The sequence below is a fragment of the Peromyscus maniculatus genome, chromosome 8 (assembly GCF_049852395.1).
Source record: "Peromyscus maniculatus bairdii isolate BWxNUB_F1_BW_parent chromosome 8, HU_Pman_BW_mat_3.1, whole genome shotgun sequence".
NCBI lineage: Eukaryota > Metazoa > Chordata > Mammalia > Rodentia > Cricetidae > Peromyscus > Peromyscus maniculatus.
Window position 1 is genome coordinate 57757803 of NC_134859.1, and position 71381 is coordinate 57829183.

Here is a 71381-nt window from a genome sequence, read left to right on the forward strand (position 1 = left end):
CATCATTCAGGTGAGGAGACAGAGCTTCTAGGTCAGTGGTTCTCAGCCTTCTTAAAGCTGCGACCCTTTAATACAGTTCCTCATGTTGTGATGACCCCCAACCATAAAAATTATTTTCGTTGCTACTTCATAACTGTAATTTTGCTATTGTTATGAATCGGAATGTAAATATCTGTGTTTTTTGGATCATCTTAGGTGACCCCTATGAAAGGGTTGTTGGACCCCAAGGGGGTGTGACCCACATGTTAAGAGCCACTGCTCTAGGAGAAGGGACTTGCAGAGGATACACAATAATGTGGTCCTGGAGTAGCAGTCCCCTGGCCTGCTGTACCCCCAAGACTGCTGTTTGAGCTGGCACCTCTCCATTCATTCTTAGGGCCATTCCCCTTTGTTCTTGGCAAAATCAGGGAGAGCACAGAGGAGACAAAGGGAAAACGGAGGGGCAGGCTCTTCTCTTAGGCGAGCATCTTTATGTCCAGCTGTGGGGTAGCTTCTGCTTGCCTGCAGTCAGGCACCTGCTGGGCACGAAGAAGGGATTGCATGCATGTCTTCCTTCTGCAGCTCCTCTCTCCTTATCCCCAGAGGGCATCTCGATCTGGCTCAGTGACCTCTAAGTGACCAGTAGCCCCCTGTGTTCTGACAGTGACATTGCCATGCCCCTGGTTAGTACCAACTCAGCAGTCCCTTTTCCTTGAAGTTCTTTCCCAATCTAAGAGACTGGTCGGGGGGGGGGGGGGGGCGGGGATGGGGGGAGGAATGTGTTTGTGTTGTCTGGAAGCTAACTACACAGGGAATGCACCTGAGGTGTCTCTGAAGTTGCCACTACTGTCCCTGGGCCCCAGGGGTAGTGGGACTGGGAGTAAGTAGGTGGATCAACATGGCTACTAAGGTTGAGCACATGGGGAAGGGATCCCTTGGATCCATTTACACCAAAGCTCTAGTCCCAGCATTTCTGCTTTCTAGATGTATGGTCTTGGCTTAGTCACTTAGTCCCTGACCCCCCAAGCCACAATTTTTTCAACTGAGAAAGGGAGCTCAAATAGTATGTATTGCACAAAGCTTTGAGGAAGGTGAAATAAAATGACATGAAAACACCTCTCATCTCTCATAGAGCCTTCTCACAGAGCCTTCCCAAGTGCTAACACATCTCCTCCTGCCTTCTTGGCTGAGGAGAAATCAGTATTTTCTGGTCAGTAAAGACCAGCACCAGCTACAATACACACACACACACACACACACACACACACACACACACGTGCACCCATATGCACACCCACATACATTCATATACACATGTACACAAATGCTTGCACATGCACACATATGCACATACACACATACACCCACGCATACATGCACACAAAAGCACACCTGTACACATATGCACATACACATACATGTACATACCACACACACACATATACCCACACAAATACACATGCACATCACACACTAACACACACATGCACATGAAAACACACACACACACACACATGCTCATACACACATACACCCACACCCGCATACACATACACACCACACATACACACACATGCACACTGAATACATACACCCTGGCTTTGACGCCTGGGTCTCTCCCATCTTGGTTTTTAGCTTGAGCTTTATAAAACTATGGAAACCCTGACAGAGAGGCAGAGATTTAATTGCAGGTGTAGGATCTTGGAGGGATTATATATAGGACAGAAGAAGAAATTTGTCCTGGGACCCTGAGAGATGAAAAGCTCAGAGATCAAGACAGTACAGAAATGGGATCCCAGGCAGAAGGAATAAGGGGTTAAAGTGTGGAAAATGGATAGCATGCATCATGAGCCTAACCCCAGAGTGTACACAGCAAGAACACCACAAAAGGATGTGAGAATTGCCACGTCTCTACCCATGCTGGACAGTAGCACCGTGGAGAAGGTCTGAGAAGTTGAGAGCCATCCAATGGGATTTAGGTATGTGGATGAATGACAATTTTTAAATGAGATGGGCAAAAGAGAAGGAAATGTGGAAAGTCGGGCCACTGGAGGATGTTAGAACCATGAGTCAAAGGAAGGTGTCCAGGGGACAGAAAAGGCCCAGGGACAGGACAGAGAGGATTGCTGCCAGGTTAGGGATGAGGGGTATTAGGATCCAGTCAGCCATCCAGGAGAGACCTTGGGTAGACAGCTGTGGCTGAGGGTAGAGGTCAAAGTGGAGGAAAGAGTGGGTCTAGTGGAGAGGAGACAACAGAGAAGAGGGCTGGGGGCAGAACTTTCAGGATCCTCCTTATGGATGAGAAAGAGAAGAGAAACCTATGGATGAGACAGGGAACACATTGGGAGTGGAGGACACTGGAACCTCGTGTGGCTGCAGAGTGAGAAATGAACCCACTGTTGAGTATGGGAAGGGATGGGGAAGCCATCCTGAGACCAGCATCAGGAAGTGGCTAGCCTCTGGGAGAAGAAGGGAGCAATTTCCGTCACAGCTGATTGGATGTTTGAGAAGTGGGGAGAGCGCCTCACTGGTCGACTGGGGGAAGTCTTCCATAGGGAGGAGACTTAAGGAAGGAGTATGTGAGGAGGGAAGGCTGGCGATACAGGTGGGGGAACAGGAGAAGGAAGAGCCACGGTCGCTGAGGAAATGGATAGATCTGTCCATGGGGAGTGAAGGGGTCAGAGCTGGACGAGGAAGCTGAGAAGAGCTTCTCTTTTTCTCAAAAGGCCCCACCAGCACCTCTGGGTCACCTAGGATGCAGACCACACAGGGAAAGAATGAGTAGCCCCACCTGTGCCCTAGAGACACCGGGGATGCAGGAGGCATGGGGAATAAAGAAGTGATCCTTGTACCATGGGTGTGTTTCTAGATATCTGCCAGTGGCACACTCAGAACTTACCTCCAGAATATTACTTCATCCTCCAGCCATCTGCTAGCCCTAATTCTGTTAGAACCTCTTCCCAAGGGAGCATCTCTTCCTTGCCTTTCCTCAAGACACTGCCCAGCTCTCCCTTACTAAACAGTGGGCCTTATGTCCCGGGAGACAGTGTCTAGAGAGAGACGCATGATGCCAGGAGTTTCAACAGCCACTCTAGTTCGAGATGATCAGGGATTTGAAATGAGATTGAGGGATATTCTGCCTAGGCAGTGATCTTGAGATTGTCAAGGTCATCTAAAGCCCAGGCACCATTAGAAACCATCACAGCCCAGAGGACACTGGGCAGACAAGACAATTCAATGGACTCTGCAATCCTGCATGGCACCCTGGGGCAGAGAAAGGATGTTAATGGGGAAACTGGTGAGATCCAAATTAAGTCTGGAGTTTAGCTACCAACCATGTGCCAATGTCAGCCAAGGTCTTAGTTCTGACAAAAGTATTGTAGAAATATAAGATGCTGGCCATGGGGAAAAATGTATGCAGGTAGAGGAGAACCCCATTCTCTTTGAAACTTGACTGTGAGCGTTAACTTATTCTAAAATGAAAGTGGTTTTTTTATATTGGTGCTATATGCATGAAGTATGCCAGTAGCTTAATTTAGATCATTTGCAAGTTCATGACCTTTGGTGACAGACTTACAGGAAAATTTATAAAAGTGGGGCGAAGCTGAGCTGCTGCTTCTTTAGGCATCAGTGTCTGGTTGGTGAGGACCAGATAGAGAGAGAGAGAGTAAAGCAGAGTGGAGGAGCTTCCACATCCTTATACTGTGGCTTGCTTGCTAGCCTTACACCTTCCAGCTGACAGCCGACACCATGGATTTCATGCCCACACAGGCATGCTGAGGTTCTTCATGGCTTTCTATTCCTCTGAATCACCCAGTTGCTGCCTTTGCACCAATAAAAGATGGAACCAGACAGCTATAACCCCCATCCAAGGACCCTCGTTCCAGTGTATGCCATGTTGTTTGGCTCAATGCCAGGACTGGGTGTCAGAGTTGGATCATCAGATATATTGTTTATTACTTCTGCGCTCTTCTAGAAGCACAACCTGGACATCAAATGTTCTCCCATTTTGCAGCCTGGACCGTGATGCTGTAGTGTGCCCCCCCATGGCAGAATTTCCTTCCAAATCAGCGATTCCTCACTAACCCCACCTCTGCTTGTCAACCAAGGTGATGCGACATTCTAGACCCATGGTCATTTCAACAATGTTCACAGCATCTTCATCAGAACAGATTCCATCTCCAGAAACTGCTTTGTTCATCATGAGACTGAGGCAATTCTGCCCCATCCTCCAACTCCATGCCAAGTTCTTGTTGCCTGGCTCTGGCTTTTCCCACCACAGCCATAGCTACTGATGTCTTGAACTCCTCCATGAGGTGCAGATCAGCTTCTTCCAAACTCCAGCTAATGCTAATATTCTGATCTCTTCTGTGAATCATTAACATTCTCAGTGGGATCTAGAATGGCTAATCCTTTCTAGAAGGTTCCCAGTTGACTTTCTCAGATCCATCGGAGGCAACAGTAGCTAGAACAGTCGTAGCCTCAGAAAAAAATGTTCTTAAATAGTAAGACAAAGTTGAAATTGCTCCTAGATCTATGAGCTGCAGATATTGCGTTAGTGGGTATGAAATTAAAACTAAACTAAATGGAAACATTACCTCTGAGGGAAATGATGTGCTTTCCTCGGCTAGATGAGAGAGTTTGCATCAGGCGTCACAGCCACAGCCAAGAGGTCTTGCCACTGAAACACGTCTTTTGCACTGTGTCCTTTTGCTACCTCTGGATTCCTGCAACTTTCTGGGTGTTTCTGGCCCATGTCTGGGGAGTCCAGCTTCTCCCATCCAGACCAGCACCCAGGGAGGCTGCCTGGTTCCAGGCAGTCACAGGCTTGCTGCCCTGGTCCACACCCCCACAGCCCTGTGTTCTGCAGTCCCAGCACAGCAGGGGGTGCAATTACCATCTGTGTAGCTGGCATCTTCACAGACACACATTTAAGTCACTGCAGCACTCACAGGAGAAAGCAAATAAGCACGCACAGCCCAGCGAAGTGCCGAACCCAGCCCCAGTCTCACTGTGCACACAGACATGAAGTGTTCGTGGCACCATGCAAAAAAGCTCAGAAGGAGAAAGGCAACTGTGTGTTCTCTTTGGAGATGTTGTTAAAGATTCTCCCTATCTTTCAAGGTCACATCCTCAGGAAAGGTACAAGAGTGAAAGGCAGCCTTCACAGGCTACTTGGGGACGGTCAAGTCCCTGTGACCCTGAAGTCCAGGACAGTGGAGCAACAGCTGAGTGGGTAAAGAGGGCAACACTCAGACACGGGTGGTCAAAATGTGGTTGGCTTTCTTATTTTGGCACAGCCTCCTCCCCAACAGGTGGAAACCATAGACTGAGCCATCCCCTTTCCTCCAGGGTCCCCCTGGTGGCTGGTTGACTCTGGTAGCCAATCATAAGATGGCTGGGGACTAACAGATACTTGCAACCAGAACAAGAGTAAGCAGTGTCTTGAGTTCTTCAGAAGAAACACAGCATCCATTAGAGACTGACACTGACCTACCTGGGTTCATGGAAAATGTCATGTTAGACACATCGCACCTTAGAAATTGATTATGCTTAAGCCAGGCATGTTGCTTATCTTGTTGCCAAGACAAAATATCCAACTAAAGCAACTCACAGAAGAAGGGGTTTATTTTGGCTCACCGTGAGAGCACAGTTCTTCACTGTGGAGAAGCCCTGGCAGCCAGAACCCACCCGAGGCAGATTCATACATTGTATCTACTTTAGGTAGCCTAGAATACTGAATACAGTGCTTAGATCACTTACTCCTTTCTTTACACGCGTTCTAGCTGTTAGAATGATATCACCCATACTCAGTATGTGTCTTCTCATCTCAATTAACATAATCTTAATAATTCTTCACAGCCAGGTGCAGAGACTAACATAATCTAGGTAATTCCTCACAGGTATGCCCAGATCCTAGGTGATTCTGGAACTTACCAAATTTAGTGTTAATCATCAAACTGGTTCACACCTGTAACCTTAGCACAGTGGTTCACAGTCTTCCTAATGCTGTGATCCTTTAATAGTTCCTCATGTTGTGGTGACCCCCCCAACATAAAATTATTTTGTTACTATTTCATAACTGTAATTTTGCTACTGTTATGACTGCTATGAACTGTACTGTAAATATATGATATGCAGGATCACTGATATGCAACTCCCGTGAAAGGGTTGTTTGACCCCCACAGGTTGAGAACCACCACCTCAGCACTTGGGAGGCTGAGGCAAGAAGATTGCTAGTGAGTTCAAGTCTAGCTTGGGTTATAGAGTGAGTTCCCAGCTAGTCTGGCATATGAAGTAAAGCTGTTTCAAAAGCCAAGTGAATGAATAAGTGAATTAATAAATAAAAGTTAATGAATATTGACTGACCATGCATATGTACCAAGGATTATGTGTGGAATAGCTCTTTATGAGAAAAATCCCCTTCGATATCTGGGGGCTCAAGTTCTAGCTGTGTGGCCTGTGAAGGTTAAGAAAAGGACGATGAACCAGCAAAGACGCACCGTGAAGGTAGTGATCAATCTTATGAGGACTGGGAAGTGAACAGTGGGCAGGCACTCTAGCAGGACTTCCCTGCAGGACAGGACTCCTGGGCAACATGCCATTTGGAGAAGGAGGAAACACCACAAACCTGGCGGCCTGGAGAACGCAGAACAGCGTGTGGCATTTCTGGTCACCAGGAAAAACCCCTGCATGGGATATTTACAAAAATAGATTACATGCTATGTCCGGTGCTGTTTTATTACACACATACTGGCCCAGATTTGGGGGTTGTTTTCTTGTCCAGCTGTCCATGCCGGATGCCTCTTTTGTGAGCTGGCTCATCAGTCTCCACAAATCAACAGGAATCTAACACAGGATGGTGTCTTTCTCAGTGAGTAAAGGAAAGCACAACATGAAAGGAAGGGGGGAAAGGGAGGAAGGGAGAAGGGAGGGGAGAGGAAGGCATAGGAGGGGAGGGGGTGGGAGGGGAGGAAGAGGAGAGAGGAGGGGAGGGGAGAACAACAATTCGGGAGAGGGCATTAAATTAGGAGGCAATGCATATACTTAATGATTAAAGTTCATAAAGAGGAGCAGATGAAGAGTCAGACACAGAGAGACAGGGGTGGTGTGAGCTGAGACTATTTTAATTCTTAGTCTCAGACTTGCAAGGGAAGCAGAGACATTACTTAGAAGTAGCTGGACCTGAGCCAACACTGTGGAAGGGCCACCATAGAAGACATTAGGATGTCTTTGCCACATGGGAACAGGTGAAATGGAGATGACTACCAGTGGATCTTAGCTATGTAGAAAGGAGATCTAGGCACAAAGAGGGGGTTGGCATGGTTTGAAGGGGACTTTGCTATCAGGCCCATCCAAGGTGGCTTCTCGAACGCTTATCTGCAACCAATGCTGAAGAGGAGGGCTTCATCCCAGCACAGAAACCCCAAAACTGCCTTTCCCAAGCCTTTCTCAACTAGCTACTTGGTGGGTTTCTCCTTTCTCAGTGTCTCTTGTCAGAGTCAGTGGGCATCCCTACATAGGCGTCTCTACACACAGACACCAGGAGGCCCTTCCTGGAGTGCTGTGCATGGCAGATGCCATCAAACATGAAGCTCTTCCCAATATCCACTCCATCCTTCAGAATCTTCACACCGACAACTCAGCTCTGTTGTTTCAGGTTGTGGCTGCTTGAGATGGTATCTCCTCCCAAGTAGCAGCTGCAAGGGAGAGCCTGGAATCCCAAGGAGCTGGTTTGGCTGTCCCCAGGGCTGTCCTTGTTACAACCCTTGGGTAATCAGCTCCCTGTGTGCATCAAGATCATCTCTGAAGTGGATGCATATGAAGTGAGTCAGTCTATCATAAGTATTAAGCGGGACAAAGGATATAAGAGAGTCGTGGCCTAAGGCCGGTGCAAGACACGAGAGTCTGAGCTTCCCAGGGCCCCTGAACTATGTTTAAAAATCATACCTTCATGTCTTGCAATTCTAATAATTTTTGAGCACAGAGCCCACATTTTCCTTTTGCACTCGACTCTATAAATTATGTAGCCAGTCCTGGAGAGGGTTTAGACACAAAACAACATCGTAGAAGGGCACAGCGAGTTACTGTTGATAACGATTATTAAAGGCTGTGGAGAGGGTCCTTTCTTTTCAGGCCTGGAATGCTGAGATAGCACAGAATTCCTCCTTCCCTGTGCTCTCATCCAAGAGCTCTGCCGTAATCCCCCAGACCCAAGATTCTTCTGTGCAAACCTCAGCGAGTCCTTCCTCATCCGGGGGGCCCTTGACCTCCCAGAAGCTTTCTCCTAGTCCCCCTTCTAAGCCCCACTGCTGCCCAGCACCTGTTGAAAACGCACTTCTCTGAGCGGCCGAGCAGCTCTGCCCCTAGCGGAAGTTGGAAGCATGAAACTTCCATTCAGGAAGTCGGTTAGAGCCTCTGCCACCTGCTCCCGCTGTCTGCTCTCATCCTGTCCTCAGCCTCCAGCAGCATCCATGCTGTCAGTCCTGGGTGAGAACTGGGCCCACGGCTGTTCCTGGTAGAGCCGGGTAGATGCCGTGCCTTGGGGGCTTGGAGAGGGGGAGCGGGGCTTCTCAGTGGGCTAAGCCTTTTGAGGTTGGGTCCAGCCTTAGAGGGGACTGTGTGTAGACCTGTGTGGTTGTTCTCTCCCCCCACCCCGTGTGTGTGTGTGTGTGTGTGTGTGTGTGTGTGTGTGTGTGTGTGTGTGTACCTGGGAGGCAATGTCCCTCTCCATACTATATCAAGAAGCAGGGTCTGTCACCATGTGTCAGTGTGGGCAGGGTGATAAGCTGCTGGCAGAACCCCCAGGTGTGTATGGAGATAGTGTGAGAATCCTTGTCATCGGGGATGTGATTCAAATTGTGTCTCAAGTTGTATGTGGGTGCTTGTTTCTGAGTGGATGTGTGACACGGTGGGTGAGGTGAATGTGCCTACCTCTGCATGGGACAGTGATCCAGTGTGTGTCTGTGTGTTTGTATTAGAGTGGTACAAACTGCGTGGTTGTGTGTGTGTGTGTGTGTGTGTGTGCACCTGCCAGTGTTCTAGCCTGTTTCTAAGTGAGTGGAGCAGAGCCCACAGAGTGTGTGAGTGTGGGTGTCTGGTGATTCAGTGTGTATTTGTATCAGCCACTGTGCGTCTACCACCACGTCTGCATCTAAGTGTGGTGGCGTACTGCTGTGAGTGGCAATGCCCAGTGTGTTCATGTGTGCTGTGCGTATGGTGTGAGCACCATGGTGCGTGCTAGAGCCAGCGAGGCTGCAGTGCTAGGCTGGGCGGGTGCATCAGACTGGTGTCAATGTCTCGTCTTGGCAGTGGCGAGTAGCGCGTGTGACCCGCGGTGTGTGCGTTGTCTCGCAGACCAGGACAGATCACGCCCCCCACCACCACTTCCCTCCGGGCTAGGAAGCCGCGACCCTTCCTGGGAGCCAAACAGCGGGCTTACGCCGGAGCCTCTAGGACCCGGCGGAGGCCGGCCGCTGTCCCCGGGCCGCGCGAGTGAGCATGTGCAGACCAGGCGCCCGTTCGCCCGCTCCGCGCCCGCCGCCCGCTCCACTCCGCGCCCGCGGCTCAGGTCGGCGCCCGCCGTCTCCGCCACTGCTCAGCGCGGAAGTCCGCAGCCCGGGGGAGCTGAGCGGCGTGGGCCTGGGCGCGTTTGTGTGATCGCCACGGGCGCCGGGGGCGTGCGGGCGTCTGGGCTCCGGGCACTGCGGGGCTGCGGGCTCGGCGCCCGGGAAGGCGGGCGCCCCAGCTGGCCACGATTGCGGGGTGAGTCCTGTCTCCGGGGTCCCCCAGCCAAGACCCCGGCGCAGGCTGCGAGCTGGATCTACCCCAGTCGCGGGCAAACAAGTTTGTGTAGACACGACTGGGAGCGCGCGGGGCTGCACCTGCTGGGGCGCGGGGCGCGCTGGCGGGGCGCCTTCCAGGGGCCGGCGCTCGGCGCGCCAGGACCGTGGCGGATGCGTGGGGAGAGCCTCGCCACGACTGGGCTTGACTGGGGTGGGGGGGTGCACAGGCAGTTGCACCAGCCGCATCTCCGCCAGGAGCCCGGGTACACCGGGTCCCAGTCCCCGGCGGGGTTCAGAACCGGATTTGAGGTGCGCATTGCCTCCCTCCTAGGTGGAGATATTCGCCAGAAGCTGCTCCCCCTCTCTCGTTCCGTTCCCAAGCCAGGCTTCCGGTCAGCGCAGGGTTTTCTTCAGTCTCTTGGTGAACTTGAACACCGGCAGAGACAAAACCGAAACGTATGTATTTTGTTGGGAAGATTACCCGGTGTCGCTCTTTGCATCTTTCTAAGGTGTGGATGGAGACTCGTGGCTGGATGCTGTGTTTGGCGTTTTTTTCTTTGCTAGTCGGAAGCGTCCCTGGCTATGTCAGCTGCTTCAGGGTAGCCTGTCTAAACTGCTTTCCTGGGTGTCTGTGCTCTGCGGGTGAGACTTGGTGCCAGCTCATCGATGGGAGGTCAGACTGGGGAGAAGACCTATGCCCCATCTCCGTACTAACAAATGGGTAGTTTCCAGCCCTGGGACACAGCCCTCACTCTCCATCACAGGCTGCTTTCCAGACAGAATGGACAAGCTCGGGACACCACTGTACTTTGTCACCTCAGCTCTCTTGTTACTGATGCCACATGCATACTTCTGTTTTAGGGAGACACACAGCCAGCCTGTGTGGGAGACTTGTAGTAGGGATCAGGATCCCGTCCGGCACAGGAAGTGAGGGCTGTAGAAAGTGAAAGAATTAGAGGAACCTCAAGCTGGGTGGCTGGTCTGTCTACAGTGTCCCCCACTTAATGGCTACAAGTGCTGGGGAGAGCTGCCTTGGTGTAGGAGCGGGTTTCCTTCCTCCCAAGCATGACCTCCCACCACACACATAGTCTTAGCTGAAATCCCATAATACGTCTGTGGGGAGAGACTGCCAAGCCCACAGGTTCAGTGAAGGCATCTCCCTGGCAGTGGTTGAAGACAGCTTGGCCAGCTGCTGGACTGAGGGTAGTGGGGCAACTGTCCCCTTATCTCCTTATCTCCCTGACATCATGCGCCCCCCCCATCCCATAATCGTTCCCATAGAGTTTTGGAAGAAACTTATCTTGGGGTGAGGGAATCCCTCTTTCAGGGCATTGAAGTCCTAGCATACACAGAGTGCTGGACAGCACTCTGGCCTGACCAAAAGTACAGAGCAACGTGGTGGATTTAGACAGAGAGGACCCCTGTCCCTTTCCCCTATCTGCCTCCCCCAGCAGAGGGCACATTCTGGGCCAATGGCCTGCTACTAAATGTGAGTCTCAACCTGGCCAGTTCAACCCGGAAACTGCAGCACAAGTCAGTGAGTCTCACGGGTAGTTCTTGTAGAGTCACTGAATAGACAGACCCTCAGAACCCACAGCCTCCAGGCCCAGATTGAGACATATGTGAGCAGGACCTAGTGGGATAGATACACCTCTCTCTGCAGACACTCCCAGCTTGTACTCCCACCTGGCTCCATCCTGGCCAGTCTTCCTGAGACCAGCTCCCTGTGGAGTCAGGAGCAAGATCTTGGAGGCAGCTCAGCATTTAAATCTCGGGGATCTATATTTATACGGCAAGTGGTAGTCATACTCACAGGGTAGGGTCTTGATATCTGATCTGGAGGTCAGCCCTGCTTATTTGGGGAGCATGACCTAATTTTTCTCCGGACCTCTTAATCTTGCTTTCTCCCTCTCTTCCCTAATTTCTCTGAGTCTTGACTTTAATAACCACCATGTTGAGTTGTATCTAAAATACTATCTTCATGCGCTGCTTTGAGAGGCTGTGTCTGTGTGCCTCTCTGTAGACATTAAGTGCCCTCCTCTCTGCTTGATGTGAGCCCCCTCCCTAAAGGTTATCACCTTGGTATGAAGGGACCATGAGTAAGGACAGGGATGTGCAAGGTATCTTGGGCCATCTCCTATAGCTTGAGTCCCTGTCCTTTGGCAGAAATGGAGCCACAGAAGATAGGGCTGACTGACTCACCTGCCCAGATTTATCCAAGTCTCTCAAAGGTGTTGTAACATCCATCTCACCTGCCCCATTCTGCCCAAGGCCCAAGACCACACTCAGGGACTCACCACCAGTGGAAGAAGCACAGGAATGGATGAATACATTAGCTGTTTGTTTCTGTTTGAGTTAATTGGCCCCCAGTGTTTCACATTCTGCCTCTATATAACAGGGATAATGACTCATAAAAATAATGTCATGAGCCTGTGGGAAGACCACTCACTCATTTGTTTATCTATTCATTCGTAGTATGTAAAAGCACTTGTAACTCTAATCCAAACTTTACTGTGCATATGAACTTCAGCCATGAGTTCACTGAAGGTTAGATACTTCATCTGCATTGAGTGGAGTTTTGACCTTAGTAAGACTATTCTTACTATTCATGATTGACAAACCATAATTGTATATTTTAACGGGCTACCGTGTGACATGGGACCTATGTATATAATATGAACTGATTAAGCTAATTAGTTATTATGTTTTATACATTTAAAGAAACATTGTATGTGGGTGTGGAGTATGTGTGTGTGCACATCTGTGTGTGCAAAGCACCTGCAGAGGCCAGAAGTTGAAGTCAAGTGTTTTTCTCTACTGTTCTCCACATTATTATTGTTGTTTGGGTTTTGCTTGTTTTGTTTTGTTTGAGACAGGCTCTTGCTGTCTAACTCTGGCTAGCTGGAACTCATTTGGCAGACCAGGCTAGCCTCTGCCTCTCAAATGCTGTGTGACCTCCATATCATTTTACAAGAAGCCAAGGTGTCTCACTGAGCCTAGATCTTGCTGCTTCAGCTATTCTGTGTGGTCAGCAAGCCTTTGCCTATCTCCACCTCATGAACACAGCTTACAGAAGCACATCCATGCCTGGCTTCTGCCTGTATGCTGGGGATCTGAACCCAGAATCTCCTGCTTTCAGAGAGCAAGCACTTTGCTCATTAATCTATCTCCCCAAACCCCTAGAAACATTTTTATTGGAATTATTTCTCTTGAGTGATAAAGTTCAAAGAGTTTTGCCCCTTCAAAGATGGAGTCTTGCCGGGCAGTGGAGGTGCATGCCTTTAATCCCAGCACTCGGGAGAGAGAGGGAGGCGGATCTCTGAGTTCGAGGCCAACCTGGTCTACGAAGCGGGCTCCAGGACAACCAGAGAAACCCTGTTGAAAAAAACAAAAACAAACAAACAAAAAATAGAGTCTTTACCCCACTCCTGCAAGAGCCCAACAGGTTTGTGTTTTGTGGGTACCTTACCCCCCTTTGCAGCCACGGACCAGTTCAGGACCCTGGAATGAGGGTGGGCAGAGTGGGCAGCGCTATTGGCTGTACCTGGGGGTGGCTTGCAGGCTGGGAGGGGATGTAGGGATAGTGACAGGCAGCCACACTCCAAGTAGAACCCAAACCCAGCCACAGCTCACCCTGCATTCAGCATCTCTGTCAGTGTGGCAGAGTCACTCTGCGCCAGCCGGTGAGGAGGTTTTATGGAGAAAGTGTTGTTGGGCAGAGCCTTGAGGGCAGGAAAGTACTTCAGGCCTGTGAGTTGGGCAGAGCATCCCTGGCTGTCTGAAGAATGTGCACCATAAGGAGGCTTGAAACATCTCACGCTGGCCAGGAACACTGGTTGGGACACAGGGTTCTGTAAGGAACAGTTGGAGGGAGGAGGATGGGAGTGAGACCAAGACAGGACACTGTGTGGCAGTGGAGGAGTTTGGACCAGTTCCTCCTGGGGCTTCTGAAAGCTATAGCATCACTAGTGCTATGCACTGGGATAACTGCTTTCTTGGGATGCTGGGAGGACACAGCCTCTGGGAGAGGGATGGAGTTCAGATGACAGGCATTAAGTGAGGCAGCAGAGGATGGAGAAGGAGAAATTAGAGGTGGGAGAACACTGGAGTCCAGCCTCACTTACAGTTTTACTGAGGTCCCAAAGCATGGGGCCCTAGCTTCTGGTTGGTCCCTGAACTGAGGCTCTGAGCAGCTGGAGCATAGGTCCCCATCTTGACTGGGGAACAGCTTGCTGGACCCTGAGCTTTGTCTTTAGATGCTGCCCGGTGTGCACACAGCTTTGAGTCACCCTTTCTTGGTGGCCACAGTGACTAAGATCTGCGTTGGGGGGGCGGGGCGCTGGTCATTTGTTCTCCCACTCATGCTCCTCTCTAGCTAGAAGGTAGAAGGGAGGTGGAGTCACATGACTGAACCCCAGGGGCCAGCACTGACTAGCCTTGGTGATGCTCTCCTCTCCTGTCTTTTCCCTTGCTCTTTCTGCTGCCACTCCTAGGGCTCCAAACCCAACCTGGCCCACAGGGAGGTGCCACCTGCCCCCTTCCAGAGCCCAGGTTTCCTGAGCTCCCCTTGCTCTAGGAGTCAGATTTTCTTCCCTGAGACTCCTTGAAGCCTCTTGGTTCAATAGTCTCCTCTCCTTCCTGGGAAATCTCAGGGACTCCTTCCCTAAACCCTAAAATAATTCCAAGGATGTAGAGAGCACTGAGCAAGGTGGCAGATGGACATTTGTCCAACCTGGACAAGCCTCAAGTGGGGGCTCTCAACAGTCCCTCACCCCAAGTATTCTGTGAGTTCCAGACAAGGAAAAGCAACAATGAAGTAAGCCTCCAGAAAGATGTTGGAGACTTCCAGAAAAGGGGGAAGGTCTCAAAGGCGGCCTTCCAGCCTGCCCATGGCAGTGCCTGTTAGGTTTGGCTCTGGGAAGGCCAGAACAGGAGGAGCTTCTGCCTGGCATAGTTTCAAACCTATGACGGAGACACACTAAATTTTAAAGAATACATCAAGTGAGGAACTCAAAGGGGCAGGGAGCTTATTGGCCACACGCTCCAGGAACAGATGGCCTGGGTATGAATACTGACTCAGATCATCTAGGCAGGTATGGGGACAGTTCTCAACTGACGCGAAGCAGGCCTTCTGCCTCCCTTGAGGCTCTAGGGGCCCATGAGGTGCATAGGCCATCTAATCTATTTATTCACACTGCAGGAGCTTAATAAATGGTGTCACTGAAAATTAAGCAGTTGCCAACAGCAGTCAGATCAACTTCAAGCAAGAGGAAGTTGTTGGATCTGTCCTGGGAGTAGGAGGCCAGGAGGAAAGGAGACAGTTTCCCAGGAACACCTGCTCTGGGCACCTCCATCAGCTCCTGTGCACCTCTTTGGTACTCAGAACCAGTGTGTGCCACAGTCTGGGCAACTGGAGTATGGATCTACAACCATACCCACTCACCCATTCACAGACAAGGAGCCTGAGGTCCTGCCCTGGGATTGGGTTTGTTATAATAAAGGTCTGCTGGTAGATCATTGATTGACAGCAGGTCAACCAATGCCCTCCCAGGTCCGGTATAGATGAAAAATGGCCAGATTCCTGCCAGGTCTCAGCTGGCTCTGCTGTCTACACTGCTAAGCTTGTCTGTCTGTGAGCTCTATGAATGTTGCAAGTCCCAGCTTGGCCCCTCTTGAGTTAACATGTTCTTGCCGTTACTACTCAGCTAGCTGTATGCTGGGATCTGGGGATATGGAGATAGGCCAGGACCTGGAGGAGCCTCATCAGCCTGACAGTTAAGTGGGGGTGCACACTAGCAAATGCAGTCTTGGTGGTAAAGTATGGTGGAGGCTCAGGACAGGGCAAGTTCCTAATGCTTTCATTATGTAACCCCCTGCCCACCCTCATTCAGGGTTCTGGCCTGGGAATCAGCTTTGCCATTTTAAGACTTGAGAATGAAAGCCTGTTTCTGGGACCCTGGGCTATCGAACTCTGGCCTACATGTAACTGTTGACACCACCTACATTAGAGAGACCACTCCAGGGGGCTCTAGGAGGACTTGCAAGGTCTTGGAGAGCTTGAGTGAGTTTGAATCCTGGCGGGTTCATGCTGAAATCGCTACCCCCCACCCCACTCCTCTTGTCTCATGTACGCAGACCCTATCTGTAACATAAGATGGAAGTCCCAGCACACCTTGAGCGCAGGGGTGGGGGCATCCCCCACATGTCTGTTCCATCTCACCAGAAACTTTCTTCCCACAGCAGATATGCCACCTTATGCCTGCTAATTTAATGTTCAGGATTTTATACCAGTGGGATCCTAACTTTCTGCATCCAGAACTCTTCTGCAAACATACCTGGAAACCTTCTTAAAGCACACAAAAGATCCAACATATAGGTTTTTAGGTCTTCTTGATAATCCATGTGCATCTTACACCTCAACTTTGTGGTGCTGAGACCTCTGGTTGCCCACATGTTGCTCAGCATCTCTCCAATTCAGGTTTCCTCCCAGCTATGGATGAATGGAGTTTGAAGTTTGGCTGCTATCAGACTCCTCAGGAGCAGGCTTCTCCTGTCCACTTAGCCACCCTTTCATTCATAAGAAGAAGAAAAAAGTCTTTACAGGCAAAGACTACTGAGGTATCACTTTGTACCAGGCTTTATGCTGGGGGACAGTGACAAAAGTAAAAAGGGGATGCCATCTACTAGGGTTGATCAGAGTCCTGTGGGGATATTGAAAAGTGGATGGACAATGCTAATTGCACCGAAGTGGTGCATACTGCTGTGGACTCAAAACAGGCTGTTGGGGACCAGGGAGTCTATCTCTACCTCTATGGGTGAATGTGATCTGGAAAAGCTTGGAAGTAACCTTTATGCTAAGTCCAGGGGTTTCATACAAAGATTTCACCAGACAGAGAGAGGAAATAGGGGCTGACACGCTATGATTGTAGGAGGCCCTGCTGCAATCATAATGCATGTATGTGCCTGTACGGTGGAGACACTGAGGCCTAGAGAATGGGCCACGATGGGCTGGATCACAAGGAGACCTTGTGTGCCATGCTAAGGAGCTTGCAGTTTATCCCCAACCTCTGGGGAGCTATTGAAAAGAGGTTTTTAAGCAGGGGAACACCAGCCATGATCAGATGCGTGAGTTAAGGAGGCTCACCCAGGCAGCCTGTGCACTGTGGATTGAAGGAGCCCAGGCTGGGGGCAGACAGATCAGTCCGGATTTCATGGGATTTTCTCTGTGGTTTTACAAATCTGAGGCTGGCAGGGGTGGGTCTGGCGACACACCAGCTTAGAAAGGAAAGGCTGGGAGACCATCTGCAAAGGCTTCCCCGCTCAGCTGGATTCCACCATCATTTGCTGATGAGGACCCGTGTTCCCATACCTCTGTCATCCTGGGGGCTCTCAGAACTTAATCCGGAAGGCGCAGGCCGGTCTGGGCCCCTTTGGATGCTCTCCTGGGCCCCCAGCCTCCTTGCAGCCTGGAATGCTGGGCCCCAGAGCCAAAACATTGTCTTTCTTCTCACACCCAGCAGGCCGTGTCTGTGCACAGAACAGCCATTGAAGCGCTGCCCTCACCATGTTAGTTATGGCCAGCGGCTTAGTCATGCTTCCAGGGTCTTTTCTTCTGGGACAAGCCTGTCCTTGTGCTCAGGGCCCTTCTCACACAGCAGCCCAACTCGTGGCAGCTGCGGAGGCCCCCCCCCACCAACCCTAATAGCCACTTTGGAGATGCCGCCAATGGGAACCACAGCTTAACATGAACACTATGGCCCCAGGCAGCGATGAGCACCATGCGAGCTTGCCTGGCGGACCTTCCCTCCTTCACATCAGCTTCTCCAGCCTCTTGGTGCTATCCTGTCCTTTGGCACCCTAGCAAAGAGTCCACCAAAATCCCCTCCCTCCCTTGGGCCTCTGTCTTAGTGAGAGTCAATGACCAACCTCTGTAGAAGCTGCTTCCAGAATACAGATCACAGCGTCACTGCATCACAGGAGGCAGGTCACTGTGTGTATTCATCCAGTCCCTTCAGTGTACACCTGCCTGTGTGGGGCTCACTCGTGTTCTAGTCAAGCTGTGTTTCAGGCTGGGCTGTGTAGCTGTTGAGAACACAGATCTGGAGAGAGACTCTGGAGCATTGGCTCTTGTGCTCACCACGCTGTGTGGCTTCAGGACATGATTTTTTTCCTTTGTTTTTCTCATCTGTATAGTGGGGAACATTCCAGCATCTAGCTCATTCGATTGGGGAGAGTTAAATGAGATACTGCGTAACTCACTGAGCTGAGTGCCTGGAACTACTGTGGACTCAATGAAGGCCATGGTTGCTTGCCTTCCTCCTACTTAGTGCTGTTGTCATTACTGGACCTTCCTTGCCACTGTCCAAAACAGTATCGTCCTCAGGTCGCAAATGTGGAAGCTGAAGCCCAGAGAGGTTCAGCAACTTCCCCAGTGTCACACAGCTGGCCAGCAGAGGAGCTGGGATCTGAACATTCTGTCCCGTGTTCCTGACACCTAGCTCACCCCTTTGTTAAATCAGTCATAGGTCTGGGGACTACCCTGACTCAGGAAGGAGACGGTGGACCCTATTGCATCTTAATGTTATTTCTCCACTTTCCTAGGTTCCTGAGACTGACAAGGGCCAGGAGAGCTGAGGGATGGGGGAGATGGTGACCCTTGGGCAGAAGCTACCAACGTGGGGCGTGTGGCTGCTGGAGAAAAGTGATGGTGACATTTGAAACCCACAGGGACAGCAGCGCAAAAGTGAGCTGACAGGTTCAAGAGCCAGGATGCTGGGATGACACCTCTGGAGGCCCTGGCGTCCCTCCTGCCCAGGTGCTAGGAGCCGTCCCCAGGCTCCAGCCGGGAGCCCTGCTGCCCAGGGGCATGGCCAAACCTTTCTTCAGACTCCAGAAGTTTCTTCGCAGAACACAGTTCTTGTTACTCTTCCTCACAGCCGCCTACCTGATGACCGGCAGCCTGCTGCTCCTGCAGAGGGCCAGAGTGGCCCTCCCACAGGCCCTTCGGCCTCCTAGCAGCCTACAGGCCTTGCCAGTGGCCACTGTGGCCCTGGGGGTGGGCCTTTTGGATGGCAGAAGCCTTCATGACCCCCACAGTAGCCCTGACCTAATACTTGATGTGGACACACTAAGGAGTCCTCTGGCCCGACTGCCACCTGGAATCCGCTGGCCCCGGAGGAACCGCAGCTCACTGAGGCGGCGCTGGCTCCACCATCTCACCAGTGACCCCCAGGCGCCACCCACCCTGGGCCCTGAGGCCCCTGGACCAGCAAGCCGCAGCCAAGGTAGGTGCTCTGCTGCCGCCAAGAACCCTGCTCACGGCTCCATTGGTTGCCCCTTTTCTCAGCCCTGTGGTAGCTGAGGGGTGTGATACGATCACCTAGAGCTCAGACTTTGATCTTGATTCAGCCACATCTTGCTGGGTGACCTTGTTTATGTCACTTGTTTCTGGGTCCTCTCAGGTGGAGATAGAGACATTGACTCCAAAGTTATTGTATAGATTGTATTGGGGTGGCCTGGAGCAGTGTGTCACAAGGTGTCAAGGGTGCTCTCAGAGTAGGAGCATCTGCTCTGAGACCAGCACAGTCTCAGGTTCTCATACATCAAACAAAGCAGAATCTCCTACTTTGGTTGCCCACCAGAAATCCCCTTACCCATGCTCCAGACTGGTGGGTCTCAACCTTCCTAATGCTGCAACCCTTTAGTACAGTTCCTCATGTTGTGGTAACCCCCAGCCACAAAATTATTTGTGTTGCTACTTCATACCTGTAATTTTGCTACTGCTATGAATTGTGGTGTAAATATCTGATATGCAGGATATCTGATATTTGACCCCTTGGAGGGGGTCGCTACCCACAGGTGAGAACTGCTGTTCTAGGTCACCCTGGTGCACTCCTAAGCCAAGAGCCACTTGTCAAGGGTACCTCACGAATTACTTAGCCTTCTAACTGGAAGCTGTTATTTCTCTAGTAAAAGTAGCTCCTCGTCTGTACAGTGGCACTCTTCTGTGAAGCCACTGTGTCTGGCACTATTATTTCCCCAATTCACAGTGAAGACACTGAGTCATGGGAAAGCTGAGTGAATGGCCAAGGTCATTCTCATAGTTTGAGGTCTCTTGAAGCTCGTCCCAAAGCCAGAACTCAAATGTAGAGTAGATCTGGGCAGTGATCTCAGGAAACCCCAGCTGGGGAGTGGCAGGGAGACCAAGAAGGAAGGCAGCCAGGAGAGGTGTGCCATGGAGCAGGAGCAGGCTGATGGAGCCTGCTTGAGCTGGGAGGGGACTGGAGGCAAAGCAGGACACACATCTCAGGGCAGCCTGGAGTGGCAGGCCTGGAGTTGGCCAGTGATTGGGATCAGCCTTCACACTGCTGTAAGCCCCAAGTTAAGATGGTCCACTCCGACCTGGTGCTCTTTGCACTGAGTTCTATGGATTTTCTGTACAGGACCCAGGAAACATGCTGGGTGCCTAGGGAGCATATATAGTAAGTGCTGAAATTGTGCCTGAATGAAACTGAGCTCAGTGAGCGCTGATCATCCTGTTACCACCTCCTTTGGTCCTGTACCCTAAGTCACCAGGTATTCCTGTCCCTAAAATAAAGTTCATAGATTGCTAAATATAGATGTTTGAGCATAGTCTGTACAGTACCTAGCATAAGGAATAAGCATAGTGCATGGAGTACTTAGCATGGAGTACTAAGCACAACACATAGAGTATTAAGCATAGAATACACAGTTCTTAGGCTAGAGCGCTAAGTGGAAGACTGTAGGAGGAGATAAGGCAAGTGGGGCATCAGGCCTAGGGGAGGGCAGGCATAAGAGAAAGTGCCAGGCCTAACATTTGGGATGGATGATGGATGGATGGATCTACTCTGTGTTGCTGAAACTCAGCTCCTAAGCCACAGGATACTAGACACACACTGCACTGTTGAGTCACACCCCCAGCCCTCGATTTATTCTGAGGATGATAAGGTTCCAGAGATGTGAAAGGAGCCCCAGCTTCTCTTCCTTGGGGAGATGGCTCAGCCCAACCAAGTGAAGACTAGAAGGCTGTGGGTTCTTGTCTCCAGGGAAGGATGTTCTTCAGACATCATCCAGCCAGTGTTCATCACAGTGGGTTCTTTAGCATAGCCTTCATGTAAGAGGAGACGGAGGTACTGGTGGTCCAGCTCATTTTATGTATGTGTGCCTTCTCTAATCTCTCCAATGTACCAAGAAACTGGGTCTCTCTGCAGGCATTACCGGGGCAATTAATTTAGACTAAATGACCGGGAGAGGGCCCCATGGGTTTCTTGAGAGGGAGTTTTGTGGAGTGTATACTTGCTGAAGACAGAGCTGAGTTCCTCTCTTGCTATTGCTGTTTCATGGCTCTGTGACCTTCAACAAATTGACCTGGAGTCCTCCCTTCATTTCTTCCCACCCTCATTTATTGAAGACCTACTGCATTAGCCCCCATATGTGTTTTGCATTGGGCTCTTGAGTGCTCTGTCTGGGGTGGAGTCAGCTGTGTATGCAAATAATCGCTACACAGACTTACTGAAAGATGATTAAGGCATGGCATGGGGCTTGAGGCAGAGCAGACATTTTATAACCGCTCTGCAGAGAAGGAAACTACAGGCCGCCCAGCAGTCTGGTTCTGACCATAGACATGTCCAAGAGAACCATTTAGTTACCCCCAAAGACACAGTAGTGATGGAAGGGCTCCCACAAAAGCAGGAGAGATCGCAGTTAGATGTAAGCAAGGCAGTGATCGATTGCTGTCCGACAATATGGTTTGGGGTGTGACTAAAGATGGCATACCTCCTTATCTGTTCATAGTCCCTGTCCCTGACCTCTGGAGTGCCCCCGTTTCCAAACAGAGAAAGGTTAACTCTGGCCACACCAGGGTACAGTGTGGCATCCAAGGTCCAGTCCCAGGGCTTGACAGTGAGGACCCAGAATGCTTAATAGACACCATCACTCCATGGGTGATTAAATATTCTGAATCTTCTGCAAGATTTTAAAGATAAAGTTGGTCTCCCTGCAGACTCAAAATGACAGTTTCTGAGGGAGGTGTGGTGACATGATGGGAGTCTTCAGAGAACACAGAGGGAGGCAGAATGCTCTCCTGGGAGCCCCTGTCCCTGCCTCTGATAGGACTCTCTGGCCCTGCATGGCCAAGCAGGTCTCCTTGGTCTAAAGAGTGGCCCACAGTGTAGCCCTCGGCCAGCTGCTGGGGCTGCAGACAAAGCAAGCATCTCTTTGCAGCCTGGGCATCCCGCCATCCCCTGAAAGGGATCCTGCAAGCCACGGAAGCTGCAGGAGTCTCCATCAATCACTGAGCATTTCATTATACCTTGGACAACATCCATAATGGAATAAAATGTCAGTAAGTTTACTAGGGGAAAAATAGTAACTTCTCCATAGCCAGTTTGTTTTTTATTGATAGTAATTTCCAAAGACATTCCAATATCTCCAAAGCCATCGTTAATAGCCTCACGACTTGTCCATTCCGATGTGCAAATGAACAGATGCAGAGTCACAGGCGGTAATGCATCGCCTTCGTTTCAGCCCAAAGTCATAAATCCGCCTCGGGATCGTCCCAGCGCATCCCTCGAAAGTTCTTGCTTTTCTGCACATTCTTGCCTCTGTCAGGGATTTAGAAAAGCCATTTGTTATGTTAAGTGACAAAGGGCTCCTTTGCTCCCCCACAACCCAGAGGGGCCATCTGTGTCTCAGGCCCTGGCTTCACCCCAAGGCAGAGCTGCTGGGCGGAGCGGCAGTGGGTGGGTGGGGGCTTCCTCTGCGTGTTGGTCAGACACAGAGTCCAGCGGCTCAGTACTCAGCCACTTCTACTTTCAGAATGCCAGCCTGGCTGTTGAAACCATTGCTTTCCTCTCTTCTACTAATGTGCTAATTATTCAGCTAATATTTACTGATCCATTGTCCCACTAGGTCCCAGGTTAGGGTATAGGATCAGAATAATAATAGATGTTATTTATTTGAACATCTGTTATGTATGGAGCATCATTTTGTGTAGATGTCCATCTGTCATCTTGTTTAATTTAATCTTCAAAGAGCCTACTCATGTAAGCAGTGTTCTCGCCACTTTAACAACGAAGAATGTGAGTTCCAGGGAAGTCATTGAGAATTCTTCATTATTCAAAATGAACTATTAGAAATAAAATAGTCAAAAAAAAAAAAAAAAAAAAAAAAAAGAAATAAAATAGTCACTCCTGGGTACCTGACACTCCGAGGCTTGTGTTAGACACTGGACATGTGTTATCTTGTGGAATTCTCTCAACCAGCTTCTGGAATTGGTACCATGTCCCAGTTTTGTAGATAGGGAATCTACATCTTAGACCCCTCTCTAAGTACCCCCTCGTACTGCACATCCCGGGTCACACAGCCCTGTCCTGGCGGGGCAGGAATTCAAACCTCCACCATCCCATTCTCAGAAACATGGATGCACCATTTCAACATCAGCAAGTCTTAGCCCGGGTGCCTTTTGAGCTTTTGTGCCTCAGGTTCCACTACAGAACTTGTGTTTGGAATGTTTAATAGAAAGCTGCAATGGACGTTTTCTTCTGTGCCAACTAACACATTGGAAGTTTCTCAGACACTGCTAAGTAGGCAAGCAGAGAATAATTCATGCCTGCTGCTGCTCTGGGTGGGTGTTTTCTGCAACCATATATGATGGGGATCCCTGCGGGGGTGGGGGGGGAGAGAGGGAGAGAGAGAGAGAGAGAGAGAGAGAGAGAGAGAGAGAGAGAGAGAGAGAGAGAGAGAGAGAAAGTAAGTTTACCGGGATTCGTACCAGGGAAATAGCCCCACCAGGGAGTAGGTGCCTGTGGTTGGCATGCTGGGTGTGGCCACATGTGTTGATGCCCAACCCTCCATGGAGGTGGCCTCAGGAGGCATGGAATTTAGAAGGGGCCATATTGAAGAAGGTGGCTATTGGCTTCGCCTTCCTGGCATCTTCTGACCTGAGATTCCCTGGAGCCCTGGATGGTGAAAGTACAGCTCCTGTTCTTGTGGCTGTCATCTGCTCTGGGAGTTTAGGCCCCTGGAACTTAGAGCCAGGTGTGGCCAGCAGGGCCACCCTTATTGACCAGGGCTCCTCTGCTTTACACCTGAGGCCTTGGGACTACCAGTATGGTCTGTTGGAGCTGTGACCCACTGTTTCCCCTTAGGTGATAGCACTGGTATTGTGCCTAACTCTGGTGAGTCACTTGGGGTAAAGATGCTGTCCCTACCCTCTTAGAAGCTTCAGGTTTAGATTTTTAACGTCAAGTTAATGACTAGGACTTGGCTGACAATCCCAGTCATTAATTTGCCTGTATTTTTAAGGCAACATCTTTGAGCCCTGAGATTCTATGGAGAGCTGGAGTGACAGAGGAAGGATCCTGGCCTTAGGATAGGTGAGAAGTTCTGGCTAGATGGGAGAGGGGAACTGGTCTAGAGCAAAGGTGGGCATACATCTACCTGACAGTTGGAGAAACTGAACTACGGACAATTGAGATGAGTCCAAAGTAGCCTGTGACAGCACTCAAAGACTGAAGAGCCCCTCCCTGCTTCAGGAATGAATGGGCATGAAGCCCTTCCTCCACACTGCTCAGCAGAAACCACCATTCCTTGAGAGGGACCATGACCTCCCTCTTCTCTAGCCAGCCATGTGTTTCTGGTGCACACTCCAGGTGACATTTTCAGAGGTCTAGAGCAGCAGAGCACACACACACTCTCAGGCAGTGTGCAGCATCAGTGCAGGCGTCCTGGCCAGTTCCCAACATAGCAGTTGTGGATGTGCCTTCCCAGTTTGGGGACCATGCTAGCGTGTGTTTGCAAATTCCCAAATGCCATTTCTTCCAAACACTGTGATGCATGTGACATTTACATGCCTGGGGCTGCACTTGCATTCCCCAGGTTTCTCTGCAAGTCTGGGAAGCATCTCCTTCCTGTCAGTGACAGGGCCGGACTATCAGCAACTCCCACCAGCATGTGTATGCTTGGGTCTATAGTGCCACTACCCTATGGAATCATCCTCGTGTCCCTGACTGGGGAAGTGCATGAGGGTATGGCAGAGGGCTCCACAGTCACTTGGTTACATCAGTTCCTACAAGGACTCCTGTCTCAAAACTGACAGACTGTTTACATATGCTAGCAACACACTGCAGATTGGTTGTTTTAAAGGGGCCCCTGCTCATGAGAAGTCTTAGGTTAACTAATTCCAGACTTCCCCTGGATCCTGTCCTCCCGCCGGTTCATGTGAATGTGGTAGAAGTGTGTCTTGGGACCGCAGTAGAGACAGAGGGCCTCTCTGAACCTAGGAAGGGAAGAGAGGGTAAGGCCATTAAACCGTCAATGTTTATAAAGACTCAAGTGTATAAAAATGCCAGCTATCCTGATTTGATCATTGTACACATATATTGAGTCATCACACTGTAGCCCATTAATATATACAATTAATAATATATGCATATGTATTTGAAACTCAGATTCAAGCTCAGGGAAGAGGAGTGGTGGAGAAAAGCCTGCAGTCAGGCTGGTTCCAGATTCCTGGAAGTGCCTTTCTGTAGCATGAATCTTAACAGTTCTTATTAATAAAATCAAACCTGAGGCCAGTTATTGGGGAGAATACTGGAAGATCAGAGAGACAGAACAAGCCACAGCTAACCTCACCTGGCCAATTTCTCAGGTGATCTTCTTTCCTCAGACTGGAAGCCTCTGTGTCCTCATATCCGAATGGTTCTCAGCTGAACTGTGCTCTAAAGCCTGAAAGCTTAACTAGACCAAATGCTTCTAGTTTCTGGTCCTCATGCCTTATATACCTTTCTGCTTTCTACCACCACTCCCTGGGATTAAAGGCGTGAGTCACCATGCTTGGCTGTATCCTTGAACACATGGGTTTCTGCCTCTGGAATACTAGGATTAAAGGTGTGAGTGCCACCATTTTCTAGCCTTTGTATCTAGTGGCTGTTCTGTCTCTGACCCCAGATAAGTTTTTTAGGGTACACAATATTTTGGGGAACACAATACCACCACACCTTTCAGTGCACAGTAGGCCATTAACTGAGTACATAGTATCCATTAACTGAGTACATAGTATCCATTAACTGAGTACATAGTATCCATTAACTGAGTACATAGTATCCATTAACTGAGTACATAGTATCCATTAACTGAGTACATAGTATCCATTAACTGAGTACATAGTATCCATTAACTGAGCAAAGGGGCAGAAAGCTGCCCAACTGCCCATTTGGCCCTTGTGCTGAGAGGAAGTTGAAGAGCAGCTTTCATCTCCTCTATTCTCTAGAGAAGCATATGGGCCAGGCAGGGCTGGTGACCCCTCTTTTTCCTCACTGGTTGCAGGCAGGCAGACTTTCCCGGCCCGAGGCCCTCCCTGACTCCTGGACCTATGATCTCAGTTGTACTCCCTCTTTACAGGCACTTACCTGGGATGCTTCAGTGAGGAGGGCCAGGAGAGAACTCTGAAGGGGGCAGTGTTTTATGACTTGAGAAAGATGACCGTGTCCCACTGCCAGGATGCCTGTGCTGAGCGGTGAGTGTTGAGCTGGGCTGTTGACCGCACCAGAATAAGGTTAGAAGACAGTCTCAGAACCAAGGGTCATCATGGTTGCTGGTTAGCTGTCCTGATGTCATTACACCTCCATTCATCAGACTCTGATCTCCAGGAGAAAGTTTGTCAGCGTATGACCAAGGTGCTGGCAAGTATCTGGAGACCTGGCTTCTATTCCTGCTACGCTAGGGACTCTCCCTGTGAACCATGGGAGTTCTTTGAATAGGCTCTAGAAGAGGTTGAGGACCCATCCAAAACATACTCAGTTTGTTCACCTGTTTAAAAAGTAAAATAAAGGGATGTGGAGGACCAGTTCAGCAGTTAGAAAAAAAAAAAAAAAAAAAACATTTCTACTTGGGTTTATGACAAAATTTGCTCTTCCAGATACTGCCAGCTTTCCTTGCAGCCGGCAGACATGCCTCATGTGCCAGGGAGTGGCCCCTGCCACCAGGACTGTCACGGCTCACCGTGTGTGCATGTTCACGTCAGAGGACAGGCAGAGCGGCACTCTTCACCTACTTCCATCACCTGTGATTCTTTTACACTGTTTTCTATAAGTCCCACCCCATTCTTTTAGGTAGTCATGAATTATCCCCCACTTTATACCTAGAGAAAGCAAAGACAGAACCCACCTTCCCCCACGCTTCATAGCTCAGAGAAAGGTGAGGCACAACATGAGGATGCCTCATTTCAGTCTCTTCATGTTCAAGGAAACCGAGACTCACAGGTAGCAAGTGACAGTGTCTGCCATCTCCTAAGCAGCCAAATGGGACTTCATCATTTTGGAGTTTTCATTCTGGGCTTTTCACCCCAGGAAGGGAGAGTGGACACCTGGTCCACTTTCTATAGCTGTGGCCCTGTGAGATACTCTATAGGTTCTCTTTCTCTATCTTGCTCCAGTGGGGCCTGTAGGTAAGGAGGAGGGGGCTGGGCAGCAGGGCCCTGGAGTATCGCCTGTTGCGTAGGCTTCAGGCCAGTGCTGTGCTGGCGCTGGACACACTTGAATCTCCACCTGTGATCCTGTGATTAGGCAGATTAAGATCATCTGTTGACTGTTTACACCACAGCAATTAGCAAACACTAGACACCAGGGCTCTGCACATTTACTGAGAACCACATTCCTCCACATCGCTGATGTAATAATCCCTTGTAACTTGAGACCGTAGATGAAACTGAAGTTCAGTCCCAAAGCTGACAAGACAGATCAATGGGGCTTAGCAGTTTATTCCAAAGAAAACGTTATTCCCTGTACTTAGATGGCATTTAATTCTGGATGGAGCCTGATTCCAAAGGCTAGTGGTTCTCAACCTTCGTAATTCTGCAACCCTTTAATACAGTTCCTCATGTTGTAGTAACCCCCAACCATAAAATTATTTCATTGTTAATTCATAACTGCAATTTTGCTACTGCTGTGAATTATAATGTAAATATCTGATAGGCAGGATATATGATAGTTGACCCCTGTGAAAGAGTCATTTGACCCTCAGAGGGGTCGGGACCCACAAGTTGAGAACCACTGCCCTAAGCCATGCTGATGGCCGTGCCCCTGCCTACTCACCCAGACTTCACCGCAGCCTCAAGTCCCTCCCGAAGACCCAGCTGCCATCACCTGACTCTGTCCTTTCCGTAGTTTGGACTCCAGCCTCAGCTCTGGGCCCAGCTTGGACTCGCCCACACTCTGTGTCCCTGCAGGTCCTATGTCTATGCCGGCTTGGAGGCTGGTGCGGAGTGCTACTGTGGGAACCGACTCCCAGCCACGCGCGTCAGCCTGAAGGAGTGTAACCAGGAGTGCAAGGGGGAGAAGGGGACCGTTTGCGGGGCTGTTCGTCGGCTCTCCGTGTACAGCGTGGGACCGCAGCAGCCGGGCTCCAGGAAGCGTGAGTGTGCCAGCCTCATCCCAAGCTTTACATGTCACCCATGTCCTGCTCACCCTACTGTAGCACGGATCTTAAAAGTTCTTATTAATAAAATCAAATCTGAGCCAGGTATTGGGGTGAATGCTGAAAGATCAGAGAGACAGAACAGGCCACAGCCACCTCGCCTCGCCATTTCCTCAGCTGATCCTGTTTCCTCAGACTGGAAGCCTCTCAGTCCTCACCCAGAATGAATCTCAGCTGAACTGCTGCTGCTAGCATCCTGAAAGTTTAACCAGCCAAATGCTTCTAGTTTCTGGTCCTCACGCCTTATATATCTTTCTGTTTTTGCCATCACTCCCTGGAATTAAAGGCTCACTTCTTGGGATTAAAGGCATGTGTCACCATGCCTGGCCGTTTCCAATGTGGCCTTGAACTCACAGAGATCCAGAGAGATTTCTACCTCTGGAATGCTAGGATTGAAGGTGTGAGTGCCACCATTCTCTAGCCTTTGTATCTAGTGGCTATTCTGTCTCTGACCCCAGATAAGTTTATTAGGGTGCACAATATTTTGGGGAACACAATACCACCACAGCCTACCCACAGCCCATAGGCCAGAATTTGAGCCCCCTGCCCTGTCACCTGCACCTGACTGGTTCCTGACATGCTGCAGACAGAGAGTGAGGGCCGTCGAAAACTGTAACGGCCTGGGTTCCTGACCAGGCACGCTTTCCCTTGTCCCTTGCAGAAGAAGCTGATTAGGAAGCCTAGGCTTGCTGTGTGGCCACAAATGGCTCATTTCTCTTCACTGGGTTCAAGTCTGTTCTCTAACCTCTCTGGATAGAGCTAGGTCTCTAGCACGAGGGGGGTGGACTTGGGGGGCTGAAACCAGTTTAAGGAGGTGAAGTAAGACTTGAGAATGTGTAGCTACAGCTCCATGTGTATGTGTTTGGGAGGTCAACTTTATACCACCTACCTGGCCCTGCAAACTCTAACATAAAAGTCGGTTCTGGAGGGGGTTGTTTTTTTGGAGGATCTTGGAGGAGCAAGTACAAAATCTCTCTCTGGAGAGGTACGCCAACAAACCTAGACATCAACGGTTCTCACAGCAAAGATGAGCATACAATTCAAAATTACACAGCTTGAGAAGAAATAGCCCAGCCTCGGGGACCATGGTGAGCCACAGCCACTGTGCATAGGGTCAAAGTACAGGAAGAGTGACTCCTTCCTGGCTGCTAAAGATGTTCAGGCGCTTCCTGCATCTGACAGATGTGCCTGGCAGCCAAGAGGTCTAGATGGGGCGATGGCTTGGAATGAAGACACTGACAATATATATGAGCTCAAGGGTTTGCTAGTGAGTACATTAACTCAACAGAAACCCACTGATACCCAGTGTGTGCCAGATGTGAGGTTTACCTCGTCCCTTGGACTCCTGCCTAGGCTCTCTGAGGACTAGACTGGCCCATGCTCGCTTCTTGGATCTTTTATTTCTTTGGCCTTAGATGATTAGCCTGATCCCTGACCTCTTACTCCTGAGCCCCAGCGGGATCAGGCCTGAGGTGGACTGTGGGCCACCCTACCACCTTCCAGCTCAATCACTGGCTTAGAGACAGCTGTTTTGCTTCTGCTTCCAATTGGCTGAGGGATAGATGATCCGGAGGCCGGCCTCTGATCTTGAGTGGGCCAGAGATGCTGTTCTGGTTCGTGTTGGCAGTGGTGTCAATGCCATTTCTGCAGCCAGCTGTGTGGCTGACCTCTGCATTCTGCTCCACTCCCCAGGAGCTATGCTAACAGGCTGTCAGAGGTGATCAGGTGACCACCCTTTGTAAATTGCAGCTTGCGGCTGCTAGGACATACTCACAAGTATGCCCTTGCCTTCAAGTTGGGATCAGGCTCAGTCCTGACACTTCATCAGTGTCTTCCCTTGGCAATACTCTTCTGTCCTGCATGGTCCCAGGACTCTCATCTGGGGATGTAGAGTGAGGGCTGTAGAATAGTCGACACTTAATGGCATTATCCACAGTCACATCAGTGTTATGCACAGACCATTTCTGTGACCACCCAAGGCACATGGGTTGCTTCCCTGTTGTAGATCATGCTGAGCCTTGCCACCCACTCCATTCCATACCTCATTGCATTCATTCACTCACCCAGCACTGTAGTCGGAAGTTTGTTTTTTTCCCAGTCCTGCCCAGTCCCACAGCCGCTGAGACCCAAGTAAATACATAGAGGCTTATATCAATTACGAATTGCATGGCCATGGCCTATGGCTCAATTTTCTTGCTAGCTAGCTCTTACAGCTAAACTCAGCCCATTTCTATTACTTTATATGTCACCACGTGTTCCATGGCTTTATCTGTGTGCCACTACATTCTGCTCCCTGCATGGCGGGATGGCATCTCCTCTGCCTCTCCTTTCTTCTTCCTGTCTCTCTCCTGGATTTCCTGCCTGCCTCTAAGCTGTCTTGCTACAGGCCAGACAGCTTTATTTATCAACCAATCAGAGCAACACATATTCACAGCATATTCACAGAAAGACATTCCACAGCACAGCACCCCATGGCATCTCCTGTGTTCCCGTGTTGAGCTGGTTGCAGGGAGCCAAGGGAACCACACACAGCCTCCTTCTGGGAGCTCCATTCTAGAGTCTCATGATCCCCCATTGTTTCCCCCAACCCTGCCATGGCCTGGACTCCCTGGAATACTGGTTATTCTCCTCCTGTGCTTTGCCTGCTTTAGTGATCCTCCTTTCCCTTACACCCCTCATCCTGTATCCTCAATGTCCCATGCCAGTGATTGAGCTCTGTGGTCTGAGCTAAGTCTTTGTTCTTTATGGCCTGGCCTTGCCACAGGATGGCACAGAGTCTTGTGGGCAGTACATGTCATTGACCTTGGCCATTGAACCACAGTCCTGAGCAGGGGTGTGCGTGAGAGAGGAGATGCAGCTGTCAGGAGCTGGCATTGGGACACATAGTGACACCGTAACAGTCCTCAGAGCTTGGAGGATGACAGTGAGGAAGAGCCCTTGAGTCTGTGACACAGGGCTAGTCATCGGCCGGACAGCCCAGGTCCTGAGGATCAAAAGCCAGCCATTTTCTCTGCAACAGGTGGCCTTCTTAGCTCTGTGCACCGATTCCCAGACCCTTAGTTCTGTGGTCAATCAGGATGGGCTTCCAGGTCCAGAACTTGGCGTGACTTAACAGTTTATAAGGAAAAATTCCTGCCCCAACTGAAGCTGGTGAGAGTTTGTGCTGCTGGCTGGGAGATGTGACAGGTAGAGCAAGCTTAAGGACAGATGTCGAGTCTCAGGAGACCTTATATGAAGAGGAGTGTGGGATCGGAATCAGATGCCAACTCAAGAAACTTATCCCTAAGCAGTTGGTGCTGGAACATTCCAGAAGGTTTGCTCGGTACCAAGGGAACCAGAAAGCGAGCTGAGCTTTTCCACCAGACGGTTGAAGAACAACTTGGCAAGAAATTTCCTTTTTGACATGGAATTGAGGAATATTCCTAGAACCCAGGCGGGAGTTCAAGACCAGAGTGAGGACAGCCTTGCTAGGAGGCCCAGGAGTACCTTGTCTGCCCCAGCACAGGAAGAGGCAATGGGCAGTCCAAATGCCCAAGTCCACTTATTTTTTCATGCAAATTCTCAGGAGTCATAGAACTTTCCAGACTATCAGCCTGACAGATCACCTACGGTGGGGACTAGCATGAAGTAGAATGCAAAATGAAGGAAAGAAAAAACAAACAGCTACCCAATCCCCTCACCTCTACCCCCACCCCTTGGATATGGCAGGAAAGGTGACCCCTTACCTCAGCATTACAGCCAGGTGACCTTTGTCCAAGACCCTGGGTGACCGTGGTTCCCATAGTGGGTGTTTCTCAGGTGCTTGGCTCAACCCATCCGGACCCTTTACTTTCTCTCTCTCTCTCTCTCTCTCTCTCTCTCTCTCTCTCTCTCTCTCTCTCTCCATCTGCCCCTCCTGAGTATATTCATGTAGATCTCAGGACCCAAAGCCAACCACAGACACCACTTCTCATCCAGTCCCCATTTCCTTCCCTGCAGGGCGGACCGCCACCTTCCGAGGGTGCTTCCCACTGCCAGAGAACGTCACCCACACCTTCTCCTCCTCCCTGACACAGGCCAACATGACTGTGGAGACATGCTCGGAATTTTGTTCCCAGAAAGTAAGAACTATTACCGTTGTGAGATGCTTCGGTCATACAGTGTGCGTGGTGGTCTTCAGAGCAGGGGCAGGGCCCATGCTGGGCCAAACACATCGACTCTGACAGCCCAGGACGGAGCCAAGGAGTAGAGGGAAGGGCCAGGCCATATATCCGGTGTCACACAGGGAGTGTTGGATCATTCCCAAGTAACACCCTTTGTGATATGAAGCTGGATAGGGAAGGCTGAACAGCTAAAAAGAATGTGCCTGCATGCCTTTCTGCATGGAAGCTTCTGGCACAATTGTCACATGTTAAATTGACCTTGTTTGGACTCAGAGATGCCCACTCAATCCTTAGGGACAGCTGATGGATTTTTCCATTTTCTGTTCCGAGGGCTGTGAAGGCGGGCTGCAGGGGCCATGCCACAACCACTCCTGTGGTTCAGTCTAGGCTTTGGAGGGGAGCGGAACTCTGCTCGGGCTGATCTGGGCAAGGCACCCAAGCCACTGTCCCCACACTATGTACTTGCTCTGTGGCAGGATGAGGAGTGGGCAAAGGCAAGTGGGGACTGCAAAGTTTAAAGTCAGGAGTGTATGCAGTGTGGTAGGGAGCCCTGTGTCCATAGAGCACAGAGGTATTAGGCTGGGGTTCAGCCATCTCACACCGTGGTGAATGCTGCATCTCTGTAAGTGATCCTAGGTGGGTGACCGTGGGCTGGGGGCTGGGGCTGATGCAGGTGTGTTGGGGCTCAGGAGTCTTGATGCTCGGTGGTACTTGACAGCACAGAGGAACAGAGCTAAAGGGGGGAGAGGGCATTGCTTGTGATGATGGTGACGATGATGATGGTGACCTTGACTGTGAACAGGAACTGACCCTGGTCACACATACCATGCAAGGTACTAGCTCTTTCAGGCACTTTACCCGTGTTAACTCATTCAGCCTGCCTGAGGTCTAATGGGATGGGTGTAGAGATGATCTGCATTTGGCAGGTGAGGGAACTGAGGTAGCTAAGGCAGAGCCCTCGGGCTGTCTGCCCCGTGCTCATGTAGCAGGACTGGGCAGCTGCATGACTGACCCGTCGTCGTGGGGGTTGGATGGAGCAGGGGCAGCCTCAGCAGTGAAGTGGCTGTGACATCCATCCTCTGTCTCACCCCCACCCCTGCAGCCCCGCAGGGTACTGCCCTCTTCCTGCTTCCTCAGCTCTCTGGAAAGGCTTCTCTTGCCAGGTGGAGAGAGAACAAAGCTTTTCTAGGCACTTTCCTCTCACCACCCGGAGGACAATGTTGACGCACTTCCCCCGCTTTGTGCCACCAGCGTTTTCAAAGGCACTGCCATCAGGACCCATGGGTCACAGAGCAGTCACCCTAGTTTATTGGCTTGCAGGCATCTGGCCTGGGAAATCACTTCCCATCCTCATAGTGGGAACAGAACTCAGTGGGGACACCCACACAGCTGCCAGCACTGCCTGGGGCTACAAGGAAATAATGTATCTGTAGTTTTGAGCCATGTCCCCATAAGTCCCCGCCCCCATCCCAACTTCCTTCAGAGTGTGGAATGCCACTGGTCTAGACCAGGGTAAAGGCAGACTTCCCAGCAGCTTTGGTGGGGCCAGGGCCTTTCCAAAGACTGCTTTAATCTTCTCAGCAGGGGACCCCCTCATATCCCTGGTGGCTGTAGGATTCAGCTCGGGTTTGCAGAGGGATAAGCTTGTACACAGGCACAGCCAGAGCTCCTGACTCCACCATCTGTGCTTTGAGACACTGCAGCCTCTCCTTGTGACAGAAAGGAGTGAGGGAGAGGTGAGAAAAATAACGGGAAAAGAGAAAGTGCAGTCTCCATGACTGCACGCTTGGACTCCTCAGGTTAGCTTTGAGTGAGTAATTTGTTTGTGTGGACCACAGTAAAGAGATACTAAGGCAAGTCAGCTCGCTCCTGCCTCTCTCCCACTCAGCCTCCACCCCGGGAGGCAGCTCAATGCCCTGGCTTCCTATGGCCACTTTCAGAAACGGAATATTCAATCAGCTGCATCCTAGACTGGTCCATAACAAATCCCACAGCTACCACCACCACAGGCCCTGCACTCTGCTGAACTGGCCCGGTTTTGCCAGACCATCCGCCTTAGAGATCACTCCATATGGGTTTAGAGAGTGAACTCCAGTCTTTCCCAGCCTCACAGATGTCCTATAATTTATTTAACCGATCCCCTACTGTTCAGCTTTTAGATTGCGTCTAGTCATTTGCTTTTACAAACAGTGCTGCAATGACTATGTTTAGGTCATTTTGTATGAGTTTGTAAGGAAAACACACACACACACACACACACACACACACACACACACACACACACACGTACGCACACACGTGCACACACTTTCCTAGGTGATGCTGGGTTCAGGAGGTATCTTTGTTGTTCAGTCTCTGTGGCCAGGTTGCCCTTGGCAAAGAAGGGAGGGGACATAGCCACTCCTGGAGGGGTCCCCTTCTTTGGAGAGGGAACATTCTAGGAAAATGTTCCAGTATTCTGGATGTGTCTCCCCCTGGGCAGCCTTCTAGAACCCAGAGAGCGCTCTGCCTGGTGCTTGCAGACAATAATTTAAAGATGAGAAACTCCTTGCTATTTTCAGCTCTCCTTCATATTTACTGGCACAAATCCACATCGCTACAGTTTTACAGTGAAGTGTGCCAGAAGATCCCCGCAGGCTCTCGGTATCATAAGCCGTTTGGCACCTTAGCACCTTGTCTGACTCCCCTGCAGATGCATCTCAAGGGCGAGTTACTGGCTTAGTTCTAGAATTTGCGGCAGGCACCGGCTCATCAGAGCCACATGGAAAAGGTGCCTAAGGTTCTCAGATGTGGCCCGTCCTTGCCCTCAGAGCATCCAGTGTGGGAATCAGTTCACTCATCTCTTGTCGCAGCCTCCCCCTACCCTCCACCCATCGGATGGAGCAGGAGGGGACATTTCCTTGAGTCCCATTGTTGAGAGCTGCAGGGGTTTGCAGCTGTGAAGGAGTCACCCTTTACAGTGTTCAAGCTGAAAGTGGCTTTTAGCAAAGTCCATTTAGCAGGATTTGGCCAAATTGCATAGGCCCATATTTACAGTGGTAAAATCGTGTGCTGGGTGCCAGCAGATCCCAGTGGGTGAGACTCAGCACCTGCAAGGTAGGGTTTATGGCTGGGGAGGAGCCCAGATGCATGGCTGAGTGAGGCTAGTGGCCGAAGGTGATGGAGGTAACTTAGAGGGGAGGAGGAGCTAGAGGACCCAGGGCAGTGTGAGCAGATGGATAAGGGAAATGGGCATTGATGGTCATTGTGTGGTAGCCGCTATGTGAGGACCACAACAGTCCAGTGCAAGAAGAGGCCCCTGGGAGTCAGGGTGGAAGGTGGGGGGGGGGGGGGGTTACAAAGAGCCTTGGATGTCTGCCTTAATGTTGAGTGGGTTGTGGGTTTGGTTTGGTTTTGTTTTAATTTTCCCCAACAGGAAACAGGAAGCTATTGATGGTACGGTGGGGAGGGGTGCTGTGGGTAGCGTGGCACTCTCCATCTGGAGGCAGGATGCTTTGGACCACAGAGAAGAGTGGAGCTGATGAAAGAGGGGTTCAAGCTAATCTTCCTGGGGAGGGGGGAGACCCATCTGGGAGGAAGGTGACAAATTCTGTGTGGGTGGAGAGTGGCTTTGACCAGTAGAGTTCTCTGTAGATCCTCCTAGGAGGCAGCATTCTTCAGAGTCAGCCTTGGAGACACTTGGCAAAGGTGCCACAGAAGTCAACCTATGATGTGGCTCTGGAGTAAGGGATTCCAGCTGTGGCCAGAACAGAGCCAGTAAAGTACCATCAAGGCATCAGAGTGCACCTCTGGTCCCCAGGCTGCCTACCCGGCTCCCCTGTCTTCCCCTTACACGTTGGCATAATGGGACTCAAGGCCTCAGCTTACAGATTCCTGGGTTTGGCTTCACCCCAGAGCATGGTCTCAGCCTTGCATCTTGAGGGTTGGAAAATTCATTGTTTCAGGAACCCTGCGTTGTAGGGTATTTAGCAAGGACCCCAGCTTCTACCCATGAGATGCCAACAGCAACTCTCCCCTCAAGGGTCACAACTCAACTTCACACATTGGCCAAGATTGGTGGAGGGTAAGACCCACAGCCCTGGCGAGCTGACTTGAATGCGCTGCACAGCACAGCCCTGCCCTGTCCTACCCTGCCCTGCCTTCCCTATTGTACTGATTTCCACTTTGCACATGAAGGCCTGGGATGGGGAAGGCACTGGAAGTTGGCCTGACCATGGCCTCTGCAGGGAGTAGATTCCTGACTTCCTTCCTGTACAAAGTGAGTGGGTCAGGGGACAACAGTGATGGAACACTTGGCTGTACTTTCTTGTCCCCAATCCAAGCACTTCCTCCCTAGAGAGGCCAGTGGCAGCGTCACGGCAGGACTGACCAGTGCCGGCCTCATCACATCTTCACTGGGCCAGAAAATAAACTCAGATGCCGCACGCAGTGGGACTGGCCAGATCCGTACAGTACGGTGTAATACAGACATCAAAAATGTGTCCAGACGTTGGGAGGTGGTGGTGCTCCCCGCAGGGTGTTCCGTGGGGCAGAGCTAAGCCTGGGGGTGTGAACCCAGAGCAGCGGGTGTGAGAGGTGGTGCTCGGAAAGCAGAACAGAGAGACCCTCCCTGCAGCACCCCCACTTCTGAGCTACCTGCTAAAGCTTCTTTGTGGGCTCAGAGATAAAGATCTCTAGTTTAGCGGTAGTTAGCTAACACAGATTTAAGAAGCTCCAGGAAGGTAACTGAACAATAAAGAACGTTTGGGAGAAAAAGTCAGCCTCTAATGATCCGTTTTTTTACTAGCATATGTTAATTATATGTAGTAATGGATTTCATTCTGGCATTTTCACAGAACACAGAGTGTATTTTTACCGTAAGTGTCCATCCCATCACCTTCTCCTGTTTCCCTCCTCTTTCTCTGGATCCCTTTGCTCTTCCCACCTAGTGGCTTTCCGACTTTCACTTCTTTTTTTATGTTGATATGAATTTCATTAGGGTTGTTCACAGTAGCATAGGCTCCTTACCAGTGGCTACACCACAGAAGAAAAAAAAATGTATTTTTTTTTAAACAATGTGTATGTAAGTCAGGTATGTGCAGTGAGTGCAGTGCCTGCAGAGGCCAGAAGAGGGCATCAGATCCCCTGCTGGACAGTTGTGAGCCACCCAACATGGAAGCTGGGAACTGAACTTGAGACCTCTAGAACAACAGCAAAGGCTCTAAACTACTCAACCCTCTCTCCAGCTGCCCCTCCCCCCAAAAATGCATTTTTTAAAGCCCTGTAAAATGGTCTTATCTACTTTCTGATATTCAGTGTTGGAGACAGAAGGAAGCTTGCTCCTTTTCAGTCACCTTCAAGATCCTGATGCCGTCTTCATTCCATGCAAGGTTCAGGAAGCAGCCAGGGTGGGAGGTAGATACTTTCATCGCGCTGGTTCCATCTAGGGTAATTAATTTGAAGACTGATATTTGTGTGCAAGAGCAGAGACTGTTGTGGGAGTGAGAATTCTAAAATGGGAAGCAGTGAAGTCTGACACTGTCTGCAGGCAGGTTACTAAGGTGTGGCTGCCCCTGGTCGCAGTGCCTGGGGAACCGGAAAGGGAGGCATGACCCTGAGCCCGAGTTTCTCCCCAGTTTACCTGCTCTGACTATATCCCCCTGAGTCCCAATAGATGGGAGAAGTCTACCCCAGGGAGACCCCAGCAACTGTGCAGCACTCACCTCTCTGCCAGTGGTGGGGTCTGTGGGCATCTGGGATCTGGGATCCTTGACATAGAAGGGTTTTGCTTTGGTTGGGCTGCAGATGTGCTTTCCAGGAGCAGCTCAGGACTGGTGCTTTAGGCCAGACATGGTGGCACATACCTGCAATCCTAGCACTCAGGAGGCACGGGGACTGGATGATTATGAGTTTGAGACTAGCCTGGACTACGCAATAAGATTAGATCCCAAAAAGCAAGGGCTGTGGATGTGGCTCACTTAGCTTTTGCTTAGCACGTGTAAGACCCTGGTTCCATCCCTAGTCCGGCTCATAGCAGAGTCACTTAAAAGCCCGTACAGAACCTGCGATATTGAACTGTGCATGTACTTATAAAACACTCATTGTTTTAAAGGGTTGCAAAGGTAAAAAGGTGTCGGTTACAGAAAATTTGAAGGTACAAAATAGAAATAAAACTTACCTATAACTTTACTGCATCATAAAAAAAAAACAACTAAAAACATAGCAGCCTTTTGACCTTATCCTCGGCATGTGTGCAAGGGCTTTGTTTTCTAATATAAACATTGGACCATTGCATCTTACATCCATCCTCCTCTTTAGTATGACCTGTACATTTCTATTGCCATGCTGTGATTTTTGTGGCTGTGTGGCTTTCCATTCTCGCCTTCCCTCCACTCCACTTCCTTCCCTGTCCCTTCCTGTCCCTTTTTCCTTTCCTTTCCTTTCCTTTCCTTTCCTTTCCTTTCCTTTCCTTTCCTTTCCTTTCCTTTCCTTTCCTTTCCTTTCCTTTCCTTTCCTTTCCCTTCCCTCTCTCTGCCTCCCTTCTTTCTTTTCCTCATTTCTCCCTCCCTTCTCTTCTTCTTTCGTCTTGTGTGTATGTGTGTGTGTGTGCACAGACACACACACAAACACACATGTAAGAGCTCATATACATGTATATATATATGCCTGTATATACCAAGGGACAACCTTGGTATCGTCCTTACCTTGGGTTTTATTAAGACAGGGTCCCTCACTAGCCTGGAACTCGATAAGTAGGCTAGGGATCAACCTGACTCCACTTCCCCAGTTCTGGGGTCACACTGTGTGCACCACCGTACCTGCCTTTTTAAAATGTGGGTTCTGGAACGTAGGTCCTCATGCTTTCAAGGCGAGCACTTTACCAATGGAGCTATCTCAGACCCACTTCCTTACTTCTTTTGTTCTCTTGGTTTTCTTTTCTTACCTGTGAGCACTTTCATAATTGTTTCCTTGAGCTACGTTAACAAGGGAGCTAAGGATTCATGGTTTCACATGTACACATGGAAGTACATAACCAACTTTTAATATGTTTTCCAACTGTGTCTTGCCCTTCTCAAGTTGGTCCAAAGAGGGACTTGAACTTGGGATCATTTGAGTCCTAGCCCCTGCCTGCTGTTCATTTGTGACGCTGGCTAGTCCTGTCACCCCCGTCCTCCACCTTTTGTGCTGGATGGAGTGAGAATGCCAGCGAGAACGGGGCACAGGTCCAGCGATGTCATGATGTATGTTTTGTGGTGCCTCCCGAGTAGCCCATTGTCCAGATGGTGATTGTGACAAAGATTATTTCTCCAAGTCCTCTTGAAGTTGGTCTAGTTTGTCTATTGCCCATGGACTTGGGTCTTCCCAAAGCCATGACACCCCTACTGATACCCATAAGTCTCCTGGTAATACTCAGACTTTTCCCCTAAGCCACCATGTTTGGACTTTTCTTGTGCCCATAGGATGCACGTGTAGAAAGGGCCTGACAAGTGAGAGCTGGAGATCTAGCCCAATTCTTTGAGCCTTACCCACACTCCCACCATCACAGCTGTTGAGTACTCTCTGAAAGGGACCCAGAGTTCATTTCAACCCCTGGATCCCACTCCCACAAATAGAGATATCCATGACCACAGGCCAGGCCTTTGCTCATGGCTCCCTGCAAGCCACAGAGCCCTAGTCACGGTCTCAAGACCTGGTCCTTGCCTGATGCCCTCTCCTAGGTCAGGCTCAGTCCCATCCTGTCCTAGTCCCCATCCCAGGCAGGTGCAGGATCAAGAGCAGGCTGTGCATCCATCCTGTCCCAGGATGCAGGCCTAAACGGGCTCTCCTCACTCTCTGCTTGATTCCAACAACCCCACGTCATTCTCAGGCTTTCTGCTTGTTTTTTCTGCCTGGCTTTTTTCAACTGTACCCCACCCGCCTTTCCCTCTGTCTTTTTCTCTCATTGAAGGTTGGAGTGGGGGCAGGGGCATGGGAGAGCTGAAAGTTGGAAAAGAGATAAGATTCATCAATATTTAATTTTTATGGAAATCGTGTCCTCGAAATCCCATGGGGCTGAAAATTGTTCTGTGTTTTCAGGATCCACTGATGTCGCCGAGGCGGTTATGTTGTAAATAAAACTGCATTACTGTGTGCAGCTCTCCCGTTGCTCTGCAAACACCCGGAAACTTGACAGTTTAATCCACTCAGGGAAGCAAAAAGGTTTGGGTCACTGGTGGGGGCAGTGACAGGCATATGAGACATGCAGCCCTGGGATATGAGAATGGAGGGCTCAGCCTCAGCAGCACCAGTGCTACTGGGAAGTGCCAAGAAGGAGCCCTCAGACCTCAGGCTGGGGAGACTCTTGGCCTTGGCAGGGATCCCAAGATAGCAGGGCCCTGGGCTTGGGGGGGGCGCGGGTGAGGCTGGCTCAGAGGTAGCCGTGATCTCCTCCCTCATAGCCTTTGATGCTCTTGACCTTAGCTAGCAGGAATATGGCATGGTTTGTTGCCAATAGCTTTTGATGGTGGTAGAATCTAGAAAGGATGCATTTTCATTCATTCATTCATTCTTTCGTTCGTTCATTCATTCATTCATCTGTTTCTTCATCCATCAAACACTTACTAAAAATCTGTCACACACTAGACACTGTTTTAGACCCTGAGGATACAGCAACACGCAGGACACAGAAATCCCTTCCCTGTTTATATCATGTGAACAGAGCAGACAACAAACCAGGAAAAGAAATAAAGTACACCATATGCTGTGTGGTGGTGAGCACAGTGGTGAAGAAAAAGGCAGGAAAGGCAGCAGGCGTTTACACACGAGACGTTCATCCTTAGATGTTTCACAGCAGCTTTATCCACAGTGGCTAAAGCCTGGAAGCAGCTCGGATGGCCGTCAAAAAGTGAACTGGTCAACCCGTGGCCCATCCACACGTGGCATTCTGTGTGACAGTCAGAAGCTACTGATGTGTAAGGCGATGGGGATGGATTAAACAAATGGTTTTCTGAATGAAAGAAGCCAGGCTTACAAAAATACACACCCTGTGATCCTATTTATACGACGCTCTAGAATGGATGCCGCTGATCTGCGGTGATCGAAAGCAGGGTAGCAGTTGCTTAGGCTGAGGGAGGGAGAGCTGCAGGAGAAAGAACCGTAGAACCTCTAAGTGGGTGGAAATGCTGCCTGCCTCAATGTGTGTCCATCATAGCTGACCAAGCTATGGATGTGGGATGAGAGCATTTCATAGGGAACTTACTAAGCAGTATTCACACACAGCCAAGGGGAAGGTGGGAGGGCACTGTAGTTCGGAAAGGAGTAGGCAGAGGAGGCCTCACTGAAATGGTGGCTGGGAGAAAGTGAGAGAGGGTGTGTGGGGAGGAACACCCCAGGCCCTTGGAATAGCAGGTGCAAAGGCCCTGGGATGGGAGCCTGACTCAATAGCCCAGGAACAGAGCGAGCCTTTGTCTTAGCTGACTCAGACTGCTGCATCAGCACCACGGCCTGGACAGAATAAACAACAGGTGTTAACCCTCACCTAGCTCTGGGGGGTAAAGCTGGAACCATAACTTGGAGGTACCAGCAGCCTTGGTGTCTCCTAAATCCTCTCTCCTCGACCTGTATCTCCCAGTGTTGTTAGATGCTTGCCTTGGCCTGCCCTTCCTGTGAGGACAGCAGTCACAATGAAGGACCATCCCAACCTAATGGCTTCATTTTAATTAACTCTATAAAGACCCGGTGTTTAAAACTCCACCATCACAGGCTGTGTGGGCTGGAATGAGCACCAAGCCACTGTGTGCTCCCCGAGGGCAGCATGGGGGCCTGGGAGCCTCCACTAGGGCGAAGGTTCTACTGAAGGTTCTGAAGGCAGGACACTGGTGTGGTGAAGAGAGGGGGTGAGACTGCAGGGACCATACCGCTTTCCACCAGCTCACACCCACAGGACCTCTTTCTTCCAGAAAAGCTGGCGAGTCAGGCCACCAAAGGGGCTTATTTGTAAAGCAGTGTGGGGCCCATGTGTGGAATCGACTTAAAGACACAGTGGGGCCTGTCAGTCCCTTGTGACAGTGACAGAGTGCCATCCCCGTATGAAGAAGGATGGGGGAGATGGGGGACAGGGTTTTCTGGGCTCAGAGGAGGGGGTCTCCTGTGCCGAGGGAGTCAACGATCAGCGTTTCCTCCTGAGTGCACCCCCCAGGCTCCGCTTCGCCTCCCCTGGCTGCGACACTATCTCTTGTCTAACACAAGTGCCTAGCTCCTCAGCTTTACCAAGCCACGCACAGAAAACGCTATTGATTTTCCTTATTTATTTATGAGATTTCTTGCTGTGGGCAAAAAATAAAAAGGTTTGTGCAGCGGCTCCCTTCGCAGCAAACGCCATCCCCCCCCCCCCACTGCCTCCTTTTGTCACACAGGTTCTGTGTCTAAGAAGCCTACTGTGCCCCTTGGGAGGCAGGGGGTGGGGCTGAATGTCCGTCCTACTACCCGGCACATAGTGGGTGCTCATAGACATGTGCTAGGGGAATGGGTGCATTTTTTTTTTTTGAAGGAGCTGTGGTAAACACTCAAAAGGATAAGAAAGCCAAATATGTCCTATTCCCATGTGGAATGCCTACTGTGCGCCTGTAAGCATCTTGTCTGTTGTTGTACAAGTGAGCCGGAATTCACACCCAGGCCTTCAGGATTCTCTTTCTGCTATATGCTGCAGACACTCCAAAGGGGAACAAAAACCCACTTGAGAGCTGGCTGAACCCTCAAAAAGAGGTGTGTCCAGTCTCTGTCTGGTGGAGACTTTACATTTTCAGAAAAGCCCTATCCATCATCTTAGCATGTCAGGAAGGAACAAGATTGGTGTTTCTCTACTCTTCAGTCTTTGGAAAAAAAAGACCATAGGATCTGTCCCCACTCTGTTGTGGGACTCTAGGCCAAGGGTTGGCTTTTGTCCCTTTTCATGGGGGCATAGTTAGCTAAGGGAATTGGGGCCCCTCTCAGGGCTTAAGGTCTGTTGTCTAATGATGCGGCACACCACGCCCTGAGCTGCCCTGTGGCAGCAGAGCTGGCTTCCTGTCCTCACGAGGTCACATATGTGGGTCTCTTCCCTGATGTCCTCACCCACCCTGCCACTCCTGCCAGATGCCTAGCCACATCCCGGGTCCCATTCCAGGATGTGCCCAGCGTTCTGTGCTGTTCACCTTCTCAGGTGGTGACGCTCACGCAGTGTGGTGACAGCTGGCTTGCCTCCCATCCACTCCGAGCTCCTGCAGGGCAGAAGTCACAGCTCACTTCTCTGACTACCTCAGGTTTGGACACAGAGCCTGGTGGTCGTCCCTGCTGACTCTGTGTGAGGGGCAGCACCTCCACAGCATGCAGCTCACACCTGGACTGCAGGTACAAGCCACTCACTCCCTTACCTCACGCTCCTCCTCTCCTTCCCTACAGGAGTTTCCTCTGGCCATCCTCCGGGGCTGGGACTGCTACTGTGCCTACCCTACCCCCGAGTTCAGCCTGCGGGATGCTGTGGATGGAGCATTGTGCACCCAGGCCCCAGAGGCTCAGGGACTACCTGGCTACTGTGAGGTCTACCAGACACCTGTACAAGGTGAGCTCTGCATACCTCCTGGACTGTGGTATTGGTCTAGAGCAGTGGCTTTCAACCTTCCGAATGCTGTGACCCTTTTATACAATGCTTCATGTTGTGGTGACCCCCAACCATAAATCTATTCTCATTGCTACTTCATAGCTGTAATTTTGCTACTGTTATGGATTTTAGTGTAAATATCTGATATTTCTGACCATCCTAGGCTGTCAAATCTATGAAAGGGTCATTCAAACACCAAAGGGGTCATGACCCACTGGTTGAGAATTGCTTGTCTGGGCCCAAAGAGCTCCCAAGGCTAGAAAGACTAAGTATGCTTGACTGTGAAGCCACAGGGTAAAGGGTATGTTGAGTTCCCTCTGTCTCTTCTCAGTGGATAAGGGAGAGAAAAGGGAGGGTGAGGCCAGGCTCCTTTTCAAAATATAAGCCATTGGGGATGGTAGAGTAAAAGACAGAGAGGAAGAGCAGAGTGGGGGGCCTCAGGGGATAACTCAAGACTCAGAGGCACAGGAAGGGTCTCAGAAGCCTCCATGTGCTAGCAATCCCCCTGGGGTGAGCAGCAGCACGTTGGCCTCTGCTGGGCCTAGGGACTGATGGGGAAGACTAGCTCATAGGGAGAGGCATCCCGCTGTTTTCCAGTGCCTCCAGGGACTGTCCCCTAGTGACTTGTACTTCTTTCAGCAGCCCTGGGGAGGGAACATAAGAAGCACAGTTGTTGGCCTGAAATCAGCCCAGCTTCAGTTTATTATACTGCAGTGACATGGCCGGGTCCAGACACAGCTCCCCTAGCAGAATCTGGAGTTCTCTGTGTTATGCCAAGAGGCTTTGGCTGTCCCATAGAGACAGAGTGGGGTGAGCATCCCCAGCACACCCAATTCCCATCCACCAGGGATGGGAGGTTTTATCCCATCACCAGCCACTCACCTGCACAGCAAGGTGTAGGAGACAAATGGCTTCATCGCCAGTCCCTGTCCGGAGGACTCCAGCAACAGCTCTGAGATCACAGTGCGGGTGAGTGACTCCATGGTGACTTATGGACTTTCAGACACCCGGTGCACAGACAGGAGGTTCCTGCCCAACAAGTCTAAGGTGTTCGTGGCTCTGTCGAGCTTCCCGGGAGCTGGGAACACGTGGGCGAGGCACCTGATCGAACATGCCACTGGCTTCTACACAGGAAGCTACTACTTCGATGGAACCCTATATAACAAGGGTAAGCCAGGTTGCTGGGGGAGAAGAGGCAGCCCCATATGGTCCCCTCACAAACCAGCTCTCCTCAGAACACTAGAATTTTCCCACAGCTCCCCAGTCATTAAGGGTGAAAGTTAATCTGTTCATTCCTCTTTTTTTCCAGGCAAAGGGGTAACTCATCGAAATGCAGTTGTTGTTTTTTTTTCTTTAATTGGTCCAGAAGTGCTCAAGAACTTTATGATTTCTAATCTTTAATCTTTCCCTTGTAGAAATAAGAGGTCTCGTTATGCTGAGTAAATTAACTTAAATGGCTCAAGTTTGCCTGCTGCTCAAGAATGAAGACCCTCAGACAAGTCAAGTGGCATCTAAATCTGGCAAAATGTATTTCTCAGTTGTCAAGTGGCACAGCATTTGCTCTGGGTTTCTGAACCAGAGTTGGGTTTGCGAAAACAGCCGACACTGTCGGAAACAAAACAACCCAGAGGGACAGATGTGTCTGTGTGTGGCAGCAAGTTCTTAAACTGGCTGTGCATGGGTAGCCCAGCCCCTCTTCCTTGAGATGCTGAGGGCACCTGCAGATGCAGGAGACAGTTGCTAGATAAGCACATGGGCCTGCTTTCTCTGGCTGGACCCAGGCTGCAGTGACCTACAATGTTTGCCTAGAAGGTCTGTACCAGCTGCCCGGATATACATGTAGATAAATGGCCAAAGAGTGGAACAGCCAGTTTCAGGGCTGCCAAGGGGCACCTGGGCTGTGGGCTCTCAGACACAGTCTGACAGTTCATTTAGCTGTAGTTTGAATCTTCCTCTTATGGCATCCTAGCCTGTCTGGTAAGATCAATCAAGGCAAAAAAGCTTCTGGTGTTTGACCCATGGCAGCAGCAAGCTTTGGTGGGTAACCCCCAATTCCGGGTTTGAGAGTTGCATTTTCCAGGCACCAGGGAAGCGCCGATGCTACTGTAGATATGGATGTTTTGAAACCTCTACCGAAGGGAGGCATCTGGACTCTGTTTCCCAAACCCCAAGACAAGCTTGAAGAGATTTAAGGAGCCTGTTCTATGAGCTGGGTGTCCTGGGTGAGGCTGACCGATGGGCTAGGGACCCCAGGTGACATATTTCCAGAAAGCCTCCAGAACATCCCACTTTGTGGCCTCTTCTCTGCTCCCATAAGCCCCTGTGCTCTGCACTTGGGCCACACCACCTTCTAATCCAGAGCATTAAAGTCAGGGTCTGCTCTTGTTCCTTCATTGCTGTGGGATTCATCCTTTCTGTCACTGTGACCAAGTACAGTGGAAAAAGTAACTCAAGGAAGGAAGGAAGGGTTTATTTGGCTCACAGTTTGAGATGGAGCTAGAGGAGCAGGAGACTGTGGTGGCTGGTCATACTGGATCCATCCGTGGTCAGCAAGAAGAAAAGCAATGAATATAGGTACTCAGCCAGCTTCCTCCTCTTATGTGAGCCAGGACCCCAGTTCAGGGAATGGTGTCACCTTCCTTTAGGGCAGATCTGCCTCCCTCAATTAACCCAATCAAGATAGTCCCCCATGGATATGGCCAGTGCTACATCCCTCACAGGTGTGCCCAGAGGCTTTTCTCCTAGCTGAGCCCAACCTTACCAAGTTGACAGCACCAGCCATCAACTGATCCAAAGTTCAATACAGGAGCCAGGAGGACCTTATGGAACCCTGTGACTCTGGGGACCAATGAGTCCAGTCTGATCTTTTCAATCAGTTGTCACTCAGATTCTGAGTACTCAGTGCTTTACCAAAGATCCAAGGGAGGGTGTGGGTAGTAGAGATATTGGTTTGGGAGACAACTCTCCATTCATGGAAGTGGATCCTGAAGTGTTGTGGGTGAGGCCTTCACCAGACCTGCCCTGGATCCCGTAGTACAGAATCTCTACTCATATGATAGTCCAGGAACCTGAGATAGGATATGGTATGAAGTCATAGAGAGTTGACCATTGTTTACAGCCACTGACAATGATGGCTGTCTTGTCTCTACTGGAGAGGTGGCTAGAAGATAGGGGCTTCACAGGAACACTCAAGGGTACGTGGACAGAGCTCTAGCACAGTTGTCAGGTTGCTGTGTGATATTGTGTAGTTCACACACCCACTCTGAGCCTCATCTGGGCCAAAATTCTTTACAATGCTCCTCTGAAATTATCTCCCTGGAAAGTCCAACGTGTGTGTCACCTTCTATATTTATAGTCGGGACCCTGCCTTTTTGAGCCCCCAGGGACTGCAGGAGGTAATCTGCCTCATGCTGATGTGAACATCATCTTCTCTACTGATAGACACCTCCTGTTCACACTTGCCCTGAGATAAGAGTCACTCCTGTGAAGACCTCTCCTGTCCCCATCCATAGATTCCCCCAGCACCCCCTCAGATGCTTCAGTCCTTGTGTTATCGTAGACGTGGGATCACCACCAGTGGGACTGAGGGTACCTTCCTCCACAGAGGCCCTCCCATTCCTCCCGAGCAGGGTTCAAGGGTGAGAAGGACCACTGGCGGAGCCGACGCACCATCTGTGTGAAGACACATGAGAGCGGCCAGAGGGAGATCGAGATGTTTGACTCCGCCATCCTGCTGATCCGGAACCCCTACAGATCTCTCGTTGCCGAGTTCAACAGGAAATGTGCTGGACATCTGGGATATGCCCCTGACCGCAACTGGAAGAGCAAAGGTGAGGGACAGATGGCTGGAGCAGGGGACTGACAGGTGTAGCAGAGTGGTGCAGGATCAGAATACATGCTCCCGGCTGTAGAAAGGTCTGGTTGCACTCACTTCTTCCCTATCCTCTCCAAGCCTGCTCTGGCCACACAGTGTGGCATTTTATATGACTGCCCTGCAGATGGCAAGCCAGATTTCTCTTCTATCCACCCCCAGGCGGGGGATGAGGTCATATAGACCTAGGGTTTGCCTTAGAAACCTAAAACAGCTCTAGATGCACATGGCCCTGTCTGCCCCTCTGCCTGAATTAACAAGGTCCTCCTTTAGAAAAGGAGGCTATACTCACATGCTATTCAGAAATGAGAAGACAAAGATAATGTGCATCCAGGGTATAGCACGACCGTCATTCCTAAGCTGCCTCCACTGACTCTACTATATTCTGAAGGGGAATCACTCTCCATGTAACTTTCCAGATGAGCCCAGAGGATAATTTGATTTGTCCAGGGTACTTAGGTGGTAGGTGGCAGAGCTGGGCCTTAATCCTGCTTCCTAGTCAGCTTAGACTACTGCAACAAGGCACCAGACTGGGTGGCTTAAACAATAGTTCTTTATTCTTCATGGTTCTGGAAGATGAATGATAAAATGTCTGGTGAGGCCCTTCTCCCAGCTTCCAGACAGCACTCCATGGCCCTATGGCAGAGACCCTCTTCTTGTAGGGACACTAATCCCATCTCAAGAGCCACACCCTCATGATCTCATCTAACCCAGATTGTCTTCCAAAAGCCTCTTCTATATGCACCATCATATTCAGGTCTAGGGACTTCAATATATGTTACAAACATATATTGAAGTTTGTAACATATATTGTAACAAATATATGTTTGTAACATATATTGAAGCCGTAGCACCCTCGTTTCCTGACTTGGGATGCACGCTCTCATCGTGGAGTCAGCCTGTTGACCTCAGCTCCTAAAATGCTACCGTTTGTCAGGCCCTAGCTGGAGAGCCTGCCCTTGAAGCCCTAGCGTCTGGCCCTTGTCCCCCTCCATTCATATATTGAACCCTAGTCCTCAGTATGATGATATTTGATAGAGGGGGTACATCTGGAGGTGACGGTGTCAGTGAAGTCATGAATGAAACTCTACCCAGGACAACACTGGGTGGAGATGCTACAGAGCCAGCGCCAGATGAACCTGTGCTTTCCGGAGCCGACTGGTGACCTGATGGTTTTCAGTCATCTCCTTTCCTATTGCCTTCTGCCTAGACCAGACCCCAGCAGCCATCCTTAGCTACATTAGGCATTCGGGGACAGTGGCAAGAGATTCCCCCATCAGCCTACAATACTCATGCTGAACTCGGACCCTCCATTGACTGACTCTTACAAGCCTTAAAACCCTGAGCAAGCTTCAGCTTTCCCCCTAGAGACCAGATTTTTTCATCTTCAAGCCCCGGATTGTCTGATCTCATAAGATTATTTTGAAGATGACAGGGAGCAAGCCATAGTATGCCAGGCATATCAATAGCTCGACTCTGGAAACTTTTAGACAATATGGAAATATTTTAGGCAAAATATTATTCAGCTTAGACTGTTTTGGAACTTTCTATGTAGCCCAGGCTGACTTTGAACTCACAATTCTCTATTTCAGCCTCTGGAGCTCTGGGACTATATGTATGTAATAGATCTGTTGTACCTAATTGGAAACTCTTAATTGAGACCATTTTTGTTTTCATACTCTGCACTCTTCAAAAATAATTTCTTTATGTTGTAAAAAAAAAAGGGGGGGTGGGCATCTCATGGTATAGATCTACAAAAGCTTGAGGCCACCCTCTTGTCTATGGCTTCATTCTGCATCCTGCCTCCCAGCAATGTCACGGGTTCAAATTGTCCATCATGATGACAAGGCCCCCACATGCATGCTTCACACACCACATTCTGTTAGCACAATAGACCAAACTGCTCAGCACCCTCATCTCACTAGGGCCCAGGAGCTGATGGCATACATTAACCATTAGTCATCGTAGAGCAGTGGTTCTCAGCCTTCCTAAAGCTGCGATCCTTTAATACAGTTCCTCATGTTGTGGTGACCTCCAACCATAAAATTATTTCCGTTGCTACTTTATAACTGTAATTGTGTTACTGTTATGAATCATAAGGTAAATATCTGTGTTTTCTGATGGTCTTAGGCAACCCCTGTTGAAAAGGTCATTCAGCATCCCAAAGGGGTCGTGACACACAGGTTGAGAACCACTGCCCTAGAGGATGTAGGCAAGTTGGTCCAGATGGCAGGCAGTAGAGCCCTGGGACGTCGCCCTTACCTTAAAATTTGATGTGCCCAGGGGCCTGGGACAAGGTCGAGATGCTCATGGGGTCATCTGCACAGAGGTGGATTGCTTGGGTTTCCTCCTGATTCTGAACCTTTTATCTTGCTATGTCATCATGTCCCAGGGCCCACAGGCCCACCCACACTCCTCCTTGTCCAGGATGGTCCCAAAGGTCAAAGAACTCACAGCATCCAGGAGAGGGCCAGTTTTCACTTGGCACATGGCGGGATATATTCATCGTGACTTGGTACCCAAGATCACTGTCTTCCAGGCAGACCTAGGACTCTGCCAAGTTGTACCTGACAGGAACCCTTTATTCGCACTGGACACCCAAGTGGGTCATCCCAGGGTAGTGAGAGGTCAAAAACTGGCAGCTCCCCTCTCCTAGGCAGGCCCTCCAGAGCCAGTAACCTCAGGAGGCAGCTCTGACGTCAGTACTTCTCTCCCTGTTGCAGAATGGCCGGAATTCGTGAACAGCTATGCCTCCTGGTGGTCCTCACACGTCCTAGATTGGCTCAAGTACGGGAAGCGGCTGCTGGTTGTGCACTACGAGGAGCTGCGGCGCAGCCTGGTGCCCACGCTGCGGGAGATGGTGGCCTTCCTCAACGTCTCTGTGAGCGAGGAGCGGCTGCTCTGTGTGGAGAACAACAAAGAGGGGAGCTTCAGGCGGCGTGGCCGGCGCCCTCACGACCCAGAGCCCTTCACCCCAGAGATGAAGGACTTGATCAATGGCTACATCCGGACAGTGGACCAAGCCTTGCGTGACCACAACTGGGCTGGGCTGCCCAGGGAGTATGTGCCCAGATGATAGGCTGGCCCACCCTGGCTACCTGCTCTTGCTGAGATGCAGTTACACTGGCGGGCTGAACACCGCTCTAGGGCACTGATCCGTGGACCCCTGGGATGCATGGCTGCCGGCACACCGTCAGCAAGGTGTTCTTATGGATGCTGCTTCATGTGCGGGGTGGATCTTGAGCAGCACAAAGCCTACCCAGACAGATGCACATCACAGAACACCCCTTGCCAGACCCTTACACATCCTCAGACACACCTAGACATCATTCAACATTCACAGTGCCCATTTTAATGTGCCTAAACTACTTGAGTAGGGTGGGCCAGACACTCCCAGCTTTGTACACACAGCCAGATATGGACACATACACACAGGTGCCAGGGTGTATGCTTGCAGAGACTGGATATCTGCCTCATACATACACATGTGCACACACTTGAGGCTCTGGGAGACTCTGGGCTTCCAAGGTCCAACTGGGTATAAACTGGCCTTTTGGGGGTCCTTGGCTCTGGAATACTGGACTGGACTGGCAGTATTGCTCTGAGCAGTACAGTGGGGACTGGGGGTGGATGGAGGTGCACAGACAGACTGTTGCTGATGGGAACTGTGTGACCCTGGCTGCGTGTCTGACATCCCATAAATGTGTGTGCTGTGACATCCTGGCACTGCAAACACTGTGTCTCTGCTTCTCTCTTCTCCATGGATGGACATTGACAACGCTGTGTGGTAGCATGGGGCCCACTTCTGTCCCCCACCCCCACTCCTGAAAGCACACATGCTGCCCTTAGAATAGCCACTGCTATTCAGCACGGCCCTGTTACCCTCTTTCAGCTACCACCACCAGGGCATCTAAGAGTGGTCTACTTGCTCCTCCATCCGATTGTCTTGGGAAGCTGGGGCATCAAACCCTGCCTGTAAGGAGTGAGGGCCAGAAGATGGGATGGCAGCTTGACCTCTAGGGGGTCTCCAGACTTAAGGGAGACCACATGCCAACAGGAGGGGTCTGCGGTGGTTACGAGGTGGTTACGAGGCCCTCGGTGGTACATCTCAGGGACCACTAGGACCAGTTGCCTCAGACAGTAGGAAGCCCGTGCTCTGGCGACGTCACACTGAAAGGTCTATGCAAGCCAAGTAGAGAGACATCCACTGCCTTCTCAACACTTCAGAGGTAGAAGCAGTAGAATCTAGCACTCGGGCTCATCTTCAGCCATATAGTGAATTTGAAGTTAGCCTGGGCTACACACACACACACACACACACACACACACACACACAAAGTGCTATGTGTTCCTTGAAGAGGCTTGGCAAACCCTCTGCCTCTCCCCAGGTGACAGAGTCCTCCCTGATACTGCATCCCCTCTGACACTGCCTGTCACTGCTGCCATGTCACTGGCTCTGCCACACCCTCTGGCTTTATTTCTGTAGCCAACATTGTTCCCCATCCTTGGTCCATTGCTTTCATCAGAGGGCAGTGAGATGCTGATATGGCCTTCCTCAGTCACCCGACTCTGCCCTCTGCGCGACCCACAGGGAGAAGATGGGTGTGACAACTCCCTCCTCCTGCCCCCTTCCTGCCAATCTCACCAGCTGTGGCACTGCCCCAGGGGCCACAGAAAACACATTCCAGTCACAGAGGAATGTATGTGTTGTGTGGTCTCCAAAGGCCTAAGCTACCTCCCCGGGGACCTTCAGAGAATGCTTCATAGCAGTCTTGAGGTGGTTTCGAATGAGAATGGCCCCTGCTAAGAAAGGAAGGACAGTCGGACGGAAAGTAGCATGCGCACATGTGCAGAGGTTCGCAGGCCCAGAAACCCAGGCGTGCTTGCAAAGCGATGGGATAGCCCTAAGTGCAGGTCCCTTTACAGATGCAGCGGGAGGAGGGAGCAGGTAGGTGAGGACAGAGGAGAGGCATAGAAATGGACTTTGCTCTCACAGCCTTTTGGTGTTCAGCCCAGCCTGCCACCTGAGACCAGAAGAACTGCTTATGCTCACAGCCTTCGTGGGTCACCTTTGCGGCGTGTCTTGTGCTCAGAAATGGGCGCAGTTTGGGAGCAAGGCACAGGAGAGGGAGTAAGGGGTGGGGAACTGGTGAAGAGCAGGGTGGGTCTGAGCTCCAGAGGGCTTCTCCATGAGAGGTGACCCCGGCAGGGCGTAGGGTCTTGCCCTTGGAAGGCCCTCGGGGAGACATTCCTCAACCAAGCAAAAAGCTATATAGAAGGAGAAACAGTGTGGACAGTTGGAGGATGGTCATGGGAAGGCCCCAACCTGCTCCCTGGCTAGATAGGAGTCCCTATCTGGGGGTTTATAGGGTGGTAGAATGTACCCCAGAACTGCCTCCCCCAGCTGTCTATCTGCTCCTAAACTTCCATGCCCTTCCTGTCGAGTCTGTTTTAATCACACCCTGCCTCCTGCCTACAAGTCTTCTTCCTTCATCCATGTCTTTTTTATTTTGTTTTGTAACTCACTAAGTTTAATTAGGGCCGTCTATGAAACCACAGGTTTGAAACTATTTCTTGAGGCATGGTGAGCTCATCAGTGAGTACACAACTGTAGACAGCATCTGCCCTATCCCTAGAATCCATCAGTATCCCGTTGTTCCGCAATGAGGAGTAGAGCCCTTTGGGACAAACGCTCCTATATATGACTGGATATTAACAGGCCTAGTCTTATACAGGCCCATTGTAAGCAGCCACTGCTGCTGTGAGGGCATGATTCCATTGTGTGCCATGGCCAGAAGACACCATTTCACAGTTCTATAGTTCTGCCTCTTGTAGTTCTTATATTCCTACCACCCCCTCCTCTGAATTGTTCTCTGATCCTCAGAGATAGTGGTTTGAACATCCTCCTGAGAGTTGAGCGCATGACCATCTCAGTATCTTGAGCAGCCATGAGTCTCTTTATTCATCACCTTCCAGAGAAGTTTCCCCAATCAAAACTGAGGATAGCATTTGTCTATGAGTGTAAACACATTTAGAAAGCAGTATGGTTCTGTGTCAACTTAGGCTAACAATACTAGTAAGTTCTCCCTACAGCCTAAGACCACCCTAGCCATGGGTTTTTAACATCCCAGGTGTGGATTCCCTTTTTTGAGTGAGCCTCAAAATTAATTATAGAGTGTTTGTTTGCCCCCAGAACAGCCATACCACTATTGTGCCAGTAGGTACATATCTTCTGGCAGGTTGATACCATAGTCTGTAGAGTTCTCAGTTAGGTAAAGCCATCAATATCTGTCCTAGTCTGCTTTCCTGTTACTGTGGTAAACACCATGACCAAAGCAACTTGGTTAGAAAGAGTTTGTTTTGCTTTATAGATTATAATCCATCATTGATAGAAATCAGGGCAGGAACCTGGAGGCAAGTGCTGAAGTAGAAACCATGGAGGAACACTGCCTACTGGCTTGCTTCCCTGGAATTGCTCAGTTACCTCTCTTACACAGACCAAGACCACAGGCCTATGGATAGTACCATCCACCATGGCCTGAGCACTCCCACATCAATCACCAATCAAGAAAATGCCCCATAAATGTGGCCATAGGCTAATCTTATGGAAGAAACTCAGTTGAAGTTCCCTCTTCGTTTCAAGTTGACAATTGAAGCTAACTGTGATACTTTTCTCCCCCCGATACGTAGCTTGCCTCCTTCCTTGCAGTACTATGAAAGCTGGTCATTGAGAAAGAGGATGCCAGCTCAGGTACAGTTTAATTTCTCTGTATATTGCACCCAAAATGTGTGGTATCTTTAGCAATAGTGTCTTATCAACTAGTTCTGGTGGCCATCCAAGAAAAATGGCTTATGTTGTTTGGTTTCCCATTACTCTGGGACCTCCATGGCTGTCCTAATTAGTGGTTTGTTGTTGTTGTTGTTGTTGTTGTTGTTGTTGTTGTTGTTGTTGTTGTTTTTCAGCTTGACACAAACTAGAGTCATTTTGGAAGAGAGGATGTCAACTGAGAAATGCCCCTATCATATTTTCCTGTAGGCAACTCTGTAGTATATTTTCTTGATTAATGATTGTTGTTAGTGGATCCTAGGTCATTGGGGACAGTGCCATCCCTGGGTATGTGGTCCTAGGTAGTATAGGAGAGCAGCCTGGGAAAGCCATGGGGATCAAAACAATAAGGAGAACTCCTCCACAGCTTCTGCTTCAGTTCCTGCCTCCTGGTTGTTGCTCTTGGTTCCTGTCCTCACTTCCCTAAGTGATGGACTTACAAGCTGTAAGGTGAAATAAACCCTCTCCTTCCCAAGTTGCTTTTGGTCATGGTGTTTTGTTACATCAGTAGAAACCCTGACTAAGAAGACAATGGCCAACAACTCATAAGGAGGTATCCCATACCTGGCACTAGAATTTTTGTTTAATAATCCCTGGCTATTAGGCTCAGCATTACTCAGTCATGCAGCCAATCACCCTTCACCCTAACTTCAAATGCCTAGGTCTCATTGGAATAACATAAGCAGTGCAAGGAGCTAAGACAATCTGTCTCCAACAAGAATTGCCAATCCCATGGTAACCGTCCCTAATGAGAACAACTTAGGAAAAAAAAAAACACAAAACAAGGAGTTCAAAAAGAACTATTGTTCCAACAAATTCAAATAAGACACAAATAAACATCCAAAAGAACTCAAAGAGTATGAGAATAAAGCATTTGAAGTGTGGAAAAAGAACAAACCACTGAATGAAACACGGAAGACAATTTAGGATATGAAAGTAGAATTCAATGAATAGGTAGAAATTCTAAAGAAAACTCAAACTGAAATCAAACTGGAAATTAAAAAAAAAAATGTCCATAAATCAACTAAGAAGTTTAGTGGAAAGCCTTGCCAACAAAATTGATCACAAAGAAGACAGAGTTTGGGGGTTTGAAGACAGAGTAGAGGAATGAATTACTTAAAGGAAATAACTTTAAAATCACACTAATGGAACATGCAGCATGTTTAAGGCACTAAGCAAAGACCAAATCTAAGGAACCTATTGGCCCTCTCTCAATCTAGGAAGGCTGGAGTCTCTATCAATCTCTTCAGGCTTGAGATATCTCCACTATCCACTCCAAAGGAGCAGTTGAGGCACTGCCCTAGGAATGTCCATGGTGACTTGAAGGGGAGCCAGCAAACACCTACATCCCAGACTCTCCAGCAGGGAGCTAGAGTCCTCCTGAGATGATCCATAGCCTCCTGCTGGTCACCCAATAGATCCCCAAAAGAAGGCTTGGAAAGGCAAAGTATGGAGGGAGACTTGGCAGGGTCTGCATCCAGGCGTGATAGATACCCTGGTCTTTCCCTGCCATCCCAGGAGGCTGGGAGAGTAGCAGTCCCAGAGAGTTTATCTGGGAAGTTGGGATGATATAGTCACAGATGCCAGGGACCCAAAGGCCTCACCTCCTTTCAGATGAAGTGCTACCAATTCATAAGGCCTTGATGTTACTGTATTGCCTGAATAAAGGAGTGCAAAGGTCCTGTGGTGGTGGCTGACCTTCAATAACCAGCCCAACCAGCTTCATTGGGGAAGGGGGTAGATCTGTCCATCTTTGTGGAGAAGTCCATTTGACTCATCTGTAGCTCTGAGCTTCTCCTTAGAGAGGATGTGGCTGTACCCACTAGCCAAATCATAAAAGCCAGTCTGTCTGGAAAGCAGGCATGTGACAACTGCATTGGGACCCAATTAGAACAGAACAGCAAAACCCTAACCGTCTACAGATTCCAACTCGAGTAGCAAGGCTGTGAAGTGGCACAAACCTGTGTTTAAAACATGTAATTTTCATGGGTTTTATCTCCTGTTGTGGATCAATTTGGAAAAACCAAAATATATAATTTTAAAGAACTAAAACACATTCTGATAATCTCAGTGATGTGTAAATGAGAGAGAAGAATAGACAGGCTCCCAGGCCCTGGGAAGAAAACTGCTTAATTATGTGAACATCTTATAATGAAGCTTCTTGCAGCTAAAATTAGATTTTGAGTGCATGAATATGCGAGTGTGTTTGCACATCAGAATGCAGTTTTTCCTCTTAAAAGTAGCAAGAGCTTTTTGGTTCTCATGGCGGCCCCAAGAGCACAGGGAGGAAGAACTGAAGGTTATTCTTGTGGCTACAAAAAGCCCAGCTTTCCCTTAGACTCAGAAAGCCAGGAATGTTAAAAATCCAGTGTAGCCAAAGCAGTCCGTGGAGAGCGAGGGAGGAGCTGATTGCTCCGACCTTGTGTTGCTTGTCACTGATATTGGGTGTGTTGATCTGAACAAGGATGAATAAAGGGATATTTGAGTATTGGGGAGTCTGGTGGCCAGGGTGATCTGTAGACTTTTCTATCTCCAGTCTCAGTCTCTCATCCAAAAAATGAGAGGTGTGGTAGATGTTGATTCCATTCCCAATGTCTGTTCCCCACTCCTGTCCCTACAGCCCCTCATTTCTTCTGGACTTTTGTATAATCTGAGTCTCATCATCATCAGGTAGAAGACTTGGCCTGGGCTTGTGTCAACAACATGGCCACCTCCCTGGCTACAGTGACTGGTCCTTGTGCAACCATGTGAGCCTCACTCACGGGCTTTTCTGGGAAGTAGTACTTGTATAAGCACTGACTAGACATGTAAAGAGGAAGCAGGTAACCCTGAGTCTCCAAAGTAGTCAGATAACTTGAGACCATGATGGAATCACTCTCCCTGAGGGAAGAAAGAAAGCTATTGGGATTGGAAGACCACTTTCTTCAGCATGAGGCTGGATGTGAAGGACGTTGTGGGAAGCTGTGCCAAGACAAGTGACATGTTTAAGTCAATGCATGAAGGTGACCTGGATATCCTCAGGAAAGAATTCCTACTGGACACTTGAACTGAACTGTCCATTGTCTCAGTCCTCATCAGTGCTTTGATGTTGTTATTACTTGGCTGCTCTCTCTGCTTGACAGAAAAGAAGACAAGGATAACAACTATAATGACTGTAAGAGCATGGCCCTGTTGTGTTTCCCAGAATGCTTTTGTGGAGAAAAATCTGTGATGTTCGAAGGCATTCTTGGTAATTGACTTAGATTGCAGGTGAGGCCCACTTCAAGAAATAACAGATGACAGTAACAGCATGTGCCATAAACTGCCTTCCAAAGGAAGGCAAGGTATGATGGTTGGTATTGATAGTCAAGTTGCCATGATCCAGAATCACCTAGGAGACAAACTTTAGGGCATGTCTAGGAGGAAGTTGCTAGATTGGATTCACTGGGGGGTGAGACCCAGACTGATTGTGAGCAGTACCATTCTATGGGCATGGATCTCAGACTGAGTGAAGAGGAAAAGGCAGGCTGAGCACCAATGCTCAGCTTTCTTTGCTTCCTGGCTGCTGATGCCATGTGTCCAGCTGTCTCATACTCCAGCTGCTTTGCTTTTGGTGATGGACTGTATCCCCAAACTGTAACCAAAGTACACATTTCCTTCCTTAAATTATTTTTGACAGGTATATTGTCACAGCAAATGAAAATAATTAATACACCAGGTGTGGTAAACCATCCTCCAGCTTTGTTTTTTTTTCCCCAATATGAATAGGAAAGTTTGGGGTAGAGCAGTAGTGGTGTTATTGGAGGGGCGGTGGGGTGAGGCCAGTAGAGTCTTTTCTTCTGTCCTGCCCCCTGTGACCCCATAGTGGACTGGAAATGGAAGGGACAAAAGAAGTGGCATCTTGTCCATTCCTCTGAGCTCCTCTTGGAAGATCTGAATGTCCCAGAGTACGCCAGGGTGGAGACCTTTATGATGTGTAGAGAAAGGCAAGGCTCTCGGGAGGTCTATGTGAGTATGCTTGTTCACAGTTATCCCTTTGTGGTTGAAGCTAGATTTCCCAGTCCTCTGAGACTAATGTGTGGAAACATTATAGACATCCCAGCCCCTGCCATGGGAATATGAGCAAATCTGCCTTAAGTTGAAAATGTGTTTGCTTCTATAAAAAGAAGACTCTGGTATCAAACAAAAAAGAACAATAACTCCAACTGAGGCTGGAAACATAACACGAGCTGAATGAATTAACTTTCCAAGGGCCTCTAGGGACCTGAGATCTCTTTTATCCGGGTTCAGATATCAATGATGACATTCATAGTTTGAAGGTAGAGTCACTGATGATCAAGGAGACTAGTGGTCTTATGGGTCAACGAGTTCCAAGGATCATCATCTCAATATGTCTGAGGGAGGTAAACATAACTTCCACGTGGGGAAAGAGAAACTCTTGTTTTTAAGATTGACCGAAGTTTAGCCCTTTCATCTTACAGATAAGGAAAATGATGTTCAGGATGGGTGTTGTATGAGGTGAAACTATGGGTGTGAGAGTTGCAGGGACTGGAAGGTGGTTCTTTTCCCTAGACCACCCCATCACTGTCATCACACTACATCACCGTCACTTAGAGAGGCGGTTTCATAGGTAAAGGTGCTCACTCCCAAGCCTGACAACCTAAGTTCAATCCCTGGACACACATGGTAGAAGGAGACAACCAGCTCTCCCCGAGAGTCATCCTCTGCCACACAGGTGCACACACACAAATATAAAAAAAAAAATTTAAATAGCTCAATGGAAATTAAATAAACGTGCTTATCAGATCATTTGGAAGCAACACTGTTTATTTCACTGCTAATCCTTTGCCAAGATACTTTACAGTGGGTGCTTGAGTTCCCTTTTTAAGGCCCTTGATCAAGCATCCCTCGTACTTGGAAAGCTGCTCAGAGGAAGTATTCTGGGCCACCTCCAGACATACGCTAGATGTGTGCCCTTCCTTCCAAAGTGGGAGTGAACCACTGTATCATCGGGGGATGGCAGCTCTGTCTGCTAGAGGAAGAAAGATCAAGTGAGCCAATGCCAAAGCTCCAGTGACTCTTGGAATGAAGCACATGCTTTCTTGGCTTACTATCATATATCTCATTATATATATATAATATATATAATACATATATATTAAAGATATACTTGCTGATTAATCCATTGCCAATCCTAAAATATCAGGCCTTTGAAGCACTTAGACATCCTAAGAGCCTCATACAGATGCTAACTCAAACCAAGAAGACCTGGGATCCCATCTGGGAAGATAATTTACTTGTTACATGACCTTGGGCAAGTATCTCCTCTCTGAATCTCAATTTCTTCTTTTAAAAACAAGTAAAGCTTAAAAATTATCTAAAGCTTCATCTAGCTTGTGGATTCTAAAATTTGGCTTAACTCATCCACATAATCATGTGAAAACGAGTGAGTTTTGTATCCTACTCAAAGCACAGGACTTCACCAATGACATCATAGCAGATGGACTTTTACTCGCTTGGTTTCTCAATTTTGATCATGTCTCCTCAAATGGACAGTGTCTAATAATCATTTTATGGTAATGATAATACTAATGAAAATTATTCTTTATCTCTCCCATTCTTTATTTTTTATCTGCTTGTTTTAATTCAATAGAAATGTTCTCCAACACTTCTCATTCACTTGAAAAGCTGTATTTATATATTTCCATCATTAGAACTTTAAGCCTGGAACCAAGAACAATATGGTATTTTGTACTTACCTTTGTAACCTCTGCCACTAACATAGGACCTGGCTTAAACAGGAGGCCCAGGAACTGTAAATAGAATAAAAAGAGGATCTAATGGAAATCTAAGATCACCTGGGTTTTAGGAATTTTCTAAGAAAATAATATTGTCCTGGGAAACACAACTGTACTTTCTCCATTTGGGAGTTGCTGAGGAAGAGTTGGCTGAGTGTTGCCACCAGCAGTCTGTTAAATAGTTCAGAGACTGGTCTGGGTTGTAACTGCTCAGAGCAGCAGGTGTGAGTAGGAGAGAAACATGGCACACATCAAATTCTGTTGGAGCGCTGTCTTGAACCACCACACATTAGTCTCTGCCCAACCATCTGTTCCTCGCTCTTGGAGAAGAACAGGGTACAAACTGGCAAAATCCCTGACCATGGATGTTCAGAAAGACAGACTGATGACTGGCTCCACACCTTGGTTCTACACCAGAGCTTGTGCTGGTCTTCTTTGCCTTGGGACAGGTGGGGAATGGCAGCTTCCCTACCTCTCATGGCTCTATAGTTCCTTAGCTAAAACCAGCCACTAAGTTTACAGAAGAACTTCTTTCTTTTGATAGAAGTCTCCCTTTGGGGCCTTGGGATGTAGTTCAGTTGGTTAAAAAAAAAGTCTGCACAAATCCCTGGGTTCAATCCATACATCAAAGAGGCAGTGAGCGAGCCACAAGCCACCACCTTCTATAACCAATTCTTGGAAATGGGATCACAACACTTTGATCATTACTGTACTTATCAGAAGCAAGTCACCCAGCCTAGTCCAGGAGTGCAGAGGAGCACAGATCTCCAAGGACAGTAAACACCAGGACATACCCTGAAACCATCCTGAGGCTTCTTGCACTGGACCTCACCTCACCCTTATACATCCTTCAGCATCCTCAGCTGAGTTTCTCCAGACAAGGAATCAGCTGAGCTCCTGCCTTCATTGTTGTTGGAGATAAGGGTGGTTTTCTACCATCTCATCCCTTATCACTTTTGTTATCTTAGAGAGGGGAAGGGAGAACACATGTATAGACATTACATGCCATAGCATGTGTGTACAGATCAGAGGACAGCTTCAGATACTGGCCTTCACCTTCTACCTAGTTTCAGACAGAACTCTTCGCGTTTGCTGCTGCGGAAGCCAGGCTAGCCTCCCTGCCAGTTTCCATTGTCTCTGCCTCTCATCTCACCGTCAAGAATGCCAGGATTACAAATATGCTGCTGTATGCCTGTCTTTACAGAGGTTCTGGAGCTCTAGCTCAGGCCCTCATGCTTGGACAGCAAGCACGTTAACCCCAGCCCTGCCACCACTTCTTTCATGGTCTCCACCTCCACCTGTCATGAAACCAGCAAGAATCACTCTGGCTAGACACCCTCGTGGATGGCTCACACTACTGGCCCACCATGAAACCTATTCTTAATGGGATACATTAGCCCCCTTTATGCTGAGGTTTCCCCCATGCCATGGCCACATTAACCTCTATCAGATAATTAAGGGCTTGGCTTACCATGAGAAACCTCAAATGTCACCTTTCTGCCACCCAATACATCTTTAAATGACACAGACTCTAATGAGACGTTCAAATATAGAAAACTGAATGACTCCTTGCTTTCATGTGACATTTATTCAGCCAGAGTGATTGGACTCCACCATGACATTACTTCCAATTTCTACCTGACCTTGGGTGGTGGAGGGTAATCTTTAAGGAAAACTATCCATTTAATCTCCCTTGCTTTATTAGCATTTAATTGCTCTGACAAATTTTCAGATGTACAAAGGATGTTAAGATTATAATTCAATTTTCCTCTCAAACAGCCCAGTAGCCAAGGGCAGTGGGGCCATCTCTGGCACAGCTGAGTTCTGTTAAGGGTAGCATCCTGGGCCTGGTACTGCCTTCTGACCCTCTGAGTACACAGAGTGGTGATACCACATCGGTACCATCAGGGCCTCCTCCCTGCGCCACCCCCTCCTTCTCAGGGGACTGAACTTGGCTATGCAGTTCCGAGTCTTGAGCTACATGAAGATCCATGTGATGTTCTATAGGAAACTAGGAAAAGGGCAATTTGTGCTTGGGATGCCAGGGAGCAAATCTTCTAGCTTGAGAAATAACTGGGCCCAGAGATGCCATATGCAAATTTATGCATATTTTCAATTGCAGAAAAACAATAGATGGAATGAGCCAGTGACATCATATGTTGGCCCATCCTGCTGTGCTGGTGCGGCTAGAGCTACATGTGGCTGTGTTATTTGTCCTACTCCTAGCTCGGGCAGGGGCAGCATCTGAAACCCACACTTGTTCCTGCGGTTTCCTCCTGTACACCTGGTGGCAGATCCTTGTCTCAGGTAGCCCTGTCCTGTCAGGGCAGCACAGTTCAGTAGTATGAGAATAGGTCCCACTCCTGGTACCAATTTCTGCCCTAGTCTGCTTTCTATTGCTCTGATAAACACCACCACCAGCCGGGCAGTGGTGGCTCATGCCTTTAATCCCAGCACTCAGGAGGCAGAGCCAGGCGGATCTCTGTGAGATCGAGGCCAGCCTAGGCTACCAAGTGAGTCCCAGGAAAGGCTCAAAGCTACACAGAGAAACCCTGTCTTGGGAAAGGAAAAAAAAAAAAAAAACACCACCACCAAAAGCAGCTTGGGAAAGAAAGGGCTGATTTGACTTATGCACCCCAATCGCAGTCCATTATTGAGGAAAGTCAGGGCAGGAACTTGAGCATGAGCAGAAGCAGGATTTATAGAGGGATGCTATTGAGTGACCTGATTTCAATGTCTTGTTCAGCTTACACTCTTACAGCCCAAGACCACCTGCCAAGGGACGGCCCAACCTACCATGGACTGAGCCTTCCCACATCAATTGTCAATCAAGAAAATGTCCCACAGAGGTGCCCATAGGCTGATCTGATAGAGGCCGTTCCTCAACTGAGCTTTCCTCTTCCCAGATGATTTTTTGTATGGAGTTGAGAAAAGCTAACCAGTACAGACCCCATCACCTACTCTCACTCTTTAAAAAAAAAAAAAAAAAAAAAAAAAAGTACATTTGCCCATTGAGTTTGTCTCTTGTCTTCCCAGAGATACCTCATGGCGATTCCTCTTGCTTGTCCTGTCCTGAACTCATCATCAATCAATGGGCAAGTTTTTCTCAGGGTCACCAGCCCTAGGAGGGAAAAAATGAAGCATCTCCAATGAGTGAGAAAATTCCCCAGTTTTGGTCCCAGAGACTTGGGCTTTAGAACTGACTTTGGTACACCTGTGGAAGACACTCTCCCCTTCCCTTAGGACTGACACTGGAACATCGTTGTGAGCAGACACTGGATTTGACCTTGTGACCTGTCTCCCTGGACAAAGTTCTTGGGACCCTTGGAGCCCTATAGCTGAGGCTGAAGCAACTGGACTCTAGTTTTGGTGACTTGAACTTGGACCTGAGAAACCCTGGCCTGTCTTCTGGCTGTGAGAAAGGAACATACGGGAATGTGGGGCCCCTATAGCCCCTCACATGGTCATTCTGAGGTCTCTGCAGGAAAAAAAATGGTGTCACTGTGCTGAGAGAAGGAGACATTGCCTATACTTCTAAAATGACAATCCAAATACAAGACAAACACTGTCACCTCATCAAGTCAGTTCTCTCATTTATCCATACTGCTCTGATGCCTACTTTAGTTTTATCAAGATGAGCTAAAATGGCCCACGGATGCATAGATGTTTTGTTTAGCTTTGTTTTGCTTTGTAACGGGGTCAAAGTCTGAAGATCAGGCTGGTCTTGAATTCACTGTGTACGTAGCCCAGGCTGGTCTTGAACTTGGCAATCTTCCTGCCTCACCCTCCCAAGGGCTGAAATTATAGGCATGAGTCTGTCTATGCATAGCTTCTAATTCTTTTCATTTAGCATCCTTTTATTAATATTTCTCATTTTCAGTAACCTTCCAAAAATCTTTCCCCCAAATGTGTCTTTCTCCCACTTTCCTATTCAGCCCCACAAGAGAATAAGCGGTTGTAACATTCACTCTGTTCTCTGCACTCATATAAATTCACACAACACATGTGTGGTAGCAAGTGGCCTCAAGTCTGCATCTACTTGGGTCTACAAATACCAATAGAACTCAGGGGGACATATGACCATACGATGCACAGATTTATTTTCTTTTCTGCTGTGAGCACTTTTCAAGTGTTTTGTTCCTTCCTTTAGTATGCAACATGACCTTCTGCAGATGAGATTCCTGATTTGGGGGCTCCACCTCACTGGTATGGGGAGAAACACATTCACACTTTGACTCCTATTTATTTTTATCTCAACTCTTTACAATTTTGTGTTTCTTCACCATGCACATAAGATAATACATACAAGTAAATATCTGTATTTTGGAGGTGTGCACTCTCGCTAAATAGCAATCAAAAGTGCTGGCTTGAGACCACTAATCTGCAGACTTGGGGAACAATTTGATCACCTGCCTCCTCTGTCTAGGTGCATATCCAGTCTGATTCTTGATGTTGGAGCAAGATTCATTACAATTGAAGGCACAGCCAGCCTCACTGCACAGGGGTGTTTAAATGCTGGAGTCCCTAAAGTAAACTGCAGATTCAAAGGGCATGTTCTATTTTCAAATTAATCAATATGTGGTCTGTTCTCTGAAATGTCTGTAACAATTCATATTTCTGCTATCAGTAGAGATATGGATTCCATTGGCATTCATAGCCCCACACAGACCTCATGGCTCTTACTCTTTTAACCTTGGCCTGTCCAGTGGGAGGGTGATGAAGCGGATCCTATTCGAGATAATTTTTTTAAAGCATCTTCATATGTGAGGATGGGTACTGGACAAGATGACTTTCAAAACCCTTCCAGCTCTCCTGTACATGATTTCACCACCTGCTCTCGGGGTCACTTGTTAGCAGTGTATATTCAGTCTCCCCTCTACCAGCTGTTGTGAGTCCCAGAGACATCTTGGGGGAAATTGACAGGAACTAACAAACCAGAGGCTAGAATAAAAATTGAATCTGGTCCAAAAGATGGTTTGGCCAATACTATTCAGCTTGCAAAAACCACTAAGGCCAAATCCATGATTTCACTCAGAACAAATAATAAAAAGCAGGGCATCATATTTCTAGTGCAAGTGCATTCATAGGAAATATTTTAAGATCAATGGCTGCAAAAGACGTGGTTTTCCTCGGAGATTCACTTTTCAAATGGTTCTGTATTGAAAGTGCTATCTCAATAAATATTCATGGAGAGAGTGGTTGATGTGTTTTTACCATTTATAGCTCATACTTCAAAGGTCCGAGAGAGGAAAAGACACATGATACACTTCTTGGCCTCTTAGGAGAAGTGCTAAAAGACAGGTGATGTGCCTTGGTCTCCTCTGGCTGTAAGCTCCTGGCAGGTGTGGGGGGTGCTGTGCTCTCCACTTCCACTCTCTTTCCACTCTCTTGTAGCACATCCTGCAGCCTGTCATGCCCTCATAGCTGGGGGAGAATGAGGACGCAGGGGATTAGAAGGCATGTGTGAGAAGTCTTGGTAATAGCTGCCACTTAGCAAGGATTTGCAGTTGCCCAGCATCCAGATGGAAATTTCCTATGTCTTCCTTCACTGAGTCGTTCCTGTAGCTCTGTGAAACTCTCTCTTTTGACAGATGAGGAAATCAGGCTTCAAAAAGGTGAGGCTAATTTGTCCCCAGTGTTACACAAAGAGTTAGATGGCAGGAAGATGATTCTATGAATCTCTATGATTCACCTCATGTGCCTCAGTTTCCCACCTGTCATTTCCCCCTCAGAACCATACCTCCCCCCACTCCCTACACCAGAGCTGTAGAGATAGAAGAGATCTTGAGTGATGCTAAATTCTTTCTTCTTCACGGTCCTTGGTAAGCTCAGGTTGGCTACCTGCTCTAAACATGAGGGTCCCACAGATCCTGTCATGTCATCCTTCTTGACCCTTGGCAGACAGCAAGCCACCTAAGCTGAAGAACTGAAAAGCTGGCCTCTTCATCCTGCAACTATGTCTCAGTATTGAGCAAATGTATTTATTTTTCATAATGACAGGTTTCACCATTGGTAGTGAACAGAATCCCTTGCTTAAGATGTTAGAACCACATCCATGGCCTGTGGAATAAAACACAGAGGCCCACTTGGCTTGGCCCTGGAGACCTGTAACATGCCCACATAAGCCTCCTATTCATGACTGTAATTTCCCATGCATGCTTCAGTCAATCTAGTCAGTTTAGATGGCAACTCTCCCATCTGCTTAGAATGTCTTTTTCCCCCCTCTTGGACCATTCAAATCTTAAGCATCATTCACAGCCTGAACTGAATGGACCTGCCTCCCCCGGGAGCCTCTTCTCTCTCAGGCAGAACTGAAGGGTCTCTTCTGTGGCATCCCCACAATCTCATTTCCATCATTCTGCCTCTAGCTCCATATCTGCCTTGGCAACTAAACTGTGAATTCCTCATGGGCAGGACCCATGCCGTTCACCCCCATTGTCACTCAGTAACAGTGACAACATTAACAGCAATAATAACAGATGGCATTTATGGAGAGTTAGGATGTGATTGTCCTTGGTCCTCAGCACAATCCCTTGAGGCAAATGTCATATTGACTTTGATTTAACTGGTAAAGAATAGAGTTCCCCCATGGTCCTATTGCAAATGGCAGCTCTCATAGTAACCACTGGCTTCATTTGGTGCTATTAACTATTTGATAAACAAGATACATGTTAACAATAAAATAAGTAATAAGACAGAAGTCACCAGCTAGAGAAGCTGCCTATCCTACTCACTATCATAAGACATTTTCTAGACTCCAAGCCATGAAAGTGAACCTTCTCTTTGATTAGTAGCAGTTCTGTGGAGGCACTGGCTATAACAGCCACACCAGTGAGTGTCACTTTAAAAGTACTCCAAGGGATGTCGAGAGGGGTATTTCATCCTTTGGGGCCCAGAAAAGACTCTGACTATCCTCGGGAAGATGGACTATGGAGTTGTGCCAGCTCCAGCAGAGGTGGGTTACCCGGGTTTCTTCACGTTGTGCTACTCTATCCTCCAGGGCAAACTTCACCCAAGGCTGCTACACAATGTCATAGGATAGTACAGTCAGGAAGCCAATAGGACGCAGAGAACAAGAGAAAGCGTGGGTGGTGAGCAGCCCTCCCTCTGAAGCAGGCTCCATGGGCACTGGTGGAAGCAAGGGCATTGAGGCCAGAGTCAGGGAGAGAAAACCATGACAACAATCTGTAAAACTGTTAAGTCTCACAGAAAACTATGGCAGACACACTTAGATCAGGAAGCAGACACAGGACCTGGGGCTCATCCAAGGGCAACACAAAGACAGGGGCCAGGCATCTGATATTCAGAGGAAGGCCTCAGGAGTGTCCCCTATATCCCTCCTGCCCCACTTGCTCTGCACAGGGAGAATTCTGGTGACATAGTAAGAAAGAAACACTGAGACTGAAAAACAACATAAAGACACACACACACACACACACACACACACACATTCATGGGTGCTTGCACACATACACTTACATACAGAGGAGGGGATCTAAGCACTTCAAAGCATAATTAATAGATATCATTTCTAGAGTGAAATAAGCATGCTCCCAAGGCCAATGAGCCCCTCTGAGGGGCTGCCAATCAGCAACTCCATCCCTTTCCTCCATAGTTTGATGGCCTTGTAATGACAGGAAAGTGTATCTTGAGTCCAGACACACACACACATACACACACACACACACACACACACACACACACACACATACACACACACATACACACACACACACACACACACACACACACACTTCATATGGAGAATCTAATTTTCATTAGGAATATAGAAACCATTTCTTGAAGTGTTTTTGGAAACACATGAAAGCATCTTTTTGTTGTTGTTGTTTTTCTGAACATGAGAGGCTGCTAACTAGCTCCCAAGGTGCTCAACAATCAGGTTTTCCTTCCAGAAGAGCCAAGAGGCAGTAGCACTGGGTCTGAAGTCTCTGCCAGAATCCTAAGAGACAGGATTTGAGAAGTCTCAGCCAGTCCAGCTGGGGTGCAGGTAGCCTTTATGCTCCCTTCATTCATTCACTCGCCAGCCTTCGGTCCTTCAGTCACGCAGTTAACATTTATCATCCCTGCCTTTGGCTCGGCCTGTGGTTCCAGGTCTCCTGAAAGGAGTTCCAGAGGCCTAGGGATTATCATGAAAGAGGGGAGTTTGTGGCTTCTGGCTGTTTGCTCATTCAAATGAAAGCCAGGGGATAAGAGCTTTCAGGTGTGCAGCTCCTCTGGCTGGAGAACGACATGGTTGTGAGTGCTGGACCCAGCCCAGGTACCAGGCTCTGATTCAGGATAATGGGAACCACCTGTTCAAATGCCCTTGCTGAACCCCACACTCTCCGTCTTTGAAAGTCTTTGATGATGGAAGCGAGGCTGAACGATTATGTAAGAGTGCTTTTCGAGATGCGTTTATGGGTGTATTCTGAAGGAAGCAAACATATGCCTATTAAGCATGGGGAGAATTATCAGTGAATGTTTTTAAATGACCAATAAAAATGAAATTATCATTGCTCATTGTTTTTATGGATCATAATGTCTTTTTTTCTTATGGAAATATCTAACAAACTCCCTTCCTAGACGAGGCCGCTAATTATGTAGTTAGCACACAGTAATCCATGCAAGTGGGTTCTCGCCTGTCATAATTTATCTTCATAAATGTAATTGGCCCAATGAAAGAGACCACAAAATAATTCTGCGAAGAGTTGGATTCAACAAACATGGATCTCTCCCTTCTCTTTTCCAAAAGTACAAGCTTGGGATAGGATTTTTTTTCCCCCACTGACCCTCTCCCCCAATTTGTTGGCCAAGTATTTACTGGTTCATTAAAAAACCTGTTCGATTTGAATCACTGGCTAAATTCTGGGGTTAAATCAAAATTTGAAACAAATCCCAACTGCATGACCTGGAAATCCATTGAGGGAGTGAGCAGGTAAGGAGCAGGGATCACAGTGGCTCAGGCTGACAGAAGTAACCAGTGCTCCAGAAGAGGCAGAGGCGAGTGACGACGGCGAGTTCAGAGGAAGGAGTTGCTTCCTAGTGGGAGGTCAGAGATGCTTCCTGGACAACCCAGCCTGGAGCAGAAGCTGGAATAATGAAAAGGGTGGGGCTATCAGGGAGGTAGGCAGCCATTTTAAGAGATAGGCTCGTTCAGACTAACATGGGAGTGACTTCAGTGTGAGGCAGGCAGGTGAAGCGTGGTGAGAGATGGAGAGGGTGGGCAGGTCTGAAGTCCTGAGCAGGATGCAGAAAGCATAGATGAGATTTGTAGCTCAAGGTCATGCTTTCCTTCCTCTCTACACAGGGAATGAAGAGGTGTGGAAGCATCAGTACAGCACACCGGCTTGCCAGACCCTGGCTGGGTCCTTGTGAGAGGCCAAGATGAGTCAGGCACCAAGCCACCCAGGAACTCTGAAGAAGGAAAGGTGACTCTGAAGCCAATGCTGGCTTGAACTTGTGTCAGCACTGTATAATTAAGGTTGGGGGCGGGGTGTCACTGTTTCCATGTGGCAGTCGGTCCAGATGAGTTCACTACATCCCATCCCACATCAGGCACTGTTGGCACAGAGCCCTGGTTGTTTCCAAGGCAAAGCCGTGTGGACCACTGACTGCCAAGTGCATTTTTCTTCCATTCAGTCATCAACTTTTTCCTTCATGAAAATTTGAATGAGCCTGGAAATCATGCTGAGAAGAAATGTGCAGGGAGCTAGGAAGGAAACGCAGGTGCAGGCCAGGAGGTAAGATCTAAGATCACAGGGGTATTTCAGAAAGAGACTGACTGACTGACAGTGTCACAGATTACAGACAATTAGAACCAAAGTGTGGTGAGTATCCATGAAGAAAATCTTGGTTGGATGGCATGATCTGGGGCTGGGGCAGGAGCATTAGCATGAGGGGTGATCTGGCCTGGGGTCCATGGAGTCTCAGAGCTGGAGTGGGTATCTCATCAGAGCCCAACATTCACACCTCTGCTCTCACTCCCATCAACAGATCTAGTCACTCGGGAAACTGTGTCTCTGAATTTTCTTAATGAGTACATTCTGTGCTTCTGTGGCAGTTTTACACTGAGGGATCTTTGTGATGGTTTGAGCTGGGTCTACTGGAGGGAAGTCTTACCCTTTCATGATATTAAGGCCCCCTAACTCAGTAACCTGTGACCTAGATGGAGCTTCCTCACCTTCACCTCCCTGCTCTCCCCACCCTTAGCACCTCTTTATTCTCTCTGCCATCTCACTTTTCTACATCCTACTCTTTATCTGTAGGGGTTCCTTTGTGGTAGATTCCAACTCTCCTGTGTGTGTGTGTGTGTGTGTGTGTGTGTGTGTGTGTGTGTGTGTGTATAAGTCAGTGTTTGGTATCTTCCTTAATCACTCTCCACTATATTGTTTGAGGCAAGGTCTCTCACTGAATCAAGTTCATAGTTTTTGCTAGACTTGCAGATCAGCAAGTCCCAGAGATCCTCCGGTCCCCTTCCCGGATTACAAGTACATGGTGTCCCATTGGCTCTAGGGAGATCAGATTCGGGTCTTCATGTTTGGGCGACAAGAGCTCTGCGAGTGAGCCATCTCCCCAGCCTCTTCTCTGCCTTGTGGAGTTTCACTCACACCCTTGGTCCACAGCCTAGCAAACCTCAGAGTACCCTTTTCTGACTTGACTTTCCCACAGTCTGCACAGTCTGTTTATACTGACGAGAAGCTGCCAACTACAATTCAATCAGAGGTGTGAACTGTCTGGATGCAGCTGAGCTCTCTCGTACCATTCTCTAATGATCCACTAGAAATCATCTGCCAGTGAGGAGCTGCCACTTATACTTGACCCCAGAAAAACTTACAGAATAGGCATGAACCTGCCTTGAACCCTGGAACCAAGGCAGCCAAGCAATAAACATGAAGCAGATACATCTAATC

The 71381-nt window shown here is 49.0% G+C and overlaps 1 protein-coding gene across 4 annotated transcripts; it reads left to right on the forward strand.

Moving 5' to 3' along the window:
• Positions 1-8364: 8364 nt before the first annotated feature.
• On the forward strand, positions 8365-51601 carry Wscd1 (WSC domain containing 1). Of its 4 annotated transcripts, XM_042282331.2 has the most exons (10): positions 9499-9744; positions 10096-10220; positions 18366-19048; positions 26187-26301; positions 28012-28196; positions 32238-32359; positions 43799-43958; positions 45001-45165; positions 47627-47827; positions 50592-51601. In XM_042282331.2, exons 3-10 carry the CDS (start codon positions 18631-18633, stop codon positions 50942-50944), a joined length of 1719 nt encoding a protein of 572 aa, XP_042138265.1. In that variant the 5' UTR covers positions 9499-9744; positions 10096-10220; positions 18366-18630; the 3' UTR covers positions 50945-51601. The 4 variants fall into 4 exon arrangements, with proteins under 4 accessions (XP_042138266.1, XP_006992250.1, XP_042138265.1 ...); XM_042282332.1 differs by lacking the exons at positions 9499-9744; positions 10096-10220 and adding an exon at positions 8365-8469; XM_006992188.4 differs by lacking the exon at positions 10096-10220 and having other exon boundaries at positions 9469-9744.
• The last annotated feature ends 19780 nt before the right edge of the window (positions 51602-71381 follow it).

Excerpts from the sequence above, each read along its gene's own strand:
- Wscd1 (XM_042282332.1), top strand. The coding sequence starts at position 18,631 with ATGGCCAAACCTTTCTTCAGACTCCAGAAGTTTCTTCGCAGAACACAG. Across the intron at positions 45,166-47,626 it reads TGGAACCCTATATAACAAGG|GGTTCAAGGGTGAGAAGGAC; the intron begins GTAAGCCAGGTT and ends CCTCCCGAGCAG. Across the intron at positions 47,828-50,591 it reads CCGCAACTGGAAGAGCAAAG|AATGGCCGGAATTCGTGAAC; the intron begins GTGAGGGACAGA and ends TCCCTGTTGCAG.